The 72,089-nt window shown below is 37.1% G+C and overlaps 1 protein-coding gene across 2 annotated transcripts; it reads left to right on the top strand.

Annotated features, from left to right (window-relative positions):
* Positions 1–11,945: 11,945 nt before the first annotated feature.
* RBM17 (RNA binding motif protein 17) lies at positions 11,946–53,800 on the top strand. 2 transcript variants are annotated; one of them, XM_044678133.1, is made up of 12 exons: positions 11,946–12,015; positions 22,435–22,575; positions 26,488–26,604; positions 29,570–29,736; positions 33,723–33,820; positions 37,973–38,029; positions 40,207–40,348; positions 41,557–41,708; positions 47,783–47,856; positions 48,555–48,653; positions 52,245–52,317; positions 52,425–53,800. In XM_044678133.1, the coding sequence occupies exons 2-12, from the start codon at positions 22,453–22,455 to the stop codon at positions 52,526–52,528; spliced, it is 1,206 nt and encodes a 401-aa protein (XP_044534068.1). In that variant the 5' UTR covers positions 11,946–12,015; positions 22,435–22,452; the 3' UTR covers positions 52,529–53,800. The 2 variants fall into 2 exon arrangements, with proteins under 2 accessions (XP_044534068.1, XP_044534067.1); XM_044678132.1 differs by having other exon boundaries at positions 22,435–22,581.
* The last annotated feature ends 18,289 nt before the right edge of the window (positions 53,801–72,089 follow it).

Here is a 72,089-nt window from a genome sequence, read left to right as displayed (position 1 = left end):
TAGCCTGGAGGAGGCAATTACAAGGTGCCTGAATGAGTAGTGATGATTAAGCCCAGCTCACCTTTCTTCCCCCCAGAAGAGTAACAAATATGCCAAATAAAATAAAATCAGTACCAAAGAGAAGAATATAGACATCTCCAGAGGGAAAATCTCAAAATAGAAATCTCAAAAGGGAAAAACTAAAAGAGAAACTAAAAAATGTGTGTAAAAAAAAAGTCCCAAACAACAATGCCAGCAAGATATCCAGATGCAAAAATGGACCTATAGTGAAAACTTTCAAAGTAGTTAAGAAATGCTATATGCTAAATGAAAGGAAACTTAACTTCTATTAAAATGTACACTGAATCAATAAACAGAAAAAATTTAACCATGAAACTTAACAGCTCCAAGAGTCAATGGAAAAGGCTTAACAAATTAATTAATTCTCTAGAATAGTAAGGGCCATATGGAAAACTTGAATCAGAGGGGGCAGAGCAAACAAGACAGAAATTTCAAAACAAATAAACAAAAAGAGTAGAATTGGGATAAATGCAATCTCAACAAATAAACATCAAAAATAGTGGACAAAGCTTGGTAGACAAGCTGAGAATTACTTCTTTCCACCTGAAGAAACAGTATCTGAATACCTTGTTTCAGGAAATAATAAGGAAAATTTCCCAGAAGTAGTGACTAAAGAGAGCACCCCAAGGTAATATAAGTTATAGGAACTATGTAGTTACTTGAGGGAGATGGGACTAACCAAGTAAAAGGAGCCAACTCAAGCAGCCCCAAGTGCTTTACTGATTGGGATTTCTTCAAACTTGGGTTAGTTCTTATGGAAAATGGATGTCCAATGGAGAGGGAAGTGGGATTGTTTTGCACAGTTTGACTTTTTATGGATTTGGGTGTGAATTTTCTGTGTTTTTCTGTTTTTTGTCAGGTCAAATAAAGCCTGTCCTATATTTGGTGCATTGTTGATCTGAATGTTTGCAAAGGAACTGAAGGTCTTTGATTTTTTCTGTACAAACTTAGCCACAAGCATAATTCTGATATAGCCAAGGAAAAGCTAGCTGGAAACTTAAGTCAGAGAGTTTGTTTTAGTGAAATGCTACCCAAAAATGGAACCTGGTTTGTGTTCTGTTGATGGATTATGCCTTAATTCTCCACCGAGGAGACTATAAAACACTATCCTAAATAATGAGTGAATCAAAGATCAAAAGTGATATTGTAACTGGGAAGTTGAATGGCACACACACAGAACATCCCTCTCTGCTTCTAACCAACTACATGTGCATGAGCCAGTGCTGAGCAGCTTGATCCTTTGGGGATGATGAGACCTGCTGCTTCTGACCATGTGTGACTCAGAGTTTAAGGCCTTTTACTTTGAGATAAAGAAGCATCCTTTTATTGGCCACTGAGTGAATAGAACAAGTGATTCAATGGATTTTTAAAAAAGGAGGGACTCTAGCCCTGCTATCTAATTCCACTACTCTTAAAAGGAGAGAGAGAGAGAGAGAGAGAGAGAGAGAGAGAGAGAGAGAGAGAGAGAGAGCGCGCGCGAGCCAGGGACTCTCTTCAAATTGGGCAAAATGGGAAATAAATGGTTTGTATTCAAAGACCTAAGACTTCCTCTTTCTATATTTCATTCCCTTCTTTTTTTTTTCTTCTCCCATTTTTCTTCTCCCATTTTCTCTTCTCACTCTACAGATCTCCCATCTCTACTTGTATGGGACCTTTTATTTCCTCTGTCACTTCACTAGTCAATGCTCTAAACTCTAGACCTCTCTTTCCACTCTTGTCTTTCTCTCCCCTCTGGCGCACACACTTAAAATCTGCTGAGTTCTGGCTGTCACTTGGAAAGACAATAGAAATGATTGTTGGATGACTACAAAAAACTTAATATATTTCCTTCATCAAGTTAACTGCATATTAACTGAAGATACCATAACCTGAAATTTCTAATAATAGAATTACATGGAATGTGGTAGAGTAGAAGAAATAGGGGGAGCCTATACCCCTCAAATGTTAACAGGTAGGTAGCAGCCTGCTTTACCTCCTGGTGAGACTCTTTCTGGCCACGGCATCAGGAGAAATAGAATATGTCACTGGATTAGGAGTCAAGAGACTTAAAAGAACCACCATCTACTTACATTATTATTCCCAGTCTTCCTTCCATTTATAGACTAACTCCTTGGGAAAAGTTGACCGCAACTTGTTCTCACTTCCAATTCACTTTTTTAGAAAAACCCTTAGAATTGATACCAATATTGGTTCCAAGACAGAAGAGCAGTAAGGGCTAGGCAGCTGAGGTTAAGTGACTTGTACAGTCACCCAGCTAGGAAGTGTCTGAGGCCAGATTTAAGTCCAAGTTCTTCCAACTCCAGTCCTGGCATTCTATCCACTGAGCCACCTAGGTACCCTCCTTTTCATTTCTTAACTCATTGTAATCAGACTTCTGATCTTACCACTGGATTGAAGCTACTCTCTCCAAGGTCATTGATGATTGCCTAACTACAAAATCCAATGAGATCAGTTCTCTAAACTCTCTCTCTCTCTCTCTCTCTCTCTCTCTCTCTCTCTCTCTCTCTCTATCTATCTATCTATCTCTGTCTCCTTTCTGCCCCACCTCTCTCCTCTCTTCTCCCCTCCCCAAATCCTCTCTCTTCTCTGGGTTTTAATGATATTATTATCTCCTGGTTCTCTTCTTACCTATCTGGGTGATACTTATAGGTATCATTTGAAGGAATATCATCTAAACTATGCCTTCCATGTGTGAGGACTCTGCCCTGGGTCCTATTATCTCTTTTGATAAATAGAATGTGAACTACTTAAAGGCAGAACCATTTTTTTGCCTTTATATTCCCAGTTTTTAGCACAGTGCCTGGCATGGATATAAATGTGTTCACAGACTGATTCTTGGTCTAATTAGCTACCATGGGTTTACCTATCTTTTTATGCAGATGATTCCTAAAACTATACATATAGCTCTTATCTCTCCTGGCTCCTAGCCTGGTATTACCAAATGCCTGCTAGACATTTCCATGTTTATATCTTATTTAAACTCATGCCTAAAACAGAAATGATTAATCTCCAACCAATCCCTCTCATAATTTCTATTAAGGGCACTACTATGATTCAGTTAATAACATTTATTAAGCACTTACTATATGTGAGACACTTTACTAAGCATTGAGGATACAAAAAAAAAAAAAACAAGGCAAAAGGCAAATCCCTTCTTTAGAGGTACTCATAGTCTAATGGAGAAGACAACATGCAGACAACCGTGTATAAACAAGAAATATTGGAGATAACAGATTTGTAGACGTTAGGGAAGGCACTTGCATTAAGGGGAATTTGGAAAGACTTCTTATAGAAGGCGAGGTTTTAGCAGGGACTTGAAAAAAGTCAAAGGAGTTAGGAGATAAAGATGTCCATCAATTGAGGAATGGTTGAACAAGTTATGGTATATGATCGTAATGGAATACTCTTGTGCTATAAGAAATGATGAGCAAGATCACAAAAAAACCTGAAAAGACCTATATGAACTGATGCAAAGTGAAGAGAGTAGAACCAGGAGATTGTTGTAAAGAGTAAAGCAAGATGTGTGATGATCAATTGTGAATGACTTAACTGTTATCAACAATGCAAGGATCTAGGACAACCCCAAGAGACTCATGATGAAAAAGGTATCCACCACCATAGAAGGAACCGATGGAGTCCAAATGCAGATTGAAACATACCATTCTTCACTTTATTTCCTCCATCAATTTTTCTTGAGCATAAGTGAATGTCTTCTTTCACAACATGATGAACACAGAAATATGTATTGCATAATAACATATGTACAACCTATATCATATTACCCAACATCTTGGGGAGGGGGGAAGTATAGGAGGGAGGGAGAAAGAGAACACGGATCACAAAATGTCGGAAAATGAATATTTAAAATTGTATTGAAATGTAATCTGGAAAAAAAAAGAAAGAAATCAGTAAGTAGATATGAAGAGGAAGAAAATTCCAGGCATAAGAAGATAGCCAGTGAAAATGCCCAGAGTCCAGAGATGCAATGAGTTGTTCAAGGAACAGCAAGGTGGCCAAAATCATTGGATGGAAGAGTATCCTTTCATTTGCCCAGATTCACAACTGCCCTCCCTCCCCATATCCAGTCTTTTGAAAAGTCTTACTGATTCTACCTCTACCATATCTCTCCACTCTGTTCCTGTCTCTCTATTCATATAACTATCACCCAAGTTCAAGCCTCATTATTTTTTGCCTTGCCTGTTTTAGAATAGCCTCTTAATTGGTTTCATGGCCTTCAGTCTCTCACTTCTCCAATTCCACCAAGCTGCAAAATTTATATATATAAACATATATATATACTTAAAACCTTTATATATGTATATATATATATACATATATATATATATATACGTGTATAAAAACCTTTATCTTCCATCTTAGAATCACTACCGTGTATTGGTTTAAAGGCAGAAGAGCAGTAAGGGATAGTCAATGGGTGTTAAGTGACTTGCCCAGGTTCACATAGCTAGGAAGTGTCAGTGTCAGAGGCCACATTTGATCCCAGGACTTCCCATCTCCAAGCTTGGTTCTCAATCCACTAAGCCACCTCACTGCCCCTAAAATTGATATTTTTAAAGCACAAGCCTACTCAGGTCACAGCCCTGCTGAAGAAGCTCAAGTGGTTCCCTATTACCCCTAGGATTAAAAAACAAACCCCTCTCTTGTATAGGTAAGGCCCTTCAAAATCTAGCTCAAATCTATCTTTCCAGACTGATTCCATATTACTCTCCTTCGCACATTCTATGTTCCAGCTCTACCAGCCTGCTTGTTTTTCTCTGTATTAGATATTCCAGTCTCTGATTTTCTGCCTTTGCAAAGACTGTTGTCCCACCTCCCCGCCAAATCTAGAATGCTCTCCTTCCTCAAGTCTGCCTCTTAGCTTCCCTTAGGCTCAGCTCAAAAGTCACTTCTTACAAGAAAAGACCTGTCCTGATTTTCCTCATTAGATTTCCCCCCACCTTGAAGCTGCTTTGAGTTTTTTTGTAGATAATTTTATATTCACTTGTCTGTGGTATATGCTCTTTCCTGCTTCCTTTCCCTTGTCCCCACCAGAATGCAAGCTGTTGAAGGGCACAAACTGTTTCTTTTTTTGTCTTTGTATCCCTATTTTGCAGCACAGGCATGTTCAACGGCAGAAATTTATTAAGCACATAAACAAAAGTCCCAGCCCTTATGGAATTTGCCTTTTATGGAACAACAAATAAATATGGATACAAATTAAGTTTGGGAGAAAGAGGGCTAGAGAATCCATTTCTGTTTTGCCCCAACCAACTACATGCCTGCCGAGCTGGAGGATGAACTTTGAGGATAACACCTTTTCAATACAGCAAAGTAATCTTTTCTATTCCTCCTTAACCAAGTTACTATTTCAATGCCACAGCAACTGTTCCAAACTTCATCTTTCCTCCAGTCTTCTCATGGTCTTCTCTCCAATCCACCTAAGCTGACTGTCCCACCTTTTACCGTCATTGAAAAATCTGAGACCATTTTCGAAGAGTTCCCCTTTCCCCACTTCTCATCATCTCATGTCACTCAGAAATATCTCCTCCGGCTACCAGATGAAGAAGGGGCTCTTTTTTTCTGGCCAAGGTCATTTCCAATACCTGCACCCTTGATCCCATCCTTTCCTGTCTTCTCTAGTAGACTGATCTCCACTTTCTTCGCTTCATTCTCTCCTTTTCTTCTTCCCCATTATCTGCAAAGACATTCATCTTCCTCTTCCCTTTAAAAAGCCCTCACTTGATCCTAACCATCACTAATAGCTATCTGTTTTCCTATATCTTTCCTTCTTTCATGGCTACAGTCCTTGAGAAAGTCATTATACTTGGTGCCTCAACTTTTTTCTTCCTTATCCTTCTGCTTCATCATTCACCTGAAATTACTCTTGCCAAATTACTAATTTATTTACTATTAAGTTTTACTTAATTAGATTACTAATAATCTCTTAATTGTCAAATCCAATGGCCCTTTCTCATTTTCTTCTTCTCTCTGCAGTAGTTAACACTATTTACCAAATTCTCCTCCTGGATATTCTCTTCTAAGTTTCACGTCCACCTGTTCCTCTCCTTTGGCAATCTTTTATCCATGTCACTACTATTTTGGGGTGTCCCCAGGGGTTCTACCCTGAGCCCTCCTCTCTTCTTTGTATTTTCTTAATTGGTGAACTCATTAATCAGCTATCCTGGTTTAGATGATTCCCATATCTAGAAATCCAGTCTTAGTTTCTTAGTTACGGATAACTGTAGCTCAGGAAGGAAACTAGGATTGAACACTGATTATCTTTTGAACAGACACCATCTGTCATTTGAACATTTTTTTAAAAGTATTTTTCCATGGTTACATGATTCATGTTGTCTCCCTCCCCTCTTTCCTCCCCCCTTCCGGAGCTGACAAGCAATTCCACTGGGTTACACATGTATTATCACTCAATACCTATTTCCATATTATTCATTTTTATAATAAAGCAATCTTTTAAAACCAAAACCTCAAATCCTTTCCCCCTATAAATAAGTGATAGATCACATGTTTTTTTTTTCTCCATTTCTACTCCCACTCTTTTGAACATTTCTAACTGAATGTTTTTTGACTGAGGTTCCTGCCTCAAGTCTGTTATTACTTCAACCCATCCACTATTTAGTTGCCAAGATGATTTCTCTAAAATGTAGGTCTGACCATGTCACCCCTTTATCTCAAAAAACTAAAAAAAATAGTGGGTTATTATCTCCAGGATCAAATACAAAGTCCTCTGTAGTAATTAAAGCTTTTTCCTAAATTAGTCCCTTCCTACTTTTCTATTCTTCTTAAACTTTATATTACCTTCCATCTTCGTTTTTTGTCCAAATTCTTGTTTCTTGAACAGGATACTCCATCTCTTGATGGCTTTTCACTTACCTGAAACACTTATCAGCTTCACTTAAGACACAGCTTTGAGTCAGCTAGGTAGAACAGTGGATTAAGAGCCTGGTCTGGTGATGAGAAGTCCTGGGTTCCAATCCAGCCTCAGACACTTCCTAGCTGTGTGACCCTGGACAAGTCACTTAATCCCCATTGCGAAGCCCTTACCACTCTTCTACCTTGGAACCAATATATCAGTATTCATTCTAAGACAGAAGATAAGGGTTAAAAAAAAAAAGTCTCGGGAGCAGCTGGGTAGCTCAGTGGATTGAGAGCAAGGCCTAGAGAGGGGAGGTCCTAGGTTCAAATATGGCCTCAGACCCTTCCCAGCTGTGTGACCCTGGGCAAGTCACTTGACCCCCATTGCCTAGCCCTTTCCACTCTTCTGCCTTGGAGCCAATACACAGTATTGACTCCAAGACGTAAAGTANTATATATACATATATATATATATATACGTGTATAAAAACCTTTATCTTCCATCTTAGAATCACTACCGTGTATTGGTTTAAAGGCAGAAGAGCAGTAAGGGATAGTCAATGGGTGTTAAGTGACTTGCCCAGGTTCACATAGCTAGGAAGTGTCAGTGTCAGAGGCCACATTTGATCCCAGGACTTCCCATCTCCAAGCTTGGTTCTCAATCCACTAAGCCACCTCACTGCCCCTAAAATTGATATTTTTAAAGCACAAGCCTACTCAGGTCACAGCCCTGCTGAAGAAGCTCAAGTGGTTCCCTATTACCCCTAGGATTAAAAAACAAACCCCTCTCTTGTATAGGTAAGGCCCTTCAAAATCTAGCTCAAATCTATCTTTCCAGACTGATTCCATATTACTCTCCTTCGCACATTCTATGTTCCAGCTCTACCAGCCTGCTTGTTTTTCTCTGTATTAGATATTCCAGTCTCTGATTTTCTGCCTTTGCAAAGACTGTTGTCCCACCTCCCCGCCAAATCTAGAATGCTCTCCTTCCTCAAGTCTGCCTCTTAGCTTCCCTTAGGCTCAGCTCAAAAGTCACTTCTTACAAGAAAAGACCTGTCCTGATTTTCCTCATTAGATTTCCCCCCACCTTGAAGCTGCTTTGAGTTTTTTTGTAGATAATTTTATATTCACTTGTCTGTGGTATATGCTCTTTCCTGCTTCCTTTCCCTTGTCCCCACCAGAATGCAAGCTGTTGAAGGGCACAAACTGTTTCTTTTTTTGTCTTTGTATCCCTATTTTGCAGCACAGGCATGTTCAACGGCAGAAATTTATTAAGCACATAAACAAAAGTCCCAGCCCTTATGGAATTTGCCTTTTATGGAACAACAAATAAATATGGATACAAATTAAGTTTGGGAGAAAGAGGGCTAGAGAATCCATTTCTGTTTTGCCCCAACCAACTACATGCCTGCCGAGCTGGAGGATGAACTTTGAGGATAACACCTTTTCAATACAGCAAAGTAATCTTTTCTATTCCTCCTTAACCAAGTTACTATTTCAATGCCACAGCAACTGTTCCAAACTTCATCTTTCCTCCAGTCTTCTCATGGTCTTCTCTCCAATCCACCTAAGCTGACTGTCCCACCTTTTACCGTCATTGAAAAATCTGAGACCATTTTCGAAGAGTTCCCCTTTCCCCACTTCTCATCATCTCATGTCACTCAGAAATATCTCCTCCGGCTACCAGATGAAGAAGGGGCTCTTTTTTTCTGGCCAAGGTCATTTCCAATACCTGCACCCTTGATCCCATCCTTTCCTGTCTTCTCTAGTAGACTGATCTCCACTTTCTTCGCTTCATTCTCTCCTTTTCTTCTTCCCCATTATCTGCAAAGACATTCATCTTCCTCTTCCCTTTAAAAAGCCCTCACTTGATCCTAACCATCACTAATAGCTATCTGTTTTCCTATATCTTTCCTTCTTTCATGGCTACAGTCCTTGAGAAAGTCATTATACTTGGTGCCTCAACTTTTTTCTTCCTTATCCTTCTGCTTCATCATTCACCTGAAATTACTCTTGCCAAATTACTAATTTATTTACTATTAAGTTTTACTTAATTAGATTACTAATAATCTCTTAATTGTCAAATCCAATGGCCCTTTCTCATTTTCTTCTTCTCTCTGCAGTAGTTAACACTATTTACCAAATTCTCCTCCTGGATATTCTCTTCTAAGTTTCACGTCCACCTGTTCCTCTCCTTTGGCAATCTTTTATCCATGTCACTACTATTTTGGGGTGTCCCCAGGGGTTCTACCCTGAGCCCTCCTCTCTTCTTTGTATTTTCTTAATTGGTGAACTCATTAATCAGCTATCCTGGTTTAGATGATTCCCATATCTAGAAATCCAGTCTTAGTTTCTTAGTTACGGATAACTGTAGCTCAGGAAGGAAACTAGGATTGAACACTGATTATCTTTTGAACAGACACCATCTGTCATTTGAACATTTTTTTAAAAGTATTTTTCCATGGTTACATGATTCATGTTGTCTCCCTCCCCTCTTTCCTCCCCCCTTCCGGAGCTGACAAGCAATTCCACTGGGTTACACATGTATTATCACTCAATACCTATTTCCATATTATTCATTTTTATAATAAAGCAATCTTTTAAAACCAAAACCTCAAATCCTTTCCCCCTATAAATAAGTGATAGATCACATGTTTTTTTTTTCTCCATTTCTACTCCCACTCTTTTGAACATTTCTAACTGAATGTTTTTTGACTGAGGTTCCTGCCTCAAGTCTGTTATTACTTCAACCCATCCACTATTTAGTTGCCAAGATGATTTCTCTAAAATGTAGGTCTGACCATGTCACCCCTTTATCTCAAAAAACTAAAAAAAATAGTGGGTTATTATCTCCAGGATCAAATACAAAGTCCTCTGTAGTAATTAAAGCTTTTTCCTAAATTAGTCCCTTCCTACTTTTCTATTCTTCTTAAACTTTATATTACCTTCCATCTTCGTTTTTTGTCCAAATTCTTGTTTCTTGAACAGGATACTCCATCTCTTGATGGCTTTTCACTTACCTGAAACACTTATCAGCTTCACTTAAGACACAGCTTTGAGTCAGCTAGGTAGAACAGTGGATTAAGAGCCTGGTCTGGTGATGAGAAGTCCTGGGTTCCAATCCAGCCTCAGACACTTCCTAGCTGTGTGACCCTGGACAAGTCACTTAATCCCCATTGCGAAGCCCTTACCACTCTTCTACCTTGGAACCAATATATCAGTATTCATTCTAAGACAGAAGATAAGGGTTAAAAAAAAAAAGTCTCGGGAGCAGCTGGGTAGCTCAGTGGATTGAGAGCAAGGCCTAGAGAGGGGAGGTCCTAGGTTCAAATATGGCCTCAGACCCTTCCCAGCTGTGTGACCCTGGGCAAGTCACTTGACCCCCATTGCCTAGCCCTTTCCACTCTTCTGCCTTGGAGCCAATACACAGTATTGACTCCAAGACGTAAAGTAAGGGTTTAAAAAAAAGATTGTCTCATCTAACTTTTATCTAGATAGTTCTTTAGATGCTGTATCCATTGGGTTATGAGCTCCTTGAGTCAAGAGTTTGTTTTGCCTTATCTCCAGCCTTTCACACAGTGTCTGGAACCTAGTGAGCACAAATACTTGTTGACTAACTGATTCATTAGCCTTTTAAGTTTTTCAGAGCACTGTTCTTAGCTATAAAATGTAGAACAGAGGGAACATTTACTAGTCACCTCTTTGAGCTTGGGTTCCTCACTGGTAAGATAGAGATAATAATCTGTACACTCTCCGTATCACAGGAGAACAAGCACAGAAGTGAGAAGCCAACAAGAGCTATTCTTACTGAAAGGCCCATAAGCTGAATGGGTAAAGCAAGTTTACTCATCCTTAAGTTTCTCTAAGTGTGAGCCTAAGACACAGACCCTTTCCAGGGGCTCATGATGTAAAAACGATTTTCGTAGTAACATTAAGACATCTAATTTCTAATAGGGCAGATACAATGAGAAGAGTACAGATCAATGTTTGATATCACCTTCTTAGGGGAAAGAAATGAAAAACTGGCATGCTTTTCATTTGAATTCTCCATATTTTCTCTATCACTTTCCTGAGTCAACAAAATAATTCAAGCCTTGATTTATAGTGTTTGCCAATTTCTTAGATGTAAACCCTCACACTGAAAACCTGATAATTGGCTCTTCTGGTTTATGTGGCCAACCCACATAAACAAAAGCCCGGCCTAATCCACACTAAAAAAGAAAAAAGTTCTAATTTTAAAAGTTTAAAGGGGTCCTGAAACCAACTGTGGTCTCAGGGCTGTTTGTAGAAACAGGAAAGGTGAGAATATGACCAATGAATGGCAATGGGGCTATTTTTCTTTCCTAGGTTTTTTTTTTTTTTTTTTTTTTTTTTTTTGGCACCATCTTTCTCAAAGGAATCAGAGACATCTAGGTTCGAATCCTGCTTCAAGTCACTCACTAGCTGTGTGACCCTGGACAAGTCAGGGACTCGGTTTTCTCATCTGGGAAATGGGATTGTTGGGCGAGGTGACTTTTCAAGCCATCTTGAGATGGGATGAGATGGGATGAGAGAGAGAAGCAAAGAGGAAGGAAGCTAGAGAAAGGGCAGCAGGAGGAAGGGTCAAATGTGGTCCAGTTTCAAATCCGAGATGTTCTGGGCTGCTACACGCGCGCCTGCGCAGTTTGGGCCTAACCTCGCCTGAGGCTCCCTTCGCAAAGCTCAGAAGCTTGTGCAAAAGGAGGAGGGAGGGAGCGGAGGGAATGTGAAGGACTTCTGACCTCCCACCGATAGATGTCGCCCGACAACCAGACGGCTGCTGTTCCCGCCCGCCTTTGCCGCTCTCTCCCGGCCGCAGTCCGCGGCGAGGCTCCTCTACGTATTTGGCGCAGGGATTAGTATCGGACGCGGCCGTAGGATCTCCTGTCGCTTACGCCATTTGCTTCGCGAATCCTTCTCCCGCCTCGCTTCCGGGGCTCCTCTCCTCTTACGCGGTTGGTGGAGGTGCTGAGCTTGCGCACTTCGGCTCGGGAGTCCGGGCCGCCTCCAGCCCCGCTGCCGCTGCTGCTCCGGCCCATGGGGAAAGTCAGCCGGGCCTCCCGGGTGAGTGATCACCCCAGCTCCCAGTCCCCGCACCTGGCCTCCCAGACCGACCCCCGCCACGCTTTCCGGAGGCCTAGACAGGCCCGTCCCGAGCGAGAGTGCCGACCCCGGCCCCGGCCGGCTTTAGGCCGCGCTGCGGAGGGGCCGAGGGAGTGTGAGCAGCCGCTCCGGGCCCGGACCTCCTGGGCCCCCGACACCTGTCGTCTCGGACACTGCGGCCTCCTCCTTCCGGCACTTTCTGACCCCCTTGTTCCCTCTTTCCCTTTTAAGAGTGAGGAGTGCCCTGCTTTTGACTTCTTTCTGCTACCGTTCTGACCCCCTTCCTACGGTCCCCCCACCCCCTTACTGCTGCTAGGTCTTACTCCCTCCCTCCTGCTCCCGATCCTCTTTCTGCAACCCACCCCCCTTCTGGCTGCTACTGCTCATCCCATCCCTACTGCCTTCTCCCTACTGCTCCCTTCATCCCCTCCCTTCTGCTCTCAACCTCCTTCCCGAAGCTATCTCTCATCCCTTCCCTATTGCCGCCTTTAATTCTAAGATTAAGAAATACCCTGTTCTTACCCCTCTCTGCTGCCTCTTTCACTCTCTCCCTACTGCTTACCTCATCCTGCTGCTACCTCTAACCCCTCACTATTGACCCCTTGACTCCCTCCCTACTGTTTCTCTTTAGTGCTTTCTTGACCCTCTCCCTCCTGCCCTCCTCATCCCCTCCCTGCTACCTTCCTCCACCTTCTCACTCCCACCCCTCTTATCCCTGCCACCTACCTCCTTCTTGATCTCCTTGCTAACCCTAACCCTTTTTTCCCTACCCTTCTCTCTCACCACCCTTCTCACCCTCTTGTTCTCTCTATCTCTCTATCGATATAGATATAGATATAGATATAGATATAGATATAGATATAGATATAGATATAGATATATAACCTTACCTTCCATCTTGGACTCAATAATGTGTGTTGGCTCCAAGGCAGAAGAGTGTTAAGGGTAGGCAATGGGGATCAAGTGACTTGCCCAGGGTCACACAGCTAGAAAGTATCTGAAGTCAGATTTGAACCTAGGACCTCCCTTTTTTAGGCCTGGCTCTCAATCCACTGAACTACCCAGCTGCCCCCTCTCTTTTCCAATATTAAGGAATACCCTGCTCTTAGCATCTTCCTACCTTCCCTTCTACCCACCCCCTTCCTGCCACCTCCTCTTTCCCTCTTCCTGCTACCTGCCTCATGGCCCCTTCTTACTACCTTCTTCTCATCCCTTGCTTGATGCCTTCTCACTCCCTTTCTCCTACCCCACTCCTTTCCTATCCTCCTCCAGTCACTCTGCCTACCAACCTTTTCTCACCCCCTTCTAGTTCTCTTCTTCTGTTTCATCTCTGCCATCTTTCTTCCTACACTCCTGACCCCCTTCTCCTTTTCTCTCTGATTCTTTCCTGCTATCCCCTCTTCATTCTTTTCCTCTGACCCCTTTTTTGTGACTTCTCTTTTGCCCCCTTCTTGCAGCTTCCTCCACACTCCCCTCTACCCCTTTGAATCAATTCCTTCTTGTGCCATCTTTAAACTTTGCTGCTCTCTTTCTTTCTTTCTTTCTTTCTTTCTTTCTTTCTTTCTTTCTTTCTTTCATCTCCTCCCTTCTTCCTTTCTCTCTTCACCCTTCTCTTTTCTTACTCTTATGACTTTCTTCTTCCCCTTCACTCTCCTTTTTTTTTCCTTTCAGAACTTCTTTTCAGAAACAGATTGCTGTTGTGATGCAGAGGCATGTTGTAGAACTGGCAGAGGATAAAAGTGATAATTTAATTTTTCAGAAAGTGAGAGGAATTAGTTGCTGGGGTGGGAATAATGAGAATCTTGTACAAAGTGGTACTCCATTTTATTATTTATATTAGACCGATTGAGGAAAGCTCAGCATAACTGGACATGTATCCTTGTTTTGGGAAGAATAGATTTCAAAGTCGTGAGAAAGGATGGGTGGGATTTTAAGAGGCTAAAGTTTCACAAGAAAGTATATCTAGGAGTTATAAGAAGCAATAAATAATGAAATTGTGAAAACCCAAAGAATGTGTTTTCTGATGAGAAGGAAAGGGGAGACCTCTCCAAAGAGAGTGATATATGTGCAAAGAACTCAGGCACATGGAAGAGATCTACAAGAGCAGATAACAGAATAAATACTTGCTTTTTAAAAAGTGTCAGGAATACTAAGGTTCAGAACAGCAATGAGTAGAGGAAAAGAGTAGTGGAGCTAGTAGTGTTTGGGAAAAAGAAGATAAAAAAAAGTACTTGGTGCTCAGAGTAAAGGGAGTGATGGCCGCCACAGAAAGGGAGAGCTGCTGTATCTTATTTATATTGTTTTCTCTGCTAAGGAAAATAATCTTTCAATTAGAAAGAAGAGATAAAAATGGCCAACAGGGAGATGATCAGAGATAGAGTTACAGAATATCAAGCTCACTTTGATGATTTTAGGATCCAATTAATTACATATTAAGGTCCTGAAAGAACTGATTGATTGTTTAGCCACTTAACAATGCTATTTTAAAGATCTAGGAGGACAGACACAGTTCTGTGGGATTTAAGAAGTTAATCAGCAAGCATTTGTTTTTTTGTTTTATTTTTTTAAACCCCTTCCTTCCGTCTTTCACAGAATCAATACTGTGTATTGGTTCCAAGGCAGAAAAGCAGTAACGGCAAGGCAATGGGGGTTAAGTGGGTCACACTTCAGGATCAGCAAGCCTTTATTAACTGTCTTCTTTGGGCCAGGGATTGTACTATGAGCTAGGAATACAAAAACAGAAAAGTTGCTGTCCTAAAGGAGCTTGAAGTCTAGTCAGGAGAGACACTAATACATTCGAGTCTGTACAAGATAGGTGCCAAACTGATAAAAGATAACTTTGGGAGGAAGGCATTAGCATCTTGAGGAATCAAGAAAGGCTGGATGTAAAAGGTGGTTGAAAAGTAGCCACACTAGGGATTCTAGGAGGCCAAGAAGAGGTGGGAGGACATTCTAGGCAAGAGAGACAGCTGGTGCAATGGCAGGGAGAGAGGAAATGAAGGGCTTTGTTTAAGAAACAGAAAGCCAGTTTGGTTAGATCACAGTATGCATGAAGGGAAATAATTTGTAATAAAGCTTTAAAGCCAAGTTGGGACCAAGATTATAAAGATCTTTGAATTAGGGAGCTGCTGGAGTTTTGAGTAGAATTAAGTCAAATAAATAAACATTTTTAAACACCTACTACATTCTAGGTACTGTACTAAGCTTACAAAGAAAAGGAAAAGGTAATCCTTGCCCTTAAAGAGCTCACAGGCTAATGGGGAAGATGACATGCAAATAGTTATGTCCAGACTAGCCATATGCAATCTGATAGGAGATAACAAATTGAAGGAAGGAACTAGATCAGCGATGAGCAACCTTTTGAGCTTGATGTGTCAAAATTTGCCAAAAAAAAACGAGCATAACTCAGGTAGTGTGTCACTTTGAGAAAAAAACCATAATTTCACGATATTTATAGTTTAAATAACAAAAATGTATAGTTGTAATATATAACTGTATTTAATAAACCAAAATAGGTAAAGTAATATAGGTATAATTGTCATCTATAGCGCACACAGTGTCTACATTACACTACAGCAAATGTTTCATCCTCGGCATGCATCCCCGTACTTCTCTGTATGTGGCCACATGTCATCAAAAATGGCTATGCATGTCATGTCATAGGTTTGCCATCACCAAACTAGATTATTAACAGCTTTTTGTAGAGATGGCATTTTAGTTGAGACTGAAAAGAAGCCAGGAGGTAGAGATGGGGAAGAGCATTCCAGGCATGAGAGACAACTAGCGAAAATGCTGTTGAGACATGGAGTGTCTTATTTGAGGGACAGCAAGGAAGTCAGTGTCACTTGATTGTAGATTCCCTGGGATGGGGGTGGGGAGGAGTAAGGTATAAGAAGATAGGAAAGGAAGATGGGGTCAGTTTATGAAGGGTTTTAAAAGCCAAACAGGATTTTATATTTTATCCTGGGGGCATTAGGGAACCACTGGATTTAGTGAACAGGTAACAGGGCCAGGCCTGCATTTCTGGAAGATTAGTTTGACAGCTGAGTGGAAAGTGGATTAGAATGAAGAGAAAGACTTTAGTCTGGGAAATGAATCAGCAAGCCATTACCATGATCCAGATGTGAATAGATGAGGGCCTGCAAGAGAGTGGTATCAGTGTTAAAGGAGCATAGGAGGCATATACTAGAGATGTAACAGGTATAGATGGCAAGACTTAGCAACACATTGGATATGGTTGGGGGCAGGGAAGGGTGGTGGAGGGTGGAAGGAGTTGACAATGGCTCCTAGGTTGAGGACCCTGGTCCCTGGACAGTAATAAGAAAAGGGGAAGGTTCAGTGAAATATGAGGATCTTAGTTGAGAAGATAGGGGAGAAAAGCTGTGATGAAATAGTTTAGAAAGTTTCTGTTGTGAGTGGGATTCAACTTAACTAGGAATATATAAAAGGATTGCCTTGCTTCATTGGGATTCCGGTTGAATTATGTAACTAATTTGTAATATACTTAGCACAGTTCAATAATGTTTTCTAACTTTGTTCAGCAGATGAGTAGGAGCCAACGTAGTGACATTGTTGGACCTAGACTTTGAAAGGGAGCAGGGAATAAAACCACTTATTAAAGCACTTTGCTGTGTGCCAGGTACTTTACAAATATCTTATATGGTCAGCAGAACGAAGGATGGTTTTGAGTCAGGAGGCTATTAGAATAATCCAGGCAATAAAATGATAAATGTTGGAGGGGATACAGGAAAATTTGGATTCTAATACACTATTGGTGGAGTTGCAATCTGATCCAACCATTCTGGAAAACAATTTGGAATTATACTCAAAGGACTCTTAAAATTGTATATTCTATTAATACCATTACAAGGTCTGTGTATCCCAAAGAGATTTTTTTAAAAGGGGGGAGGACCTATTTGTGCAAAACATTTTTGCAGCTATTTTTGTGGTAGCAAAGAATTGGAAATTGAGGTGTTGTCCATCAACTGGGGAATGACTGAACAAGTTGTGGTGTATGATAGTGATTGGTTTATAAGAAATAACAAAGAAGATAATTTCAGAAAAATTTGGAAAGACTTACATGAACTGATGCAAAGGAAAACAAGCAGAACCAGAAGAAAATGTTCTTCTATACACAGTACACTGTGACAGCAATATTTCTTGATTAACAACTGTGAATGACCTAGTTATTCTCAGCAATACAGGGATTCAAGACAATCCTAGAGACTCGTGATGAAAATTGTCATCTGCCCTCCAAGAAAGAATTGATGGAGTCTGAAGACTGAAACATGCTATCTTTCATTTTCTTCTTTTTTTTATTTGAGATCTCTTCCACAAAATGACCTATATGGAAAAACATTTTGCATGATTGCACATGTAAAATCTATATCAGATAACTTACCATCTCAGGGAGGGTGGAGGGCAAAGAGTCAGAATAAGGGAGAGAATTTGGAACCCAAAATTTAAAAAAAATCTTAAAAAGTTGTTTTTACATGTAATAGCAGAAAAAATAAAATATTATTTAAAAAATAATCTATGCAAGAGGTAATAAGGGCCTAAATTAATGATTTGTGATATCTGGGTGAGAGGAAAATGGGGGGAAATATTTTAGCAGCAGAAATGACAAAATAGGATAACTGATCAAATGTATGAGGTAAATAAGAATGGAGAGTTGAAAATAAATACCATGTTTCAAACGCAGGTGACTAGAAAGATGGCCATGCTCTTGGAAAAGGGTTGAGTTTGGGAGGGAAAAATGAGTTTGAAAATGTTTGAGATGCCTGAGATCATAGTATTTTCTGATTGTCAAAAGGGAGGGGGGTTGGACAGTGGACTCCACAAGGTCTAAATCAATGAGCTTGAGTTTGATTCCTGACAGAATTCTAGAACATTTTAAGGAAACTGGATAATTTCTTGAGAAGGGAGAAGTAATCTCAAAAGTCATTGTGGCTTCTTCAAGAACATGTTGCCAGACTCATTTTTTTAAAAAACAGTCATTGGATTTTGTTAGGTGAAGAGAATGAGATAGTTTGCCTATGTTCAAAGCGTGTGACAGAAGTCTCATGCTATTCTCAGTTACCAGTAGAGTGAAGCAGGGATGTGTACTTGTTCCCATCCTTTTTACAATGATGTTTTCAGCCATGTTGTGTTAGACATCTTCAGTGAGGATAAAAAAGGCATTATGGTCAGCTACCACACTGATAGTAAGTTATTTAGCTTGGAAAGTCTACACGCCAGGACTAAAATGGAGGTGACAGTTGGCTGCATGACTTTTTGTTCACAGATTTTTGTGCATTCGGTGTAGCCTCTGATACTGAGATGCAACAAAGTATGAATGGATTCTCTGCCACTTGGGTAATTTTGCCCTTATAATTAACACTAAGAAAACAGAGGCTCTCCTCTAGCTAACACTGCACCGTTCATATATAGAATCATTGGTTACACCAAATGGAAAAATTTTCAATGTTGTAGATAACTTCACTTACCTGGGCAATATACTTTCCAGGAAAGTCCAAATAAATGATGAGGTTGATGCAAGTATTGCCAGAACTAAATCAGTGTTTGGGAGGCTCCAAAGGAAAGCGTAGGAGAAGAAAGGTATTAGGCTGCCTGGAAATTGTTATATTCCTATGAAACCTGGATAGCATTCCAGCACCATGCCTGGAAACTGAACCGCTTCCATCTGAATTGTCTTGGGAAGACTCTGAAGATACCTCTTAAGATAAGGTACAGGACCCTGAGGTCCTTTCTTGAGCTGACTTGTCAAGCATTCAGGTTACCGAAGAGAATGCAGCTGCCAAGGGCAGGCCATGTTGTTTGAATACCAGTCTTCTGTTTGCCTAAAAGTTTGTTTTATGGAGAACTCATACAAGGCAAGGTTCACGTGGAGGTCAAAAAGTGATACAAGGATACTATCTCAAGGTCTCTCTGAAGAACTTTAGTATCAGTTGTGAGACATGGGAGACACTGCTATGGGACTGTCCTGCAAGGTGTGCCTGCATCAAAGAAGGTCATGTGCTTTGTGAGCAAAACTGAATTGTAGTAACGCAAAAGACACATAAGATCTGCAGATTTAGACACCTCCCTCCCAGATGTTCTTTTGGGCTATTCGTGCCTGACCTATGGTAGTTTCTTCTGAGCTTGTATTGGTTTGATTAACCACAGTTGGATGTGCTGTACGTTGACCCCAGCATAGTGATGTCATTTTGGTCAGGGACAAAAGACAACAGCTATTTGTGAAGACAAAGAGATATATGTGAAGTGCTTATAAACTTTAAAATGTTGTATGAATGCTAGCTATATACTATTATTATTAACAAATTTGAATTATTCAAAGAAATGCAGGAAGACATGAATTGAGAAAAGTAAGTAGACCCAGGAAAACAGTAAACACAAGTACTACAGCATAAAGAAAAGGAAAGAACAATTAAAATCAAATCTGTGTAGTTATAATATCCAAGGTTAGTCTTGTAAAAGAATTAAGAAAATGCACCTGGGGCAGCTGGGTAGCTCAGTGGATTGAGAGTCAGGCCTAGAGATGGGAGGTCCTAGGTTCAAATCTGGCCTCAGACACTTCCCAGCTGTGTGACCCTGGGCAAGTCACTTGACACCCATTGCCCACCCTTACCACTTCCACCTAGCCAATACACAGAAGTTAAGGGTTTAAAAAAATGCACCTCCCTTATGTCATTATAAAGGTGGAGTATTTTAAATATTGTCAAATACAGTTGTATGCTGTTTGGTTTGCTGAACTGCTTTAAAAAACAACTTTTCAGTGTGCTAGCCATCTTATCTTATGTTATTTTGGTGGTGATAGTAGTAGTGTCTCTGAGTAGAAGTGAACTGAAAACCTTAAAGCAATGGATTGTTTAAAACAGTTTTTCTTTTAAAATGCAAGAAATGTAGGCTGCAAGAAATTTCTGTTTTCAGTTTAAAAAGTTATTGGTTCTTAGATATGAAGTGGCACATATATTGTGTAGCTATATGTATTTTGTGGACTTTTTGGTTTTTTTTTTCTCTAGAGGATAATTTTTTTAGGTTCAGGAAAATACACAACTTCCCTTTATAATATATACATATGGAAAGGAGGAACTACTTAATGCCAAGAAGGGTTCTTAGGTAAAAATTTGGCTTTCGGTACTTTCAAACTGAGAGACAGATTCCTATTTATTAGTAGTAAAATTAGTATTTGTAAGTCCCCATCCCCCCAGGTGGTATGTAGTTAATATTTAATTGTATTTCTCTTAGCTTTTTATTTTTTAAAAAAAGTTACATCAGAATCCAACAAGCATTAAGTGCCAGACCCTTTACTAGCCTCTGGGGACAAAAGCAAAAACAGTCTCAGCCCCCAGGGAGCTTATCATCTGACCAGAGAGATATGAGAAATCTAGGAGTTCGAAAAAGGGTTAAGCTCAAACTGATTTGTTCATAGGAACATCTTTTAAGTAAAATTTTGGAAAAGAATTCCCAGGTAAAATACTGAAAAGCTTGTTGATTTACTTTTGTGAAGGTATGTAGTTCATAGATTGAAGGTTGTGGAAAAGAGCTACTAGATATCTGATGTTCTCTTTTTACTCTTTTCCTCCAAGACTTTAAGAATAACTTTTAAAATCTAAAATGTTTCAAGATGTTTATTTCTGTTATGCCAGATGAAGATCATTTAGTTATCTAGCACCTTAAGGTTCTTGCCCTATGGCACTTGTGGGGATTGAGCTACACTAACTTCTAAGGTCTCTTACAAATTCAGGGTTCTGTGTTTTGTGAATTTGATGAGAACAACTAAAAATATATTCACCAAAAGACTTGCCAGTCTGATGCAGAAAGAGTTCTGGAAAGTGAAAATGGAGGGGAGGAAAAAGGTGTTCCTCTAACAGTTAGAGTCTAACTGATAAATTTGTCATGATGGGGGGAACCTGTCACATAATAAAAATGTGACCTAAAAGCATCAGTAGAACTTCTTAGTAATACATCAAAATGAGAAAAAGAATAGAAGTAATATTCATATCTTCAGAAGTTTATGTGCCTTGTTATTGAACTATAGCTGATAAAGTAAAACTGTTATCTTAACACAAGGAAGTAATTAGATTTTTCAGTGAGACTTGATGAGATAGAAATCCTGACTCATTTATGAGTCTTGAGAGGAAAAGGTAAACCTTGTTATAAATCAATCGATTAGCAAGCATTTATTAAGTTCTTACTATGTGCTAGGAACTGTACTTAAAAAACTAGATTAGAGAGAAGAGATTACATATCAGACTACCTATAACCAGACAGAAAACCTTGAACCTAAGAGATGAAAGAAGATAAGAAGCATTTGCGTATCCCAGATATAGGAGAAACAAGGGATATTATTGTAGGAGTATGTCAGAATGTGCCACTAGATGGAGAAAATGGATGAAGAATTCACAGAAGCACCTCAGAAATGGATGAAACAACAGAAATGACCAAGTCCAATTTATATTTGAATGACTCTACTATTTCCATCAAATGGACATCCAGTCTCTGTCTGAATATCTACAATATATCACTTACTACATTTTGAGACTATTCATTCTGCCCTTAGATGATTCCAGCTGGGTGGTGCAAGGGCACAAGTCTTTTCTTTATATCAAACCTCTATTCCTTTTTTTTTTGAAACTTCCCATTGCTCCTAGTTTATCCCTCTAGGTCCAAGAACAAATCCAGTTTTCCTCCTACATGATAGCTCAGTACTTAAGACAGCTATCATACTCCTGCATCTGAAAATGCAAATATACCAAATCATTAGTAATTAGAGAAGTACAGATTAATTTTTGTGACTGACAAGAACAAGTAAAGAATTTCCCCATGAACAGTGAATACAGAATTGTGTAAAGGGGTTACCAAAATAGTATATAAAAGAGGCCACATGATATAGAATGTGTGATCTTAGATCAGTAATGGGCAAACTACGGCCCTCAGGCCAGATGGGGAGGGGGAGGGCGTGAAATGTTCTATCCGCCGTGGGACATTATTCCTAATCTGACAAATACAATGACTAGGATACAATACTTCAAAAGAGTTGCCTTAGAAACAGAATGACAGATGAGCATTTCCTTTCCTTTGGTGCCCCCTCTTTAAAAAGTTTGCCCATCACTGTCTTAGACAAATCACTTGACCTCAGTGGTCTGTTGTTTCTTAATCCAAAAGTAAGGGGTTTTAGACTAGATCGCTAGCATTCTTTCTAGCACTAGAATTTCTGTGTTTCTTAATTCTAAGATATGTTAACATTAGCAATATGACTAACAATTGGTCAATATTTGGATCTTCTCTTAAGATCTGATTTGGATGTTTAGCTGCTATCTGCCTGATACTCGTGTATATGTTGTCTTTTAACTTCCATTTTTCCTTCTTGCCTTTTAGCTTTAAATTGAAGAAAAGATGTCCTTGTATGATGACCTGGGAGTGGAGACCAGTGATTCAAAAACAGAAGGCTGGTCAAAAAATTTCAAATTGCTACAATCTCAGCTTCAGGTCAAGAAGGCGGCTTTAACACAAGCAAAGGTAAAGGTAATACTGGGAATAAGACAGAAAACTCTTTAGGGCAGGTTATTTGTCAAGATCTCAGATAGTTTTGCTGATGGGAGGCTTAGTATATTATGTAGTTTTAGTGATGAGTCTAGGAGTAAAATATGATTGTAGTCAAGTCTAGAACCAATTTACCTCTCCAACTCCTATTATGATTTTAGAATGTGTGGTGGTGCCAGGCAGTGGAGACAACCTCTAGCACTGTCACCAGGATTCTTTCAGTAGGAACTATGCTTTGAGTCATGAAAAAAGGCAAATTGCTCTAATTTTGATGTAGAGGTGGCATTTAATGTCTGGAATGCTTTTCCTTCTCACCTTTCTTTCTTGGAATCCCTTGTTTCCTTCAAAACTCAGCTCATTTCGCCTCTCCCAAGAGGTTTTCTTGGTCCTCCCAGCTGTTAGTGGCTTCTCCAAGGTTACCTTGAATCTAATTTGTATATGTCTCTAAATAGTCATATTATTTTCCCCTTTGAATGTAAACTCCTTGAGAGCAGGATGTTTCAATTTTGTCTTTATATCCCAATCATCTTTCATATAGTAGTTATTTAATAAATGCTTATTTATTGATTTGCTATTGGTTCTGTTACAATACAAATTATGTTGACAGTATGTGTCCCATAGTTTAAGATTTGATATAGTAGAAATATAACTTTTCTTTTTCTTTTGCTATATGATCATCATCAACAAACATTTTTAGTCCCTTCTGTCAGCAGAATTGAATAAAAGAAATATTTAATGAGATTAATGTACTGAAAAGTATGTCAGTCTTGATATAAGGGAGCTTAAGATTCATTGGGGAAAATCTGTGTGGGATGTTTCTCTGATAAATTAAGTTCTCATTTCCAAGATATATGAGGAACTGATTGAAATTTATAAAAATAAAAGCCATTTTCCAGTTGATAAATGCTAAAAGAAATGAACAGTTAGATTTCAGAGAAAGAAGTCTAAACCATCAACTAGAGTATGAAAAAATGTGCCGAATCACTAGTAATTAGAGAAGTACAGATTAAACAACTATCTCACATAAGAGATTGTGAAAACTGACAAGGAAGAAAATTGACAAATATTGAAAAACTTAATGTGTCTGAAAAACAAGTATGTTAATACACTGTTGGTAGAGCTATGGTTTGGTTTAGCTTCTGAAAAGCAGTTTTGAACTCTGTCCCCAAAATCCATTGCTTTTGACCTGCAGTACCTAGGCTTATACTCTAAAGAATTCAAAGAAAGAGAAAAAGAATATATATATATGTACAAAATATTTATAATGACTCTTTTTGTAATGACAAAGAACTGGAAATAAAGAGGGTGCTTATCAATTGAGGAATGGCTGAGCAAGTTTTGAATATAAATATAATTGTATGTTTTTTCTCCATAAAAAATGGTGATTTGAATTTGATGATTTCAGAGAGGCATGAGAAGATTTGTATGAACTGAAACAGAGTGAAATAAGCACAAATGGGAAAACAATTATAACAGCACTTTAAGACAAACAACTATGAAACACTGATCAATGCAATGACCATTCAGGATTCCAGGATACTAATGATGAAGTCTAATCACCTCCTGAAAAGAGAAGTGATGGATTCAAGATATAGAATAAGATATATTTTTGAATGTTTTGCTTGACTGTGCATATATTTATTTATTTTTACAGGGCTTTTGTTTTTCTTTCTGGGGACAGTAGGATGGAGAGAAAATGTTAATTGAAAGAATAAGTTAAAAAATTTTAAAGTGTTTAAATTCTTTTCCCAATGTGAGCTATTACTCTATTTAGGCTTTTTAAAATTTTCAACAAGTAAAAATGCAATTTGGTGGTTAACTATGTAATTTGATGGTGACTGGAAATGGTTTCATTTTTAACATGTTTAATCAAATATGTCTACTTAAAAATTTATGTCACGGTAGAAAAAAAATTGCTTAATCAGATCTATCTGCTTGCTTTTCCTTTTAACAGTTTTATAATATAAGCAGTTGGATTAAGAGTTTAGATTTGTTCAGATTTTCAAAACTATTCTCATGATTTTTCTCTTTGTCCCTTCCTACTCTAAAATTACTTTCCCTAAATCTTGTTTAATGAGTAATGTTTGAAGAAATTAGAGATGTTTAACCTGAAGAAGACCTGGGGAAGCATAACTTTTAAGATTTGAAGTGTTATACTATTTGACAATTGGCAGAAGTTAGAAAGATAGGCAAATTTGGGCCTAAAATTCAGAAGAATTCTCTAGCTGCTATAGAAATGGTATGGGCAATTTCACAACCTAATTAATCCTGTGTCAGTGGAATTATTTAAGCAGATTTTTTTAAAACTTAGATCTTCTTACAAATAATACTGTGTATTTAAGGCAGAAATATAAGGACTAGGCTATGGGGGGGGGGGGGGGGTTAAGTGACTTACCAAGGGTCACACAGCTAGGAAGTGTCTGAGATCTGATTTGAGTCCATGACCTCCCATCTCTAGACCTGGCTCTTATTCCACTGAGCCACCTAGCTCCCCCTCTTTGAGCAGATTCTGATAGATTATTTGTCAAGGATTTTTGTAAAGGGAATTTATTCACTGAATAAGGCATTTGATATGTGAACTCAAAGTTTACTTTTAAGTTATAATTCTATAAATCCTTTATTATGTTAATATCCTCCTAGATAAGTTTCATGAAGTGATTTTACTTTTGAAGTAAATTTTACTGAAATTCTTTTACTTTTGCAAAGTGACTACATTCTTACTAAAATCTATTAAACATTTTTGATACTACTCGAAAATTTAACTTCATGGATAATGAACCAACATTAAGTTTAGCAGAAGATACAGATGAAAAAAAGTTTGCTAATATACCTGAAAGGAAGATACAGATTGACATGTATTATTCTAAATATTAAAAATGTTTTTTTATATTGATTGATATTTAATATGGACATTGTTTTTGTAGTCTTTTCCTTTGGCCACAAAACTCCCAAGTGCATTTGAACCAGATGAAAATGCAATTGGGGAAATTGCAAACAAATCGACAAAATGCAGGACACCATATATAATGTTATTTTATAATTTTCTAAGTTCGCATATGGTCTTTTGGGATCCATTTCTATTTGAGTTTGATATCATTATTCTTGATCATATTTTTAAATTTGTTATATGGTTGTAGCATATTTATCTTTTTTTCTATTGATTAGCCCACATTAATATAGTATTTTCGTAGTTCAGAAAAGTGCTTTCCTCAGAAAAGCCCTTTGAAGTAATTAATGAAAATTTTTCCATTTTACAAATGAAAAAATTGAGACCCAGATATGTTTTACTCCATTTTTAGATTCTGCCCTTAAAACTAGGTCTATTGATTCCCATTTCAGCATTGTTTCCACAAGATCACCTTATTTCTAGTGTTCTTTGAATAATTTAAAGACATCAGAAACATCATCGAATGAATATTTTAACGGTTAGTAAAACCAAAGATTTTCAAAAATGTGAACTTCCAAAGAGAGATGCTATAAAATTTTCAGCTTGTTCATGAATGGAAAAAAGTAAAGGACAAAAATTGAGGGCAAGAAGGGTGATCAAGTGTTCCCAGAGCAGCTAAAACTTGAATTTAGCAATGCCTAACTCCTCTTATTCATATTCTTTAAGTATTTGTCTTCAACCTGTAAATTGGTTAGCTGAGTCTTTTTATTTAATGACTAGATCAAACTAAATTTTTGAGTTCAGTTAAATCATTACTGATTATTTTTGTGATAAGAATTAATCCTATTAGATCAAGGTATTACTAATAAATTGCTAAGATTTTGAGATTGGTTTGCTGAGATACAAAAAGATTACTGTTGAAAAAAAATTATTTTAGTTAATAAGAAGTTGAATTTAAAATTTTAAGTACATTTTCCACACTATCAATTTTTTAATTTTAGAGTCAAAGGACAAAACAAAGTACAGTCCTTGCTCCAGTGATTGATCTGAAACGAGGAAGCTCTTCAGATGACCGGCAGATTGTAGATACCCCACCTCATGTAGCAGCAGGCTTAAAGGTAAGACCAGCTTATAGGGAGAAATATCAAATAGATCACACTTTACTTGCTTGTGGAATTTTTTCTTATTTTAATAAAATGTTGCATTTTACTTACTTGTAGATTAGCCTTTATTCCATTCTTTATTATCCAAGTCCTTAAAAATCAACATTAATTTCTTGTAAAGATATTAACATTTCTTAAAAACAGCCATTATGATGCAGCTAGATGGCTCAATGGATAGAGAGCCAGGAGTAGAGATTGTAAGATCCTGGGTTCAAATGTGGCCTCATATACTTTCCTAGCTCTGTGACCCTGGGCAAGTCATTTAACTATATTTGCCTACCCTTTATTGCTCTTTACCTTGAAACCCATTCTTTAGTATTGATTATAAAACAGAAGTTAAGAGTTTTTAAAAAAACAAACAATCATTATTATTCCCATTTTTATTTGACAAACCCAAGGCATTTAAAAGTTAAGTGAATTAATAATATAAACATGGGTTCCTGGAAAGCTAATAGTAGATTCAAAATTGGAAATCATAACCTAATTATGCACTCATTTTAAATGGTTCCTTAGGGCTCTTTTATATTCAGAATTCTTCTGAACTATCAGGATTGTTGACTGCTATTATACTCATGCAGTTACTAAGATTTAGTAATTGATATTTTATGAACTATAATATTTATATTTAGTTTTTTGTTTCAATTAAAACAGCATCAGTCCTTATTGTTTTTCTTTAGTGTACTTATTGGAAAGCTGATTTTATACTGAATCAACTCATTTCAGATGTTAAAGATTATTTTCTGTCAGCTTTTGAATTGATATAAAATGTTTTAACATTGACCTTCACGCTAGCACTTTCAGCTTGCCTATATGCAGCCACGTTACCTTTTGATGATGATAATATACAAATTACATGACTGAATTATCAGTTTCCTTTCTGTCTTAATAAGAGCTGAAAAGATAGCTATAATATACATTCGTGTTTTCTAAGTTTTTTAAATTCATAATAAATACCGTTAGGGATGATAAATAAAGTTTTTCTTTGCAGAAGTGTTTATCTCTTGCATGTTCAGGAATTTTCTAGGTTTTTTTTTTTTTTAACTTTTATATAGTAAGCAAAGGGTCATGTAAAGAATAAGAAAACTCATGAATTTGTCTATTGGTATAAAAATGTTAATTTAAATAGTTTGTTCCAGAATATGAATTTGATTTAGGTCTGTGATTCAGTCTATACCATCTGTAAAGGGGGGAAAATTATGGTTGGACTGGATATTTAAAGTTTGGTCACCAGGAATTGATTACCAAAATAAAAAATAAAAGAATCAAGTCAGGATGACTTTTATGATGCTTTATTTACAATTAGGAAGGGTTAAGGTAGGGAGAGAGAGAGAGAGAAAGAGAGAGAGTTACTTTGGCTTGGTCCAGAGACCCGAACCAGGAAGGGCTTCATAGGCCCCAGCAGAGGGGGCACAGAGGTTAATTAAACAAGGCTGCTAGCTATGAGGCCTCCTCTAAGAAGAGAGGCCTCTTTTGAGGCTAGAGCCTTCAGAAACACCAAGAAAAAGGAAAAGGAGTCAGCCTAACTTACCCACGTGACAATTCAAAAAGAAGCAGTCTGAGATCTCAACCTGAGCTTCTTCAAGGCCAGGTTCAAAAGGCCAAAATCTCTGCACAGGAAGTTACCATCATATTTAAAAGATAGTTCTTTTCGTCACTTCCTGCATGTACCCTCCAGTTCTTCATGGACAAATGACAGTCTCAACCTTGTTTTGGACTGCCCAAGGGGCAGTCACTTGTTTTTGATTTGTCACTTACTAGCACATGTGGGTCATAGATCTCCCCCTCCCCACTTAATTCTAAGTTGGGTGGGGTGATATATTCCTGGTGGCTAAAGTCTAAAGAATGAATAAGGGTGAGCTAATTCCATTTACATACATCTTATATTGTTATGATAATTATGATAACAATTGTACTTTAAGCATAAAGTACACTTTTGAAAATAACCCTATATATTCTAATTCTTTAACAAAGTTCCCGTCACAAGTAGCAAACAAAAATAAGCTTTTGGTATCAAAATCATCCTGTTTCACAAGGTGACTAAAATAGCAAGTGAATTAAGCTTTTAAAGACCCTAAGTTCGATTCCTTTAATGAAAACTTTGAATAAAGAATAATTATTAATAAAAACCACTTGAGATCCTTTTGGGGAGGTGAAGGGCAAATCATAGGAAATATTCCCAGTATGGCAAACCTTAAAGTTTGGACTAGAAGGAAAAGGTAATTTACAAATATTTTCTAGAGTCATAAAATGAATTGGGGTCTCAACCTTAAAGTATAATTTTTAATCTTTTTTTCTAATTAGCCTTCTCATTCATCTCTATCCTACATAGCAACAATGATCAAATAAATTTCAACTTAAAAATGATTTCAGTTTCTAAATATGTAGAAAGGAAGATACAAACTCCCCTATATCAGATTCGATCATCAGATCTCAAAAATTAGATGACACAACTGATTTTAGATGCGGTGGGAATCATATCCATTTATTTGAGACTTATAGCCTTTATTGGAAGGGATATAGGATTTTTAATAAAATAGAATCAATTCCTTCAGAACATAATAATTTCTATATGTTATTGTAAAGTAATTCACTATGTTAACTAGTCTTTGACTTTGAGTTATTTGTGAATTAGAATTATAATATTTTGAAACCCATGAGGAACCAAGGAATCATTTCGTAAAACTCCATCATTTTACAAATGAGTAAATGAAGAGACTTGTGAGGTGATGTGAAGTCACATGATTTAGTGGCACAGCCAGGATGTTCATCATGGACCTCCTCTAATACGAAAGTTGGTATCTTTTTCCCTTTATTTCTGATGGGTTACCAAGAAAATGCTTTGTTTACAGAACATTATGGATGGTAACAGTTATATAATATAATTCTGGTAGCTTACTTTGGAATTTTGATTCTTCTTTAGGATCCTGTGCCTAGTGGATTTTCTGCAGGAGAAGTTTTGATTCCATTAGCTGATGAATATGATCCCATGTTTCCTAATGATTATGAGAAAGTAGTAAAACGCCAAAGGGAGGAACGCCAAAGACAGCGGGAGCTGGAAAGGCAAAAAGAGATTGAAGAAAGAGAAAAGTAAGAATCTACTTTGGATTTTTAAATAATCCACAGTTCTTAAATTTTTAATTGGACTGCTCATATATAGCCATGAACTTTAATTTCCAAATATATTTTATCTTTATCAAAGTAATCTCATCTTAAGACATTTATTTTCTAGTCATTTTTTTGTTGTTGTCTTAAAGTTTAGTACAAATAGTGAGTCAGGCAGAATCGGGCATAGTTTCTAGGGAGTCTTTGTCATTGCCATCTTTAAGTGGGTCTAAGTTTCTTCATGTATGTTAACTTTGTCCAAAACAAATTAGAATAACAATTTTAACATAATTTAGATTATCTATAAGGGATTCCAAAAGAGAACTTAAAATATATTATATAGGAAGATGATTGATCAGTAACCTATAGATCTTCAATTTATCGCAATCTTGCATATTTGGAGCTTTATTTTTTATAACTAAGCTATGATAGAATTATCAGTTCTTGCCATGCTTGCTATTAAAATTGTTCATGGTAAGAAGCTTTGATAGAAGAAATGTGATCTTGATAGTTTTCATTTTTATTTAAAGACTTACTCGTCTATAACTTAATTTCTGTCAAGCCCTTGACAGAAGCTTGTGAACTTTAATTAAAGGCTCTTTCTGAGACACCCTGTATAGATGATATCCACATTGATTATCATAAAAAAAATAGATATTATTCATGCTCTTTTGCTTATTGTGGATATTTATAAAACTATCAGTACTAAAGTAACTTAGAAGAGATTTCTTCAAACAGTGCCTTTTTGTCTTTAGTTGGTTGAGAAATTATTCACTCACTATTATCACAATATTACTTGTCGCACTCTAAAATTGTTAATATGAAGGTCAAACTTAAACCACTTTTCATTTCAAAATTTGACAGTAAAGAATTCTGTGTGTGAACTGAATTGATCCAATGTTAAATCATCATCCTGCATACATAGAAGGATAAAACAATAGTGAATGCTCTCAGTTTTTCCACAACACCGCATCATTAGTTTAATAGTGCTAGAATGAAGTATAACACAAATATTAACCAGAATCTGCATTAATATTTTCTTGTAGCTTGTGGTCATGCATGGCCCAGATAACAATAACAACAAAAAAAAACCATACCTAAAATAGCAAATACCTTTTAAAGTACTTTATGTAGAAACACAGAAATCTAGTATAGATAGTCTACAACTTAGAAATGGATTTATTCTGAAAATTTATAAATTAGGTGTGCAGAGCTCAGAACTATATCTTCCCATATAAGTAATGTTATATCTGATTGCTTTTCAGTTAGTTCCAAAGAAAGGCTATTTGGTTTAGTATAAGATACCTGAAGATTGTGTTCTAGAATGAATCTGAGCATTGTGTGTAATATTTCTCTTAAAACACATTTACAGTTCCATGTTAGGATACCAGGAACATATTCTTTAGTTTCCCTGTCAGTGGGGTGGATGATTGCTTCATCTTATCTACCAAGCAGTAAAAATGGAAAATTATCTTAGCCAGTCTGGGAGTCTATACTCTCATGGCTTCAGCTAGGAACTCTTGTAGAGAGGGGATCTAATGAAAATGGTGAGGAATGGGACCTAGAGATCTGATAGGGTCAAGGGTAGAGTGATAAGTTTTTGAGGATGAAGGCTATTTCTGCTGTTGTAAGGCCCAAGGATATGTATCTGCCCATGTCTGATCCCTTTTTACCCCTTTATTTTCTTCCAAAGGTTTGATCTATCTTTTTTCTTCTTCTAATACCACCAGATATTGGTCTTACTAGGATTTATTTCTGGTCCCACAGGGAATATTACTCAATTTCATTGTCAGCTTGTTTATTGCTAAAGTAAGCATGCAGCTTCACTATGAATTTCTAAGAGTTTATATTTTAAAATTTAATTTAATTTAAAAAATACTTATTTTCTGTCTTTGAATCCATACTCAGTATCATTCTCTCAGGCCACAGAGTGGTATTGGCTAGGCAATTGGGGTTAAGTGACTTGCCCAGGGTCACACAAAACTAGGAAGTGTCTAGATTCGTGTTGACAAAGTCATGACCTGGGTGTTGGGGAGGTAAGGAGAGGGCTTCTCCATTTACCCCTCTCCACAGCTCCCAAGGACATTTTTTGCATTCCCTGCCCCTCTGTCCAGCCACCCAGTGCAAGCACTTCCTTTCTCTACTGTCTGGGGTAATGCAGGGGGCTCACAAGCAGCTTAAAGTTGCATTTTGGGCATGTGATCTCAAAAACTTTTGCCAGTGCTGGTCTAGGCTGTATTCCAACCCAGGGCCTTCTCTATCTAATCTGGCCCTCTATTCACTGAGTCACCGACCTGCCCTATTTATATTTTTTATTAACTATTAACATATGAAAAAGGGATAAAAATATTCTCTCCTCTTTCCCTCTTTTCCCTGCTACCTTTTCCCCATCTAGATTCTTTAAGAAAATGCAAAAATATACATAAGTAATAAATCCTTGGTACATGACAGATAGAAGTAACATTCACTTGCATTTCAGAGTAAAAAGCAGACACTGAACATTTATGCACTAAAGCAGAATGAGGCCTGGGTAGAAAAGGACAGAGATGGGCATGAATTGGGTGTATTGCCTTCCCTAGGAATGCAATTTTTGTGGTTTGAGAATGTGGTTGAGTGATCTTGAGGCATTTTTTTTCTTCCCTTCCCTGTATCACAAAGGTGATTAGAAACTTATTATGAAGCATACCCCCCCTGATGTTATATGTTTTGTGTATATGTATATATATATTTAATACCTATCCTCCAATGATATTAAATATCTTCCTTTGAGTCAGAAATGTAATATTTTTAAATGCATCCAATATTTTATAGCTAGCTGGCTAGGGTTTAATTTAATGCACCTTTTATAAACATAAAGAATATACTTGAGCTCTTTGGTGTGCAGTAGCACGGACATAAACTACATTCAAAGTCCATCTGTGTTGTTTTTACCTATGTGATTTGTATCTTTTTCTTCTATAGTTAATTCTTAGAGATATGGATATCTTTTGTGTGTGTGTGTGTGCTAGAGACCTTCCTCTAGGTCTTTTTTACATTTTAAACGTACCAATGGATACTCTGACTGTCCATTATTATCTCCCTCCACCCCCATCTCCCAATACCTCTCATTACTTTTTGGATTGGCCACAACTTTAATTCTGCAGAGATTGTGGTGTTTTCAGATTTGCAAACCTGTGCTGACACCATGAAAATGGTTTTATTGGAAGGTTTTTTTCCACTGGGCAGTTATTTGATACCCACAAAATATGCAACATAATTTCTCAAATTGTATCCAGATTCCTTTATACATATTCTCTAGTTGAACCTACTCATGGTTGATCTTCAGTGCCTGTTCCATATATGTAGTGACTTGCTAATCCAGTGGAATGGCCATGTAAAAGCATGGCATAATCTAAATAATAATTTTTTTATCCAAAGCAAAAGAATATAACAATTGTTTATGAATGAAAGTCTTTTATTCCGCTCAGAGTTTCTATATTAATTTAACAAAGGTTCATAAGTCCAAGGCTTAACATTTTTGTTGTTAGTGAAATATCTTTTATCTCTATTAAGATTATTCACAAATTGAAAAACAAAAATGATTTTTGTTCTTGGTTAAGTTGTATTCTCATTATATATGTTAAATAGATGCCATTTGGATTCTATATTGATAATGCTTTTTTTGTCCTTTGCATGCTTATGCTCCAACCCCTTGCACAAGTAGAAATTTAGTCTGAAAACAAGGGTGTTCTACAACATAAGTTCTAAATTATAATCCATTTTGTTATCTTTTAATGGAAAGGCAAATTCCACAGCAACATTTCTCTAAATTTCAAAAATACAACTTTGAAGGGACCTTAAAGGTAATTTAGTCCTATATTTTAAAGCATGAATTCCTCCACAGCATCCCCAAAAGTGCTTATAAAAGTTTCTACTTGAAGACCCAGTTACCTTTAAGGCTTTGCTAATATTTTGTTTATCATTTTTTTTAGGAGGCGTAAAGACAGACATGAAGCTAGTGGGTTTTCAAGAAGACCAGATCCAGATTCGGATGAAGATGAAGATTATGAGAGAGAAAGGAGGAAAAGAAGTAAGGAAGGAGAAAATGCTATCTCCCTCCCTCCCAATTTGATTGGTTATTCTTTGTTGTTTCCACAAGATAGACTTCTTTCACTATATCAAACACATATATGCAGGTGCCTTTTCTTTATATTTCTGTAAATATTCAATTTAGCAAGTGTTTAATATCAGCTGGCATTTATTAAGTACCTAGTTTATGCCAGTCTCTGTACTAAACTCCAGTAATACAAAGAGAAGCAGAAAACAGTTCTTGTTTTCAAGGAGCATACTGTCTAATGGAGATAATATTCAAACAGTGATATACATACAAGTGTAAAGGTGAAAAAAGGGGTTTTATGGGTTCAGTATATTAAAAGATGGTTGCCAGAGGATTGAACTATTATCAATCCTCAATTAAGAATAATCTCAAATCAAAATTGACTTTTATGGAAGTTTATTTACATGAGAAGCGAGAGAAGAAATAAGGAATGAGAATCTATCCCACTGATTAGTCCAGGTAGATCTTAACTCTCAGCCGAGGGTTAAAGGGCCAGAGGCCCGGAGGTGAATGGAGCAAAACTTCATTCACAGAGTCTATAAAAGAAGGTTCTTAATAGAAGTTCAGAAAAGATTCAGTCTTTAAACTCACCACATGGAACAGTCTCGGTCCCGAACCAGCAAAACTCCCTCAAGCTGCCTTCACAAAACCAGAAGCCCATCACCAGACACCCTCTTCCACCAGAGACTCAGCTGACTGAGGACCTTCTCCTTTTAAAGGAGTCACTTATGCATCATTTCCTGTGCCGCCCTCCTAATTTGCATGTCCAATCATAATAGACAATTCTCATAGACCTCCCAGGGGGCGGGTCAGTCGATTCTGATTCGTCACTCACTCCAGCACACGTGGGTTAGGACCTCCCAAGATTGGAGGTGCTCTCACCTTTGGTGATTAAATCTAAAGATAGGCAGTGTAGACTTAATCTAATTATCACACAAGATATATGCAGAATACATAGGAAGTTATTTCAGAAGTTACTTCTGATATACTAAGATTAAGCAAATCTGGGAAAAACTTCTTGCAGTAGGTGGGACTTAGCTGAGACCTGAAGGACATTAGAGTAGCTAAGAGACAGAGATGAGGAGGGAGAGCATTCCAGGTCAGGGAAATGCTTGAATTTGGGAGATACGGAGTACTGTGTGAGCAACAGCAAGAATGCCAGTGTTTCTGGCCTTTAGAATATGTAGACGGGTAATAAGGAAATCAGAAGGTAGGAAGGAGACAGGTTCTAAAAGGCTTTAAAATCCAGCTAGAGAATTTTCCATTTGAATCTTTGAATCTAGAGGGTAACAAGAGTTTTATTGAATTGGGATTTGGGGTGGGGGGTAGTCATATGATATGTGATCATATCTTCTCTTTAGATAAATATTTGCTATGTGCCATACATGGCAACAACATATGTTGCTATATCCAAATTCAGTGTCATCATGGGTCATATGTTGCTAAATCCTAGCCAGAACTTCATGAAAACTAAAATTAATTCAATTAGAATAACCTACTTTCTCACAAGAAGAGTAAATGATAGGGCAGTAGGTAGTGCAGTGGATAGAGTGCTAGGTCTGGAGTTGGGGGCCTCAGATACTTCCTAGCTATGTGATCCTAGGCAAGTCACATAACCCTCTTTGACTAGCTCTTGTCCTTCTGTTAGGAGTTGTTATTAGGGTTTAAAAAAAAAATAAATGGCACTTCAATCTGAAGTTTAATCTTACTCTGTAAACCTTGTAGCAATAAGGAAAATCAGTTAAATAAGGAACTCCTCAGCTGCAGTTAAAAGCATTATTGGGGTTTTCTTGACAAAGATACTGGAGTGGAGTGCCATTTCCTTCTCCAGTGTGTCACCATGATAATAGATGAAGAATTGAAGCCAGAGTCACATAGTCATAAGTATCCAAGACTGGATTTGAACCCAAGTCTTTCTGCCTCTAGGTCCAGTGCTTTATCTACTATGCCACCTAACTGACCAGCATGTAAATAGGTAAAAATAAATGCAGGCTAGATGGGAAGTTATCTTAGGGAAGGCATTAATAACTTGGGGAGATGGAGTGGGAGTGAACCTGAAAAAAATTCTCATGGAAGGTAGCATTTAAGCTGAATATTGAAGGAAACCAGGGAAGTTAAAAGTGGACATGAGGAGGGAAAGCATCCCAGGCATGGTATATAGTCATAGTAAAGGCACTGAAATGGGAAGTGGAATGCCATATTTGAGGAACAGCATGTAGAAAGTATAATTAGATCATAAATTGTGTGGAGGGGCTTGAAGAAAAGGAAAGGTAGGAAGAGGCCAGCTTACGGAGGGCTTTAAATAATAGAGGACTTCATATTTGACCCTAGAGGATATAGGAAACCACTGAAATTTATTAAGTAGGGGAGATCTTTACTTTAGAAAAATCACTGGCAACTGAGTGGAGATACATTGTAATATAGACACTTGAGGCAGGGAGTCCAATAGAAGACTATTTCAGTAGTCCAAGTAAGTATTGAAAAGGTAGCAGTGATTTGAATAGAGAGAAGGAGATGTATATTAAAGAAAATAGAAATAGAAGATAGAAATGGCAAGATTTAGCATAAATATGTAGGGTGAATGAGAATGACAAGTAGTAGATATAAGATTGTGAGCCTGGGTGAAAGGAAAGATGGTGGAATAGGGAAATTCTGTAAAGAGCTGGGTTTGAGGGGAAAGATAATGAACTCTGGATGTGTTGAATTTGAAATACCCGTGGGACATCCATTTTGAAATGTCCAGTAAGCAGTTGGTAATGGGAGGACAGGAACTCAGGAAAAGACTAGGGCTGGACATATAGATCAGTATAGAGACGATCATTGAACCTATGGAGGTGAGAAAATGTAAGAGAAGAGGCCCTAGGACAGAACCTTGGGGGCCACTCATAGTTAGGGCTGGTGACAGGGATGAGGAGCCAGCAGAGGAAGACTGAGAAGGAGTGGTCATTTAGACAGGAGGAGAACCCAGGAGAGAGTGGTGTTAAGAGCCCTTGAAAAAGTATATTCAAGAGAGATGATCTGTGTTATCAAAGGCTGCAGATGTCAAGAATGCTGAAGATTAGAGAGTAGGCCAAATCTGTATATGCTACTCAGTCTCTCCTCAGGTGCCTTTGCATAAGCTACTCCCCAGGCCAAAGTTCTCTCCCTCATCACCTTCAACTTTGCAGCTCTGGCTTCTTTCAAAAATGGACCTTAAATGCTGTCTTTTGCACATGCCATTTTTGATTCCTCTCCTAGTTGTTAGCATTCTCTCATTCAGTCAGAATTACTTTGTGTTTACTGATCTGTATATTTGTAGTATCCCTCTAGTAGAATACTATGATCGTGACGAAGGGACTTTTTCATTCATATCTTTGTATCCTTAAGTACCTTGTACACAGTAGATGTTTGTTGATTGGGTGAAATTTGAAGGATGGTGGCTTTTTTTCTCCAGTTTGTTGACAGCCACATTATAGATTTAAGTCTTTAGGAATCTGACTTCTGAAAATTTTTCTTTAATAACAACAACAAACAGCATTTTATTGATGAGCCTTTAAAAAACAACAACATTGTGGCTACTTCCCAACCTCCAACTCACTTCCTCCCATAACTCTTCCTTGTAACAAAAAAGTAAAGTAAAATAAATCAACACATTGACCAGTTCTGAGGGCATAGGCCTCTTCACCTCTCTGCTAAGAAAAGGAGAATTGTTTGACCATTAGAATTCTGCTTATTTCACTGAGAGTCCTCATTTCTTACAGCACCATAATATTTGTTCATATAACATAATTCATTCAGCCATTTATGTGTCTACTTTGCAATTCCTTTCTACTATAAAACAGTATTGCTATAAATATTTTTACATATATAAGGCCTTTTCCTCTGTGATAATTATCTAGGTAAAAAAGATATTTGAAATTTACTATTCTAGTTTAATTACAAATTGTTTTCCCTATATCTCTGCTAATAATATATTGATATGCTGGTCTTCTTACAACCCTTCCACTGGTTGTTCCTAGCCATCATTGCCATTTTGGGGGTTTTGAAGTAAAATTTCAGTGCTGATTTATATTTCTCTTAATAGTGATTTAAACATATTGTTTCATTTTTCCCATTCTTTTAATAAATTGGTTTTATATTTTGCAGGTATGGGAGGTGCTGCCATTGCACCACCAACTTCTCTCGTGGAAAAAGACAAAGAATGTATGTTAATCCATTTCTTGACTTTGTTCATTTCTTAAAATGTCTCTTGCTAGCTGTGACTCAGTGATTTAAATTCTTAGCTTAAGTCTTCTGGTTCACCTGAAGTAAAGAGGGGTAGTAACTGTTATGTTTTCCTCTATTTTGGAAGCAGTTTGAGTGTGTAAGTCCCCAGTTAAGATAAACAAATCAGTCTCTTTCCAGATTAATAATTATAGGAGCAGAACCAAACTTTCTTATCCTTAATCCCTTGGGGTAGAAGTTTCATCTTTTTTTCTTGCTATTTTTGCCACTGTTGTCCACTTCTGTCTCCCATGTGATTTAAAACTATTCTGTATGTTTTCCAGGGTACAAGCCAAGTTCTGAATACTGTGTTTCATTAGATAAAATTATTTGGAATTGATTTACTGACCTAAAGATTAAAAATTGTATCATTTGAGAATTAAAGAAATATCACTGAGTTCTTTTACCCTGCCACCTTTCTGGTGACTACTGTAGACTGTAGTACAGATCACTTTCCACTAGGTGGTGGAAGATTACTTGATTTTTAACTTCCTTACTATTCATTTCAAAGCCTTGATTGTATTTGTTATTTATTAAGCTCGATGGCTGAAAATCTCTTGCTTTCCACCTCTTCATTAACAAAATTGTAATGATCTGGAAAGAATTTGAAGAGCCTTCCAATCTACTTAAGCTAGCTCACAAAAAAATAGAATTCCCGCATAACCACTCTGCTTTTATAACCTTTAGAACAAGAGATTCTCCATGTTTTCTAATGTATTTTGATTTGCTACAAATGGTAGGTGTGTGGTCTTGAGCTTCAGGTTTCAATCTATTATAAATTTGTAATTTTCTCTTTGTGTGTGTTTTAATTACCTACCATCCTATAATTTTGCTCTGAGAGAATGAGATATTATGTGTAAAGGGCTTTGTAACCTTTAAAGCACTATATTAAGTTATTATTAGGATGAGGATGAGGAGGTAAGTGAGTGGTAAGCATTATTCTCTATTTTATTCATGATAATTAAATAATACACCTGATAAATTGAGGGCATAGATAGCATGAGCCAGTAGACTGATATAACACTAGAAGTCAGGACCTCTGGAATTTTTCCCATTTTCTCTACTATAACCAAATTTTCCTTAATTATGTTATATGTTAAAATTTTTATTATTTTTTATCTAACCTGTTTAAAAAGTAATGTTTTTTTTCTCCAAAGAAACAGTGTTACAAATAGTGGTTAGGTTCCAAGGCAAGACTATTTAATTCATACTTAATGTAATTGAAATATCATTCACTGCAATGAAAAATCGTAGAAAACTTGAAAGCAGTATTGTTGCAAATGTAAAATAAGACAGCCCTTAATTTCCAAAAGGATAAAGTTCTAAAAATTCATTTTAAATTTATTTAATTTAGAATGTTTTCTCACTTAGATTTAAGTATTAACCATAATATAATTATAATTTACGTTTCTTAGGCCATAGTCCCCTGAAGACTATTTAACCTATAATACCACTGAAGTATATTGTCATAGAATTGAAACACTATATTTCTAGGGGGGAAATGTTTTTAAGTATTCCAACTTGAGCTATCACGAATATCTTTATCCTTACTTTAATTCTGTCATTGAGCTGAAACCCTTCTCCCATGGCCAAGCCTGGTACCTATGAGACTGTAGACTTTAGAGTGGTGACTGCCTGGCCCTAAGTCACTGGTGTAGCTCTTATGGTGTGTTAGAGAATCTTATAGCATTCTATGGGCAGGTCTAGCAATATGATAGGAAAGAATAGAAGTTCTTGCCTGCCTCTACCAGAATATCACTTTTATGTCAGGTACATACATAAATGTGGGGATACCTGCATAATATTTAAACATCACATTTTCCTCTGCCCCTAGCAATTTCTTTACGATGTCTTCCCTGCTTTGTGTTAAAAGACAAGAAGGGAGACAGCTAGTGTGGGATGTTGATGACTATTCTTTATTGAGGTATGCTTATAAGTCCTAGGTACAAGACATAAATGAGTACCTATGTAAGAGATTTTATTTCTTCCCAAACTCTCATTATGCTGCATGAAACAGAAGTATTTGAAGTAGTTAATGTAAGAAAAATAATGTTATAAAAATGTAATTTTTTTGTCAAATTTTTCTTTTGGTAAGCTTATTTCATTCTGTCTAACAGTACCTAGAGAGTTTCCATTTGAAGAGGAGTCAAGACCTCGTTCACAGTCTTCCAAAGCTGCTATTCCTCCCCCCGTGTATGATGAACAAGAGAGACCACGATCTCCAACGGGGCCCAGTAATTCCTTCCTTGCTAACATGGGGTAATTATTTTAGTTTAATTAATTTCTAAAGGAGTTCTTAAAGAATTCATTTCTTAAGAATTTGAGCAACATTGTTAAGTGTAAACAGTGTGGAATAATAGAAGACTACTGGATTTTGAGTCCAGGAGGTTGGGTTTGAACATAGCTCTGCCACTTACTATGTGTGTGACTTTCGACAAGTCAGTTGATGTTTTCCCCAGTTTACTAGTATATAAAATGAGGTTGGAATAGATGGCCCCAAACAACATCTTTTATAACTCTAAATTATTTTTGTTCTGCATTATCTTCAAGGATCAAGTCCTTGGTGAATTTGGAGTATATTCCAGCAGTTAGTCATCGTTTTCTCTAAAAATCTCTACGTTTAAATTGTATCTAAAATTCTCATGTTTAGCTTCATGTTCATCATAGAAGATGTACCTGGTAATTGGCAATTTTTAGTATAATTTGTAAATAGACACTATGCATTTTGAATTATATGTCATTTTTCCTAGAATCTTTACATTCTAAGTAGAATGAGACATGAATTTTTTTCCTTGTCCTATTGACTTGGTGGATCTTGTAATACTTTCCCTGTAATTTGGAATTCGTTCATCTTTGTATGTGAAACTTCCTTGATTTTAACTTTTCATAGCACTTTTATCCAAATATCCCATATCTCTCCTTAAATATTTATTATCTGCCTGTTATCCATTATTTCCTTAAATCCTCTCCAGCTTATATTGTTCCCTAGCATTATATTCCAACATATATTATCACTTGTAACAAGTGAATCTGGGAAATGTATAAAACTACATTTCCCGTGATCCAACATGGTCCAACTGTTTTCCGTTTCCGACGTCTTGACGCAGGGGAGCGCTTAAATCTCGTGGGTTAGGAGGGAGTGCTCTCTTCTTTGGCGAGTAGAGGGCTTGGCTAGGAGGCAGTATGGAGGCGGCAGTTTTGAATGCTTACAAGCGCGTGGTCTAATGATTTTATCTATCAACATGGCTTTAATTAAAATACTAATTTATATATTTATGGCAGCCTTTATCATTTTTCATTTTTATACACTTTAATTTCAAGATGACTTTCTCTATTTATATGCTGTTATATTACCTAAAATTGACCTTTGTTGCATACCGGAACTCAAATAATCTTTTGGATATCAATTTGATATTGTGGACAAGAAAATTGATTTACATCATACTTTTCATTGTTCCTTTTGCTAGTGGTACCGTAGCTCATAAAATCATGCAGAAGTATGGCTTCCGAGAAGGCCAAGGCCTTGGAAAACATGAGCAAGGGCTGAGCACAGCATTGTCAGTTGAAAAGACGAGTAAGAGAGGTGGCAAGATCATTGTTGGTGATGCTACAGAGAAAGGTATGTTTTCCCTTAAAGGACAGTTTGGTTATAGATATCTAGGAGAACAAGAAAGGACTAGACTTTCCACCCAATTTTCATTCTTTCCTAGAACACATTCCTTAATAATACTCTTTCCCCCAAAACTACAAATTTTGTAATCATAGAAATTCTTCAATGACTTTTCAGTCAGTCAAATCAATCAATCAGTCAACATTTATTAAACACCTTCTATGTACCAGGCACGATGCTAAGCACTGGGGATACAAGAAGAGGCAAAAGACAGTCTCTGCCCTCAAGGAGCATGCAATCTAATGGAAGAGACAACATGCAAAAAATTGTATGCAAAGCAAAGTATATATAGGATAAGTAAAAAAAATTATATTTGCATAGTAATTCAGAGGGGTCAAGGAAGGCTTCCAGTAAAAGATGGGACTTTAGTTGAGATTTAAAGGAAACTAGGGATCTCAGTAGGCAGAAGATGTGTTTCAGACATGAGTGACAGGGAGACTCTTGATTTTATTTTTTGGGAATAAAGCTAGAGAAAAACTCTGAAAAAGGAAAAATGGGGAAATTGAGAGGAAGGAAAATCCTTTTTTCTTTAAATTAAAAAAGTCATTAGGAAAAGATGAGAGTACAATTTCTTTTGAAGAAAGGATCTGTGAAATTGAAACAATCATTATGTCTTTTAATTGGATTTTGTAGCAGTGATATTAGTAATAGCTACTATATTGTGAGATATATATTGAGTTCTATATAGTTTGCTTTATCACTATTCCTTTCCTAGTATTTTATTCTTTCTGCAAAATTTTGCTTACATTAATTTATAATTCCTTATGAGGTTTTACTTTCTTGTGGATCAAAACTTGTTTTCCCTAAGTATGAACTGAAATGTGGCAAAACCTCTCTTGAAGACTATCCTAACATATAAGCTATGTAAAGTTCATTCAGTCTTTCAAAAAAAAGGTGTACCATACTTGTGACCAACTGAGTCTATTGTTTGTGGCCCACTTAGCTAAGTAAATAGATGCTCATCACAGGGAAACTGGTCATCAAGTGATGAATTCTTTTCAGCAATTCGGTGAAATAAATTTAAAGTGTCCCTTGACAACTCTTTACAACCCCCCTTCTGCTTTCACAGTGACAGGAAAGGGTTTCAGAATGTGTTAAGAATCACTGAGTTTGTAGACTACCTATAATAGTGATGGGCATCTGGATGTGGGGGTATAGTGATTAGGGAATTGCTTAAGGCAGTGATGGGCAAACTACAGCCTGGATCTGGCCCGTGGGGAATAGTTTGCCCATCACTGACCTATAAGCATTAATAAAGCCAGCTTCCTTCCTTCCCATTTCTTTTAAGTAGGTTATTATTGGAAATTGATTAATAAACCATCTGAAAACAGATTCATCAATTCTCTCCGGAGGTCTATAGCATTTTTATAGCAAAATATAGTTTCTTTTAACTAATTTTGCTTTGAGATCATGAGTTCTATCTCTGTCTTTTTTACCTCACCTATAGCAAAATGAATTCTGTTCTAGCCTCTTATTTTATCTCTGTGTCTGTTTCCAATCTTTCTTATAAACAACATTAGTGAATTTTGTTTTCTAATCCATTCTTCTGTTTCTGTTTTATAGGTGAGTTCATCGCATTTACATTTATAATTGATTTATTGCTATTTCCTTCTCTCTCTCTCTCTCTCTCATTTCTATTTAAAATGGTTTAGAGATAAGGTAGGGAGAGGTGATAAAAGGGAGGGTGGAGCATAATTAGAAGCAAAACAGACTTTTCAGAAGGGATGGGGAAGGAGCAGGGGAGAGTTGGAGTGGAGGGGAGAGAGAGACAGAGAGAGACACCAATTTTAGTGAGAATGAGGTTCAGGTGTTGCCTGCCATCTCCCCCTATTCTTCCTCTCCCTTCTTCCATTGCGTTGCTCTTTCTCACCTCTTCATTTTTTAGATCATCCAACATAATTGACTCATTCTAACTACCCTAAGAATAATCAAGTAGTTAGGAATTACTTGTATTATCTTCCCCACAAAAGAATGTAAACAGTTTAACCTTATTAAATCCATTATAATTTCTCTTTCATGTTTATCTTTTATGTTTCTCTTGAGTCTTGTGTTTGAATTTCACATTTTCTAGTCAGCTCTTGGTCTATTCATCAGGAATGTTTGAAAAGTTCTCTTATTTCATTAAATGACCATCCATCCCTGCCCCGACCCCAGCAGGATTATACTCAGTTTTGCTAGGTAGGTTATTCTTGGTTTAATCCATACTCCTTTGCCATCTGGAATACCATTTTCCAAGCTCTCTATTTCTTTAATGTGAAAATTGCTAAGTCTTGTGTGATTCTGACTGTGACTCCACAATATTTAAATAGTTTTTTTTCTGGTTGCTTGCACTATTTGCCCCTTGACATGAGAGCTCTGGAATTTGGCTATAATATTCCTGAGAGTTTTCATTTTGAGATCTCTGTCAGGAGGAGATGGGTGAATTCTTTCAGTTTATATTTTACCTTCTAATTCTAAGATATCAGGACATTTTTCTTTTATAATTTCTTGAAATACAATGTCTAGGTTCTTTTTATTAATCATAGTTTTTTAGGGAGACCATTGATTCTCAAGTTATCTCTCTTTGATCTGTTTTCCAGGTCAGCTGTTTTTCTTATGATACTTCATCTTTTTTCCTTTTTTTTTTTCCATTCTTTTGACTTTGTTTTATTGTTTCTTAATAGACTTTAGTTTCCACTTACTCAATTCTCATTTTGAAGGAATTATTTTCTCTAATGAGTTTTTGTACCTTTTTTTAAAAAAATTGTCCATTCTACTTTTTAAGGATTTCTTTTCTTCATTGAATTGTTGTGCCTCTTATTGTTTGACCAATTCTGTTTTCTAGTGTTATCTTCTTTATTTTAGGGCACTTCCTTTACTAAGTCATTAATTTTCTTTTCTTTATTTTCTTGCATCACTCATTTCTTTTCCCATTTTTCCTCTACTATTGCTCCCTTGCAGCTAATCAGCTGTGCTCTTCTTCACCTTGGAACTGTGACCCAGAACTGCATATAAACAATAGAATTGTCAAGCAATGTTAGGTCCTGCGCCTAGAACAAGCAAAAGGTCCCCTGTAATCTTTTTTGACCAGTTATTCAGCCTCTTCCACCCCCACTCCCCATACTATATCTGGGCCAAGAGCTCTCAAAGCTGCTATTGCTGTTGCAGCCATCCCTAAGACACACTGCCAATGTTATTGCCATGTAGACTCCATGGTTGCAGCCAACCCCCACCCTGGCTAGTATCACAGACCTCTTCTGCCTGTGTTGTCTTGGACTAGAAAAATATTTCACCCTGAGATTTCATTGTCTTTATTGCTCCAGAATTCATATTGATGCATTATTTTAAAGGTGCTTGGAGGGCAATGTTCAGAGAGTTCAGTTAGCGGTGATATCTCTGTTCTGACATATTGGCTTGACCCTATACAGATTATATTTTATTATTGTCTAAATTCCATCTTAGTAACAACTCTAAGACAGAAGGGAAAGGACTAGGTAAGCAGAATTAAATGATTTGCCCAGTGTCACACAGAAAATAACTGAGGTCAGATTTGAACCCAGGTCCCTTACTCCAGGCCTGGCATTCTGTCTGCTCTATTGCACCTATTTTCTCTTATACACTATATTCTTAATGACAAAAGAGAATATCATTAATTACTAACCCATATATCTACATTTTCTTCTTTTATAATGTCATCAATAAAATGATATAACTACTTCAAGATTACCCTTAATGAAAGTATAAGAAGAAAACAATAGACTTTCCCATTTTTCTTTAGTGGATTACAACTTTACAACACATAGTTGACTGAAATGTTCAGAGAGCGTACACACTAATATTTAGTGGGTTATTTCTTGATTACAAAGTATTTGACTCATTTGATTGAAATGTACTCTTAAAGGCTTTTCTCCAACAGTGAGTTCCTCATGTGTATGTTAAGATATCCCAAGATTTCTCATAAATACTAATAGAGAAATAGTGCCTTGATAGCCCCTTAGGTCACTTCCAGCTCTAAATCTATTATACTGTACTTATACATTTGATCTTCTGATCCTATGCTTTTTCTAAGAACTTACCCTTTTAGTCATTTCCTGTCCCAGCCTCTCCTTTTCTCCTAGTACTTTTCCCTGTAGCCTGCTCACATATGTACTATCATGCCACATTGATCACAATATCACCCAGAAATGTTCACCTTCAAAATCCATAATTCTGAAACTTCTACCTCATCAATCTCTTGTTCTTATAGTTCTCCCTGTACCATAGCCCCCTTAAGTCTATTCTTTCACTTCACCACATCCTCTACCTGCTGTATCCCTCCCTGATTCTCTAGGTCACTGCTGTCGTTCGGGCCTTGCTTTCTTCCTTCAAAATCTTGACCTTTGAGTAGTTGAACTTTGCATTCTCTGACTTCTACCTGTATGTACCTTGTTTCCTTGTCATCCTATTGCTGCTTATCCTATTTCAGATCTCCCAGCCTTGAAATAACCCTTAGCTTGCCTAATAAAAGTTACCTGGTCTACTTGTCCCACTGAAGATTTAGGTTAAAGTTTAATTTGGTCTTTCATTGCCTTACACCAATATTTTTATTCCTTGTCCAACTCTTATTGTGTTTCCCACAGTGATGTCACAAGTTCCCTCTCTTCCCCATTTCCATATTGTACATAATTTCAGCATTTTCCTCCATCCTCTCCTTTGCTTTTGACTTAGAGATAGAAGTACCCCTTCTTTCCGAAGCTACCCCTTGAGAAGCAGAGTACTAAAATGGATAGGTTACTGGACTTGGAGTCAAGAAGGTGTAGGTTCAGATCTATCCATAAACACTTAGTAGTTGTGACCCTTTGCAAACCAATTAACCTCTGTGCACCTATTTCCTCATCTGCAAAATAAAGAGGTTGGATTTACCAGCCTCTAGAATCCTTCCCACCTCTAAATCTCTGGTCCTTTATTTGTGGTCTTAATCCCATCCCTCCTGTTTCTAAGATAGTTTTCCTTCTCAGTCATCTCTCTCTAGTTTTCAACTTCTTCTCACTTTTATCCTTTAAAACCTTCTCCTGAATCTGTCATTTCCTCAGACTGTCAACATATATCCCTCCTCCCTTTCATACACAAACTCCCAAAAAAATTTGTCTACACCATTGTTTCCATTTGTTCTCCTTTTTTTTTCAACCTCTTGCATTCTGGAGGCAGTGGTGTGATTGGAAACCATTACTGTATAATAAATAGTGATAACAATAATTGGGATGTTTAGTCTGAAGAGGACAAGTTTTCAGTACTTAATTGTCTTTAGATGTTTAAATAATTCCTTTGTAGAAGAGGTCTGAGACATTGGCCACCTCTGACAACTTCCTAACATTTGGAAGCTGTCCAAATATTTTGGAGCTCTCTAGAAATGGAAATAGCTTCCCTTGGGGATAATTCCCTATTGTTAGAGATGAAAAGGCAGAGGCCCAGTAACTATTTATTGGGATTATTATTGATAGGATTCAGGATCTGAAGAGGAGTTAAATTAGACGACTTTTGAGTTCCATTTCAGCTTCACACCTAAGATAGTATTCTACTAATATCACAAGGCTACTGGCAACCAGTTTTCTTATACTTCATAACCTTCCCTTTTTGTACTACCAGTAAAGTAATTGAAAAATGCAGTCAGTTATTAACTTGCCAAAAAGTGTTACTGATATGGAATGACTGGTTTCTTGTCAGGCTTGCAACATTCTGTACTTGCCAAATCAGAAATCTCCACTAAGTTAAGTTGTGAGGATTTAGACTAAGCCATTTATTTGCTCTACTTTGAGAAATAAAATAATATCCATCAGATAACAATTCAAATCTCTCTGAAAAGTATTTGAAAATCATTGCCCTAAAACAAAGCTAACTTCCTGTTTTTTTTGTAAGTAAGCATCCTTTTCTGTTGTGTGAATGATTGCTAAGGTGCTGGAGTTAGTGGAAAAAATGTAGTGCTCATTGTTGAAATTAATTTTTATTTTAGCAAAGGTTCGTCCATCTTTTTATTGTAATAACATAAATTTGTTCTGTTGCTTCAGATGCATCCAAGAAATCAGATTCAAATCCATTAACCGAGATCCTTAAGTGTCCTACAAAAGTGGTTCTACTGAGGGTAAGTAGAAAAAAGGCTCTTTTTTTTGTTCTGGTTTTGTTTTGAGTATTGTTGAAGTCTAAGAGAACAAAAGCAATAATTGCTTAAAAGTATTTCCCCTGAATGATTTATGTCCTGCGATCATATAAATACAAATTATAGCTTGCTGATTATAAAAGTGCATGTTCATTCACCAAAGTTGCTACATAAGCTGTAATTTATTGTGTCGATAAATATCAAAAGAATCAGCGTTACAGTTGACATTCAGGAAAAACTCAAAAACTGACTAATAATAAAGAAATGCAAGTCCTAGAGTAAGTGTCTTGTAAACAGTTTTTCTTTTTTTTCCTTTCCTTGATTCAAATTCATCCAAGTAGATGTATATGGATTTAAGAGATATTTGCTTTGAAGTATTCATTTCTTTGCAACACAGTGGTTAGAAATTACTCTTAAGATTTCTGTGATGTATTGAAGTGCTTTCGTTTTTCACATCAGGGGAAAAAATTATTTTGACATTTCTCTGTTCTCTTACTTGAAAACTTTTCAAAATTCTGGTACCTGAGTAGGTCATTTTTTAGCCTTATGCCCAATACTTTCTTTAATATAAATGCCTTTAATTTTTTAAAGAACTATTAGTTTTGGTACGTTTCAGGAATGAAAATTTTAATAATCATCAAGTTTGACATATGGTCATTGAATTTCTTTTCCTTGATTTGCAGAACATGGTGGGTGCTGGAGAAGTAGATGAAGATCTGGAAGGAGAAACCAAGGAAGAATGTGAAAAATATGGCAAAGTTGGAAAATGTGTAATTTTTGAAGTAAGATCATTCTTATCCTAAGAACATTTATATGCTTATTATAAAAAATTTTTAGAAAGAAAAACTTTTTTTAAACCCTTACCTTCTGTCTTAGCATCAATACTTGGTTCTGAGGCAAAAGAATGGTGAGAGGTAGGCAATGGGGGTTAAGTGACTTGCCCAGGATCACACACAGCTAGGAAATGTCTGAGTCCTGATTTAAACCCAGGATGTCCTTCCTCTAGACCAGTGGTTTTTTGGCTTACCGCCCCCTTTCCAGAAAAAAATATTACTTAGCCCTCTGGAAATTAATTTTTTTTTAAATTTTAATAGCAATTAATAGGAAAGATAAATGTACCTGTGGCCATCACTGCTTCCCTGGATCACTGCAGCACCCACCAGGGGGCGGTAGCGCCCACTTTGGGAATCACTGCTCTAGACCTAGCTTTTGATCCACTCACCCACCTAATTAACCCAAAAACAAGAGTCAGATATCTTTTGTCCCCATATCATAGCTTCAGGAACTTTTATGCCAACATTTATTTGCTAGAATGTAACTTCACCAAAGTGTTCTCTGCTATAAGAGAAGTAACTTACTGCCTAATTACAAAAGTATTTCTCATTTGTTGCCCATAGTTCTTTTGCTGTAACATAAACATTTGAATATGGAGATACTACTTTGGGTTACTCCCTCTACTGATACAGATCACAATTCTTCCACAACTCAATAAATATTCTTCATGGGTAGCTATGGCAAACAAAAAATTCTTTAACGCTAGTGATGAGCTTGAACTGAATCTGGAAATAAACAGAAATACAGCCTGTCAGCAGATACACCAAAGGCTCCTTTCATGCTATGATGTTTTGATGACTGCTTGATGTTCATTATGTATCTATTAAGTGCCTTTGTGTTATATGATTGACGTACAAGGGAGAAGGTCACAGAAGGGAGGTATCATTTGAGTTAGACTTTAAAAAAAGGGTAGGAACAGGAAAAGATGGGGAAAGAGAATATTCCATGTATACAGAGAAGAGGTCAGTGTATCTTTGTGGGCAGAGAAGCCTGAAAATGTATGGTGGTCCATTTAGGCAGGGCTTAAAGGCAAAGACTTTGAACTTTACTCTTTAGATCTTGAGAAGCCTTAAAAGTTTTTCGAAAAAAGAGCAACATACCAAGATCATAGACTCATTGACCTATAACCTTTCATTTTATAAATGAGGAAACTGAGGCTCAGGGAGGTTAAGTGACTCATTCAAAGTCATACAAGTAGTATTAGAGGCAGGATTTAAAGCCAGATCCTCTGGATTCCATGACCAAGATATGATTTTGATAGTGTTATTTTTCTCTCTCCAAAGTTAGCAGTTGTACCTTAATTGCCAAGTCTGGTGGTCTTTTCTCAATTGTCATTCTTCTTGACCTCTCTGTAACATTTGTTACTATTGACCAACCTCTCCTAGATATTCCCTTTTGGTTTTTTCTCTCACCTGCCTGTTTGGTGTTCTTTGCTGGCTCATCATCTGTGGGTGCACACCACCCAAGGCTCAGTAATGGCCCTCTTCTTTTCTGTACTTCCCTTAGTGACTTGATCAGCTACCATGAATTCAGTTTCCTATATGTGGTTGACTCTCTGATGTATATGTATCTATAAAAATATGTGTGTATTTACACACAGTCACACACACACACACACACCTGTCCCACTTTAATAATTGCCTGCTGGACATTTCAAACTGGATATCTCACAGACATCTCAAATTCAACATGTCTAAAACAGAACAATGTCATTAGCTTTCTCAAAAACAAACAAACAACAAAATCCTCCTTTTTCTTTCACATTTCCTTCTCTTTTGAGTACTTCCATCCTTCTCAGATTTTCGGCTTCGGTTTTATTCTCAACTCTTCCCTCTGACTTATTCCATATATTGCTATATTGCCAAATCTTGCTGTTTCTTCCCCTACAACAGCTCTCACATATCCCCTTCTTATTGCTTATACAACCTCCACTGTAGTTGAAACCCTTCCCACCTCTTGCCTGGACTATTGCTGTGACCTCCTAATTGGCTTTCCTCCTTCATGCTTTTTCTTCATTCCAGTCCATCCTTTACACAGCTGCCAAAGTGGTTTTCTTTACACTCAGGTCTGACCATGTCTCTTCCATGCTTTCTAAACTCTTGTGTCTGTCTACTGACTCTAGAATCAACTGTAAACTTCTTTGTCTTTTATAGCCCTTCCCTTTTCTGGCCTTGTTATATAGTGTCCCAACAGTCTAGTGCAGCTTTAAGCTTCGGTAGCTTATTGCTCCCCTCATTCACAAAAGCTTGGTTTCTTTGTCCTTTTTCCTGTTCCTCGGGCACAATATTCTATTGTCCTTGTGTCTTTAACCTAGCCATTTCCCATGCCTGAAATACATTTTCTTTTCACCTCTGCATAGTAGAATACCTCACTTAAGACTCAGCTCAAAGATTGCTTTATGTGAAAACTTTCCTGATTCTCCTTTTTAAAAAAAAAAAAAATTCTTACTGGGTATTGGTTCTAAGGCAGAAGAGTGGTAAGGGCTAGGCAGTGGGGATTAAGTGACTTGCCCAGAGTCACACAGCTAGGAAGTGTCTGAGGCCATATTTCAACCCAGGACCTCCCATCTTTGGGCCTGACTCTCAATCCACTGAGCCACCCAGCTTCCCCCTGATTCTCCTTTAATGCTAGTGCTCTTCCTCCCTAAATGAACTTTATTAAGTCTGTGTTGTCTTTTTATTGTGATAGAACATAAACTCCTTAAGAGCAGGTACTATTTCATTTTTTTGTTTGTATCTCCAACTCTCAGCACAATGCGTGACATGTAGGTGCTTCATAAGCACTTGTCCATTGATTTATTTATTCTTTTCAAATTTAAAATGAGTTGGAAAGGAAGAGAATGGAGACAGGAAAACTTGTAGTTAAGTAAGTAACCTGGGTAGTTTGTAATAAGGACTATGACTCACTTGGTGACTGAGGGAATAGAGGAGAATGACAATTGAGAGAGATTCAGTGGTGGAAACAAGAGTTAATAATGGAATATGAGAGATGAGAAAGGACTCAGAGATAACCCTAAGTTTGGAGATAAAATAGACAAGTAAATAGCAGTGCCACAAATGATTAGTGAAAACTAGAGGAAGAAACACATTTTGGGAAAAGATAAGTCTAGTTTGGGGTGTTCTGAGATGTAGTTGTTAGGATATCTTGATAGTGTAGATTTTGTACAGTGTCCTAGGGCTGACTCAGAAGGTAGTAGGAAGAATATTAAACTTAAAGTCAGAAGATGAATTTGAGACTTGGCTCTTCCACATATTGTATGACTGGTCAAGTCATGTAACCTTAGTAGATTCATTTGTAAAATGGAAATAATCTCTGTATACTACCTATCTCACAAAGCAGTTATGAGGAAAGTGGCATGTAAGATTAATAGCACCTACTTCCCAGGGTTATTATAAGGATAAAATGAGATGCTTTTAAAGTGCTTTGCAAATCATTAGATAAATGCTAGCTATTGTTAAACCATAAAGTTTGCTAAATGTAGATCACTCTTAGTATAGGAACAAAAAGTCTTTATTAATATGATTTGATCTCTGTTCCAGATTCCTGGTGCCCCTGATGATGAAGCTGTACGAATATTTTTAGAGTTTGAAAGGGTTGAATCAGCAATTAAAGGTAAATTAAATTTTACTACTAAATATGCTTCATATTTGTTGGAGAATTTTTTTTAAACAACTGATTTTCATCTTTGCATTTAATACCTTTTTCTGTTTGCATTCTAGCTGTTGTTGATCTGAATGGGAGGTATTTTGGTGGACGGGTAGTGAAAGCTTGTTTCTACAACTTGGATAAATTCAGAGTCTTGGATCTGGCAGAGCAAGTCTGATTTTAAGAACTCAGAGCACAAATCACCTCTGGCAATCCTTAGTAAGCCTTTAGGCTGAAAGCAAAGAGGAAAGAAGGCAAGCCTGCTTGACCAGTGGGTACTGAGACTTTTGGGAAGGACTCCTAAAATTCATGTTGACTGACCCTTTTTTTTATTTTGTGGTTTTTTTTATATAGTATAAAATCCTTTAAAAAAAAAAAAAAAGCTTTATGCCTCTCTGATTGTTTCTTTGTTTTTCACTACACTATAGTTGTTTACATTTACTGATAGGCCCTTATGATGATTCTTGAATGCATTAGTGATGTGATATTTCATGAACTCTGGAAAATCTTGAAGATATTGAAAGGGGGTAGGGGTGGGGGAAGAAGAGGAATCATAACATGTGATCTTTCACTTTCTTAGTAATGTGCCAGCTATTAACAAAATAGCTACAAAGACCCCATAGTAATCATTTGGCAATCTCTGCCAGTGGTGAATATATCTGCTCTTTTTGGAGCCAGTAAGATCTTTTCTGCTAATTGTTGGAAAACCTCTTTATATTCAGAAGTAAAATTGAAGAATCATGAATATAAAAGAATGAGTTTGAATGAATCATCTCTCTTCAAGCCAAGACAAATAGGACTTGGGAAGGGGTTGTGTGTTGGTACAGGAATCGGTAAACCTAGCATCTTGTCTCCAATCTCTCTTCAGATAGAGAAATACAAGTTAGAGCAAACCCCATTCTCCTGCTGGCCAAATTTTGTGCAAGATTTCCTATGGTGTTGATTTTGCTGTTATATAAATAAGATTCTTAATTTAAGACACAATTCATCCACTTGAGACTCTTTAGATGTTGGTGTATTAATGATTCCACTAGATTGATAAAAGTGTTGCACTATTTGAATGCAAGGTTAAATGTGATTTTAAAAGTTAATAGGGCCAGAAAAAAAGAACTAGTAAAATGATCAGTGCTATAAAGTTCACTGTCAGAACTGGGAGTGTATCCAGTGCATAACTTGGTGCCTATGTTCTGTCCTGTTGTTTGCCTGAATGTTAAGTTGCATACTACTCTTTCCCCCGAAGTGGCAGCAATGGGACAGGTACCTTTGTTTTATTTTTGAGATGTTCATCAGTGTGGAAGTATATTATGATCCTTAGAGAAAAAAAGGAAGCCCAATATTTAATCTCTTGATTAATGCCCTAGACTCAATTTGGAGATTTGAGAACTATTTTTTGCTTTTAAAGAAGTTTCCAGATGTTTTTAGTTCATATAAATAAAACAATAACATTTCAGTCTTTGTGGTGCTGATTATTTCATTGAGTATTTGTGTTGAGAAAATTTCTATGAGGATAGACAATGCTCTGTGAAATACTTTGGAGTTAAGGACTTTTTAATCCATGGCATAATGCAGTGATATCTTGGAGGTTAGTCATTGCACTAGAATTAGTGGAAAATTTTAGATGTGGCCTCAGTTTAAAATTTTAAAATACTGTTTAACAAAAATATGTTTTAGTAACATTCATTAGCATTGCAAACTACCTTCTTTGGAGTGCATTTTTATTCACATATTTTTATTAGAGATTTACCACTTATTTTGTGTTTGGGGAGTTCATAGAATTGTCCACTGGTTACACCAGATAAAAGGATGAATATCTTGTTCTACTTTCACTTTAATTAGCCCTGGAGTTAGAAATTAATAAAAGTTTCTAACTTTTCTGTTATATGTGAGACACCACATTATTTACAAGAATCTTTTAATACCATAATAGATTCAGCATATTTCTGGGCTACTTTCCTCTAGACCAGTGATGGGCAAACTATTTCCTGAGGGCCAGATCCAGGTCTAGTTTGCTCATCACTGCCTTAAGCAATTCCCTAATCGCTACACCCCCACATCCAGATGTAGTGATTAGGGAATTGCTTAAGGCAGTGATGGACAAACTAGACCTGGATCTGGCCTTCAGGAAATAGTTTGCCCATCACTGCTCTAGCAGTATGTTTTTAGGAAGTTCAGAATAATTTTTGGTATTGACATATATAAATTTACATAAGATAAGTTACATTTATCTTGTAAATAAGAACAACTAGGGAAAAGTGTAATTTATTCCAAAGCACTTGGATGTAAACAGTTAGGGTTTATCTATGGCATTCTTCTCCATTAGTGAGGAAAGCAAAGAGGCATATGCCCTACCTGGCCAAAGATTCATTGTAGTGACCTCTTTTTGTGTGCCTTTATGTATGTATTTTACATATGTGAGAAATATATACTTTCATTGAGTCAAGAAGTAGTTTGGTAGATAAGTGCAGAGAAATCTCAGATAATTGACAGATTAAGTGATTTGCCCAGGGTCTTAGAACTAGTTAGGTGTTTGTTAGGACTTGAATTCAGATTCTGACTCCAAAGTCTAGCACTAGAGTTATCCTTTAATATAATACCTTTATCTTTAATAAATACAAAAAAAAATTTTTTTTAATTTTTAAAGTATAGTTCCTCTAACACTATGTGGCATTATCTTTTAACTTTTTCTTTACATGAGTAGAGGAGTGTTGTGAGATGTTTGAAAGCGTACTGGCCCATAAGTCAAGAAACTTGGATCCTAGCTTTATGCTAAAGAATAGAATGTGGGAATTAGAAGGAACCTGAGGCATATCTCTGCTGCTGACTGGCTACATGACTGAGCAAGTCACTTAATCTCTCTAAGCCTCCATTTATTAATTTGTGAAATTGATTTGACCAATTGATATGAAAGGATTCTATAGGCTGAAAAGTTTGCTATTTTCTTTTCTGAAAAATAGCTGTTGAAGAGCATGTAGATAACTCAGTTTCAATTTTAAAATGCATTTTATCTTGGAAGGAAACTTTGTGATTCACTAGTCTTATGGCTCTTTATAGAAAGTATTTCACCTAAGAGAATGGAAAAATCCTCATTATCATTCCCTTTAAAAGTTAAAAGGTTAGCTAATAATTTTTAGTTATATTTTCCCCCCTAATACTTCATTTATTTGGTATTAAACCCAGTTCTTTCTTTTTGTAGCCACCTTTCATTCTTGCATTTGTTTCAAACAGTATTAAAATACTTGCTGTTAAAAATCCCTTCTATTCTCTGTTTCTTATAAGCAGTATGTGCTTCCTGAAAGATTAAAGGAAGTTTTGGCCCCCTTGTATGTCCTGAGAGATGACAGTGTGGTGTATTAGGTTTTTGGAATTTGAATTTGGAATCAGAGGACCTGGATTCATGTCTTAATTTAGCCATTTACTAGTTCTGACTTTTGAGTTAATCATTAAACCTCTCTGAGCTGAAATTTCCTCATCTTTGAGATATGGGTGACACTTGCATTATTTCATAGGTTATGAAGAAACTGCATTTTAGTTTTCATCCTTTTCTCTGGTCCCTGCCTCCCCCCCATATTTTCTCTGTCCTCATCTTTTTACACAAACCCATGCCCTTTGTCTATGTAGACTTCTAACTATCCTTATAATAATAAAGTTCTTAGGAGTTACATGTATCATCTTCCCATGTAGGAAAGTAAATAGTTAACCTTTATTGAGTCCCTTTGATTTTTCTTTCTTGTTTACTTTTTTATGCTTTTCTTGAGTCTTCTGTTTGAACGTTAAATGCTCAATACAGCTCTGATCTTTCAATCAGGAATGTTTAGAAGCCTTCTAATTCATTAAATATGCATTTTTCCCCTTAATGGTGATACTGAGTTTTGCTAGGTAAGTTATTCTTGGTTGTAACCCAGGATCTTTTGCTTTCTGCTGAGTCTTGTATGATCCTGACTGTGGCTCCATGTTATTTGAATTTCTTTCTGATTGCCTGAAGTGTTATCTCCTCGACCTGGGAACTCAGGAATTTGGCTATATAATATTTCTGGAAATTTTCATTTTGGTATATTTCAGGAGGTGATGATGATGGGTTCTTTTGATTTCTAATTTACCCTCTAGATCTAAGATATCAGGCCAGTTTTACTTGATATGTTCTTGAAATATGTGTGCTGCTTTTTTTTGATTGTGGCTTTCAAGTCAGTCTTAACATTTCTTAAATTATCTCTCTTAGATCTGTTTTCCAGGTCAGTTGTTTTTTGTTTTCAGCGAGATATTTCATATTTTCTTCTATTTTTTTTTTCACTTTTTGGACTGAAGGTTTTATTGTTTCTTGATTTAGTTTCTACTTGCCCAATTCTCATTTTTAAGAAATTATTTTCTTTAGTGAGCTTTTTGTACCCCTTTTTTCCATTTGGACAGTCTTTTTAGGAAGTTCTTTTCTTCAGTGGATTTTTGTGCCTCTTTTACCAAGCTACTATTTCCCTCTTCATAATTTTCTTGTATCACTTCTTTCTTTTCCCATTTTTTTTCTTTTACTGCTCTTAGTTCTTTCTTCACTCTTCTAGGAATTCTTCTGGCCTTGGGTCTAATTAGCATTTTTCTTTGAAGCTTTTCTTGTAGCTATTTTCACTTTGTTGTCTTCTTCCAAGTTTGTGTCTTAGTCTTCCCTGAATGTTCTTCTTTTTGTTGTCATTTTCTCAGTGTATTTCTTCACTTTGAACTTTATTTTAAAGTTAGGCTCTGTGCATCTAGGGTTGGGAGGCTCTGTTCCAAGTTTTAGATTTTTTTTTTTTTTGAACCCTTAACTTCTGTGTATTGACTTATAGGTGGAAGATTGGTAAGGGTAGGCAATGGGGGTCAAGTGACTTGCCCAGGATCACACAGCTGGGAAGTGTCTGAGGCCAGATTTGAACCTAGGACCTCCTGTCTCTAGGCTTGGCTCTCAATCCACTGAGCTACCCAGCTGCCCCCTTTTTTTTTTTTTTTTTTTTTTTTTAACCCTTGTATTTCGGTGTATTGTCTCATAGGTGGAAGATTGGTAAGGGTGGGCAATGGGGGTCAAGTGACTTGCCCAGGGTCACACAGCTGGGAAGTGGCTGAGGCCGGGTTTGAACCTAGGACCTCCTGTCTCTAGGCCTGACTCTGACTCCACTGAGCTACCCAGCTGCCCCCCAAGTTTTAGATTTTTTATGCTGCTGTTTTCAGAGCTAGTTCTGGGGGTCTGCAAGTTTTTGGTGCTTCCAAGGTTATATATTACTGGAAGAGGCGTGGTCACTACTTTTCTGGTCTTGACTCAGGAAGGACCCCTGCTTCCCTTCAATTATAGATTCTAGTGTTCCTCTTAGCCCCAGAACTGTGATGAGGGTCCTTACTCCCTTGTGACTAATCATAAACATTCCTCTGCCTTGGAGAACCGCCACAATAAAGTTGCCAGTCTGTGCCTGATGTACCCTGTAAAGAGTTCCCTGTAATCTCTTTCTGACCAGTTTTCATATCACCTTAACATCTCTGAGCTAAGAATTCCTGAAACTGCTGCTGGTGCTTCTACAAGGCCTGTGCCCACCCTGGTGTTACAGACCTCTGCTTTGGACCTCCTAAATTGTTTTAGGCTGAAAAAATTTCTCCCTCTGACCTTTTGTTGGGTCTGATGCTCCATAATTTGATTTGGGGTGTTAAAGTTACTTTGAAGGGAATTTTGGGAGCTTTCAGCTGGATCCCTTGGGTATTAGTCTATTCTTTACCATCTTTCCCTGCCCCATAAACTGTTAAATTTTGATAGCAAATAGTACAGCCCTTGGAGAAGAGAGAGGGAAAGGAAGTCACAGTGACTAACATCAGTAAATTTATCCTGTGAAGTAACTATGGTAAACTTCCTTTTATGAGTTCACTGATGTGGGTTGTAGATCAAACATCAACCTCGGGCCCCTTCCCCTCCATCTCTGTGTAAATCTTACTTATATTCTTCCATAATCCTTCCATAGTAGTCTTTTAAATGCATTTTTGAGGTGTTTTCATGCCTATCATAAATCATAATTCTCTGGAGAGACTGCATGATTGACAGCCCTAAAATACCACAAAAAGAATGGTAGTGTTACAAAGATGAAATTTTATTTCAAGCAGAAGCTTGGGCTAACTGAAAGTGTTGTACAACACTTAATTGATTTATAATGTCATGATTTAACAGCACTTGGAATATTGATTCTACTCTGGGGTTACTTTTTAAGTATAATATTGGTGAATAGCAGCAGGGTGACCAAAAGAGAGATGGGACTTACAAGCAAGGCCCATGGGGCTTATTTGAAGGAACAAAAGCTTTTTGACCTGGTAATGGGAAGACTTGAGGGAAAAGAAGTGTATGCAATTATCTTCAGATATTTGAAGGACTCCTCTATGGTTCCAGAGAAAACTGAGAAGAGCAATTGGGAATCATCAGCAGATTTCTACTTAATATCAAAGAAACCAAATAATTTTTAAGTTCTTATCAAAATAAGATAAATGTGTGCAGTCCTTTGTTACCCTTCATTATGAATTTTGACCATACTGGCTACAGCCCTATCCCCACATAATTGGACAATCTTAGTGAGAGTAGGCTTTTATGTAGACCTAGAAGAGACCTTTTTCTCCCACAATGTATAACCTCCTTTATTCATTCAGCATACACACACATTTACTGTGTGGCCTCAGGCAAAGTACAAACTCTACATCTCATAAATAGTGATATCTCTCACTGCCTTACTAGGCTATTCTGAGTATGTAGTGAATGTGAAAATGCTTTGTAAATGGTTAGTTAGGTATGAGCGAAGTCCTGAGATGATTGGCCATGAAGTCATTGAGGAGGGGGTAGAAGCATAAGGCACTCTTCTCCATGAAGGAACTTGCCATCCAGTTGGGTAGACAACACAAACTTGAGATAATGAGTCAGGATTTGCTAAGTGCCAAAGTGAGTGGTACAAGTGAGAAATATCACTTTAAGTTCCTTTTCCCACACAATATACTGGAGGAGGAAATATTTTTATTTTTCCTTTCAGGCATTTCTGAGGACTTTTTTTTTATTATTAACAAAATGCACACCCTCCCCTGAAATCTCTGGGAAATGTCAAAAAACATTTCACTCAGGAACTTCTTATTTTTAGGTCTTCAACCCTGAACAAGTCCCCTGCCTTCATCCACAGGCAAAATTTAACCAAGCATGCAACTGGTGAAACATCTAAATCCCATAGAAAGCAGAGGTAGTTCCAATTTGTTTCAGTTTCAGCATTGCACCAGACAATGTAGCCATCTGTATATCCGATATCAACTCTACATTGATGGATATTGGAGCCCCTTCATTGTGCAGATAAAGCAAATTAAAATGGCTGTGTCTGATCTGAAGGCATGGAAATTCCTATCCCAAAAATACATCTTTCATAAACCTGTTACTGATGCCTGTATTTCCATCATTAGAGACTCAGCAACTAAGTGTTAGAGGGACCCCCAAATTATCTAGTTCAACTTTTTCTTGAAGAGAAGTCTCTGCACATCCCAAAAAAAGTTACTCAGCCCATTTGAAGACTTTTAGAGAGAATAATTTAGGTCTTGTAGCAGCCTAATTATTAAGATGATGTGTCTAATTAACATGTTCTTTTCATCAAGTCAGACTACCTCTCTGAAACTTGGATTCATTACTCCTAGTTTTCTCTGAGGCCAGTCCCAACAAGTATAATCCCTGTCTATTCTACTAAACTATACTTGAAGAAAATTACAGTATTACCCCCAAGACTTCTCTAGGTTACGTAGTCAAACATTTTTGGTTCTTTTAATTCTGATATGGCATAGTCTTCAGTCCATCCTCATTATTCTATTCTCTGCATATAAACTAGTTTATCAATATCCTTCATAAAATATGGCATACTAAACCTGAGTATCCCCCAAAGCTCTACCTTGAACCCTCTCCTTGGTTTACACCACATACCATCTTTGATCTCATCAGTTTCCATGGGTTAATGGTTTCTATAAAGATGAAACCATATCTCCATATCTCTAGTCCTGATTGCTCATCACCAGCTGCCTCTTGGACATCTCAAACATGTCCAAAACAATTCATTATCCTTTTCCCCAAACTTTTTCCTCTTCCCAACTATTATTATTGATAGGCACCATCATTCTTCCAGTTTACAACTTCAGTGCTATCCTTGACACCTCACTCACATTCACCTCACGTACCTGGTCTTTTGCCACATTTTATTTTCACCTTCATAACATCCCTTATATATGTCCCTTCTCTTTAATCACACAGTCAATTCTAATCCATGCCCTCTAGACTACTGCAATAACTTTCTATCTCATTTTCCTGTGTCAAGTCTCTCCATTCCAATCCAATCTCCATTTATTGTATGATCCAGCTATACTGACCTACTTGCAGTTCTTAAACATGATATCCCATTCTCTCTGCCTTTGTCAGGAACACTCTACTCTTTTATATGCCTCTCGGATTTTCTGGCTTCCTTCCAGACTCTGCTTAAGCTCCATCTTCTACACTTTCTGTCTCCCTAGTTGCTAATACCTTCCTCTCTCAGAATTCCCTCCATCTACTCTAAATAGTTTGTAGGTACCTAAATATTTATGTGTTGTCTCCTCTTCTCTTGGAGGGTAGGAACCATTTTTTTGTTTTTGGGTCCCCAGCACTTAGTATATAGCAACTAACTGGCACATTGGATGGAGTCTGGGACCAAGAGTCAGGAATATCTGAGTTCAAATTCTTCTCAGGCAAATACTTCCTCAGACTTCTTGTGTGATCCTGGGCAAGTCCCTTAACATCCACCTCATAAGATTATTGCAGGGATCAACTAAGTTAACTTGTAAAGCCCTTGGCAAACCTTAAAGCACTATATAAATGCTAGCTGTTTTTATTATAGGTTCTTTCTTAATAATAAATGCTGAATTGTTGTTTATGAAAGTGTCTCAAAGTAGTGAGCATATGGACATAAAATGTTGCATAATGTCAGATGAGATTACTTCTCAAGTTAATTTTACTTGAATGTTTTTCTTATGTAGGTTCACTGGGGATGGGGCATATAAGGAAATGATTGTAATGTTTTAGAAAAACATCAAAATATATATAAACCCATACCTTCTGTCTTACAATTAATATTAAGTATTGGTTTCAAGGCAGAAGAGTAGAAAAGGCTAAAGCAGTTGAGGTTCAGTGGCTTGCCCAGGGTCGCACAGCAAGGAAGTATCTGAGGCCAGATTTGAACCCAGGGCCTCCCTTTTTTTAGACCTGGCTCTCTATCCACTGTGCTACCTAGCTATCTAAAAATTTGTTTGTTTGTTTCTTCCTTCCTTGCTTCCTTCCTCTCTTTCTTTCATTCTTTCTTTCATTGAAGAGGGATAAATGAAACTCAATCACCTTTGCCATTCCTTCACAATTATTCCAACTTTCATTTATGTCTAATTAAACTACTCTTAGGAAATTCTACATCAGGCCTATTTGTTAAATCACTTATCACTTCCCTCTTGTTCTGTCCTGTTTTTAAAGTATTTTTCTTTTTTTTTATATTTTGCAAGTTGATTTTTTTTTGCCACCTCTGGTTTTTCCCATTTAACCCTGCAAACCTTCATATTGGAAACAAAGCTCTATTCTGGGATACAGCAGCAGCAGCTGAAATATTCTTGAAATGATTCATTCTTTGAACTATTCATGATTTCTCTTCAGTGAGTGGGATTAATTTGCAATGACAGTGGTGTGGGCAACACTGAAAAGGCATTGAAAGGGAAGTGTAGGCATTTCTTCTCATGGCCTGAAGCCAGAATTGAAATAGCAGTTCTGATATCTTTTTTTTTTTTTTTTGGGGGGGGGGGGGGGAAGGTGTGGGAAGAAGGGACCAGCAAATGATATGGTCAGAAAGCCTGTGTTTGACTCCTATCTCTGTCACTTATAAACTCTGTAGTCTTGGCAAAGTGACTTGTAATTACTCTGACCCCTCACTGTGAGGAATAAATGAGATAAAGTGAAAATGATTAGTGAATCCTAAAGTGTTAAATAAATGTAGGTTTTATTATTGTTGAAGAGTAAGGAAGACAGAGAAGAGTCCAAGGCCTTGGAATCTGAGGACTTTTTAAAAAATACATATAAGCACTGACAAAAATGTTAGACCTAAAGGGAAGAAAATAATTTTTTCATTGCTTCAGGGAATAAAAGCATGATGATTAAAAAACTTGAATGGCTGTTAAGCAGGATGTATATATTATCTCCACTTCCTCTCTCCTGTTTCACATCTTAAATATTCAGGTTTTTCCCTTGCTTATGACTGCATTATTATTGGTTCCTCTTTACCTCTTTTTAATTCATCACTCAGTGTAACCAAATTGCCCTGTTTTTGTGGGTTTTTGTGGGTTCCAGATTCTCTGAAGAAAGATCAGCAGACTAATGTGGTTTAAAGTGAGAGTGGCTGGCAGTGACTGGAATTAGGAGAAGCTCCTGCAAATTTTAACCTCCTACACTTAAAAACCACTTAAGCTCTCATAGCCTCAGTATCTTCATCTGTCACATAGGCGCAGTACCTCACAGGGTTGCTGTGAGGATCAAATGAATCCTGAAGTGACTATGATTCAGTGGCACAGTCTTCCCTAGGTCTTCAGGGGATGTGGGTAGCCTAACCACAGCCATCTTCATGTCTTCCCTTCTTGTGTGTGATTCGTGTCTGTGTCTTTCTATAAACCTATAGGAGAGCTAGCCAATGGAGTGCAGATTTTCCCCTGGGTCATGTGTGTCTAGATTTTTGTGACCACTACTGCAAATCATTAGGCTGTCTATCTGCTCTCCTGCACTCTTGTTTCTTGTTCTTCCAGTCATACATGTCTTTGATGTCTGTTAGGCAGCTTCTTTCTTTAATGCAGGCTACCGAGATGACTCAGTGGATAGATTACTGGAGCTGGAATCAGGGATATCTGAGTTCAAATCTAGTCTCTGATATTTATTTGATCCTGGGCAAGTCACTTCACCACTGCCTGCCTTGGTTTCCTCTTCTGAAATATGGGGATATCGGTAGCTCCCAGGGTTGTTGTGGAGATAAAATGAGATAATATTTGTAAAGTGCTTTGCAAGCCTTAAAGTACTGTGTAACTGCTAGCTCTTGGCATCATTATGATCATCTTTGACATTGTATATGACCAAGACAGCTATAAATGCAAAATCTTTTACCTTCAAGCTGCTTTTTCTTTTAAGATCTGCAGACTGAGCCACTGACTGTGTTGCAAAGAGATTCAATAAGACTGATAACTTTTAATGAACTTTATTCCCTTTTTTGACTATTCAAAATACAATTGTTTATCTTCCTCAAATGCCATTTTGGGCAATGCACTTACAGGAGAGGGAAGTCTCATCTCTGACTTCATTAGCTCTCAGACCCTCTCCACTCACACTCCTTCCCCAACCTTTAATTCTTCCCTTTCAATCATCAAGCTAGTAAATTAGTTTATCAGGTCTGGTAGCCTAAGTAGAACTTAAACCCTGGGAAGATAAAAACAAAAAGGAAACAGTCCCTGCCCTCAAGGAATTTACCTTTATCTTCTGTCTTAGAATCCATACTATGTATTAGTCCCTAGGGGGAAGAGTGGTAAAGGCTAGACTATAGGGTTTAAGTGACCTGCCTAAAGTCACACAGCCAGGAAGTGTCTGAGGCCCCACTTGAACCCAGGACCTCCTGGGCTTGGCTTAAAATTCACTGTGCCATTCTACTGTTCTCCCCTTATATATTTTTAAAGATCTTTTTGTCTTAGTAATAATTCTAAGAAAGACAAGGGCTAGTCAGATATTTTAGTGACTTGGCCAAGGTCACATAGCTAAGGAAATGCCTTTTAGGCTTGGGGAAGTCAACTTGTAGTCCTGAACCTAACTGATAACTCCAGTTTTCACTAAAACTGACCCAGAGGAAAATGTGACATTGAACTATGTAGGATAAGCCTATCCCCCAACTGAGGGGGAATTTGCCCTATCCCTTACTGATCTTCTGTTCTCTTATCTGAATTTATCCAACCCTTCCTGCCCAAACCACAAAATTCTTTTTTTTTTTTAACCCTTACCTTCTATCTTAAAATTAATACTGGTGTATTGGTTCTAAGGCAGAAGAGCAGTAAGGGCTAGGCAATGGGGGTTATGACTTACCCAGGGTCACCAGCTAGGCACAGTCTGAGGCCAGATTTGAACTTAGAATTTCCAGTCTCTAGGCCTGACTCTCAATCCACCAAACTACCAAGTTGCCCCCCACAATTCACTTTTTAATTACTGTACATAATGTCTTGAATGATTGGCTGTTGTTTTTGGTGCTGTCAGTGACTCTTCATCCTTTGTGTAGGCTCCTTAATGGCAAAATCTATGTGTTATATTTTGTGTTACCCGCTACACATGATACAAGCTGGAAGTGATGTGCATTGTTGGAGGTCAGTTCCTCTTCTCTTAGAAGTTTAGGCTGTCACTGCTGTCTTCCATGAGGAAGATGAATCTGTAATAAAAACCACTAATAAAATGTGGTCTAAAAAATCTTGCAAAAATGGATCCAGTAGGTAAAGTTCTACAACAGTTAAGGATCCTCACGGATTCAAATAGATTAGGAGTGCCCTCCCTGCAGAGCAACTCTCATATTAGTTCATAGAATGTGCCTGGTATTCAAGGTATAAGGCTTTATATATGGGGCCCCTGCCTGTCTAGAAACCTTCCCCGCCCCCCAGCCCTAGTTCACTCAAGGTACTTTTCCCTAACCAGTGTGAACCTAGTTGAAGATCAGCAAATATGATTCAAAAAAGTATAAATCATGGTCCCATCTTTAGTCTACAAAAAAAGACACTCTCTTTCTCCCTCTCTCTGTCTGTTTCCCTCTCTTCCCCTTCCATCTACAGAGGGTCCCCAAAGCCTAATTGCAATGTTATACTTTAATAGTGTATATACACATATATAAAATGATAAATAAATTAAGTACCAAAATAAGGGAGTTTGATCTCTGAGGTCTCTTCCAGTTCTAAAATTCTTTTTCTTTCTTCCTATAATTAACAAATTATATAACAAATATATCATATAGATGTTTGTCATCTAGAAAATGAAGACATTATACTAGAAGATTTAAAAATTTTATTTCTGAAATTTTGTTTAAGCTCCTAGCAATATATGTATATATATTAAATTACAAGAACAAGATCCAAAAATGAGTATAAGCAAATTTATTTTTAATGAATAAAAAACCTACATGAAATAACAATTCTAAAATAAAAAATAAATATGCAATAAGCAAAATACAAATACCCTCCTAAAAAACTTTAAAATTAAGAAAAGTATTTAAAATGTGGTTGCCTATTGATTTTACATGCAAACTGCAGGCTTACATCATTTGTTAATTGGTGAAAGAAATAAAGACATAAAATAACTTTAAAAGCTAGGATATAGTAGTATTGACCTTGTCTTCTGAATTTGTGTTTTCATCTTCCTGCTGCCAAAATAACTTTCTATGTTGAGTTTCTTTTGTTGTTGTTTGCTCGTTTTCTAATCTTTTTCTTTTATTTTAATTTAAAACCGTTAAAGTTAGGCTCTGTAACTGTGGTGAAGGAAGCATTGTTCCAAGCTTTAGATTCTTTATTCAGCTGCCTTCAGAGCTGGTTCTGGGAATCTATCTGCTTTCAGTTCTTACAGGGTGGAATGATGTAAGGAGAGGTGTGCTTAATACTCTCCTGGCCTGTGTTTTGGTCTATGAGTATCCACAAGCACTCTTTTACCCCTTTGAACCCAGAGTCCTCTGCTCCCCGCCCCCCCCCAGGTGTCTGTAAGTGCTGGCATATGCTGGTGATCCTCCTCCCCCTGAGCTAGCCCCAGGGCTGCTTCCTGGATCTGTGTATGAATAATGCAGCAAGAGTCTGGCACCCAGAACCAGCAAAAGGACTCCTATAATATCTTTCTGAGCAGTTGTCCTACCCCCCCTTAGCATCTGTGGCTGACCAGAAGCCTTAGATGCTGCTTCAGTTTTGCCCATAGCCTGTTGCCATGGTGGGAACTGCCCTGGCACACTGCTTTGTATTCTGTCTCCACCCTGATATATTAGATCCCTAGTCCTGGCTTTCTAAGGTGTTTGGGGCTGAAAAAGTATCTTACCACATCATTTAAATTATGCTACTCCAAAATTAATTCATATCATAGATTTTTGGAGGGTAATTTGGTAGATATCAGATGGGTCTATGCTCCTGCTCTGCCATATTAGCCCTGCCTCCAAAAAATCTTTTTTTTTTTTTCCTGTCACTAAACTCCTTAGCGTATAAACTGAGAAGTGGAATTACTGGGTCAAAAAGAATGAACATTTTATGGTAACATTCATTGGACAATACTGTATTGTTTCCCAAAATAGTCAAATCAACCCAAAGCTTCACTAGCAGTAAACTAGAGTACCTGTTTTCCTACATCTCTGACAATACTGAATTTTGTTACCTTTTGTTTGATTGCCATTCTGATGGATGGAAGGTGGTAGCCTAGAATTTTAATGGAAAGTTCTTCATTTATTACTAGTTTTGAACATATTTTCAAATGCTTGTTGATTTCTTCTTTTGACAGCTGCCTGGTTATATCCTTTGAAGTCTTATTTATTATAGAAAAGTTGTGCTATTTCCCTACAGATTTTTTTCATGTCAGACTTTTAAAGAAGTTTTAAAATACTTTCTCTTCCACTTTTTTTTTTCCCCTTCTGGGCCTCAGGCTTTTTCCTATTTTTTTATGCTCTTTCTTAAAATCTGAAGCTATCAGCCACCTTTTAAACCTTAGAAGATGTAAGATGATATCATATTCAAGCATTAGAATGCCCAAATTGAAAATAATAATAATCTCTTCCAACTAGGAAAGCTTTCACAGCTGGGAAGAAGGGATCTTTTCTCCTTTTTTTTTACTCTCTAATTTGTTTCTTTTAAAAAAACTTTTAAGATAATATTTTATTTCCCCCCAGTTACATGTAAAAACAATTACTTAACATTCATTAAAAATGTTTTGAGTTCCAAATTCACTTCCTCCCAGTTCTTTACTCTTTTTGAAACAGTAAGCAATCTGATACAGATTTTACATATGTAATCATATAAAACATTTTTTCCATATTAGTTATTTTGTGGAAGAGTTCTTCAATAAAAACTTCCATCAGTTTTTCTTCTGAAGGCAGATGGCATTTTTCATCATGATCTCTGGGATTGTCTTAGATCACTGTATTCCTAAAAATAACTAAGCCATTCACAGTTGTTCAAAAAATATTGCTGTCATTATATATAATGTTCTTCTGGTTCTGCTCATTTCACACTACATCAGTTCATGTAAGTCATTCTAGGTTTTTCTGAAATCATCTCATTCATTATTTCTTATAGCACAGTGCTCTTCTATTACAATCCTGTACCACAACTTGTTTAGCTTTTCCCCAGTTAATGGACAATCTCTCAATTTCCATTTCTTTTCTACCACAAAAAGAGCTGCTATAAATATTTTAGTACAAATAGGCCCCCCCTTTTTTGAAATTATACGGTACATATTTCCATGTTCATCCTGTTGTGAAATAAGATACACATCACTTAAACTAGAGAAAGATTCACAAGGGAAATAAAGTGAAGAGTGGCATGCTTTAATCTGTATTCAGACTTCATCAGTTTCTTCTATAGCAGTAAATAATCTTTTTTATCCAGGCCCTTAGAGTTGTCCTGGATCTGTGCATTGTTGATAATAGTTAAGTTATTCAGAGTTGATCACCATACCTTATTGCTATTAGGTTCTGCTCACTTCACTTTGTATCACTTCATATAAGTCTTCCCAGTTTTTTGGGTTTTTTTGTGATCATCTTGTTTGTTATTTCTTAAAGCACAATAATGTTCCATTACAGTCATATAGCACAGCATGTTCAGCCATTCCCCAATTGCTAGATACCCCTTCAGTTTCCAGTTCTTTGCCACTACAAAAAGAACCAAATAAATATTTTTGGGCAGAATAGATCCTTTTCCCCTTTATTTGAATGGGATACAGATCTAGTAGTGGGTCCAAGAGTATGTGCAGTTTTATAGCCCTTTTGGACATAAGTTTCAAATTTTTCTCTAGAATGGTTGGATCAATTCACAGCTTCACCAATAGTGCATTACTGTCCCACTTTTCCCATATCCCCTCCAACATTCATCATTTTCCTGTTCTTTCATATTAGCCAATCTGATAAGTATGATGTAGTCCTTCAGAGTTATTTAATTTGCAATTCTCTAATCAAGAGTGATTTATATCATTTTTAATATGACTCTACATGGCTTCATCTGAAAACTGCCTATTCATAGCCTTGGACCATTTATCAATTGGAGAATGACTTGTATTTTTATAAAGTTGATTCTAAGATGGAAGATAAAGATTTTTTAAAAAATAGTTTGCAATTCTTCCTTTAAAAACTATTTATTGGGGGGGCAGCTGGGTAGCTCAGTGGATTGGGAGCCAGGCCTAGAGACGGGAGGTCCTAGGTTCGAATCCGGCCTCAGACACTTCCCAGCTGTGTGACCCTGGGCAAGTCACTTGACCCCCATTGCCTGCCCTTACCACTCTTCCACCTAGGAGCCAATACACAGAAGTTAAGGGTTTAAAATTAAAACAAAAAAAAACTATTTATTGGGAGTAGCTGGGTAGCTCAGTGTATTGAGAGCCAGGCCTAGAGACGGGAGGTCCTTGGTTCAAATCTGGCCTCAGACACTTCCCAGCTGTGTGACCCTGGGCAAGTCACTTGACCCCCATTGCCTACCCTTTACCACTTTTCTGCCTTGGAGCCAATACACAGTATTGGCTCCAAGACAGAAGGTAAGGGTTTAAAAAAAAAACCTATTTATTCATGTCTTTTGACCACTTATGTATTGGGCATTGGCTTTTGGTTTTACATCCACTCCCTTTCTTTCACCCCCACATATATTAGTTGTTGATATATCTTGGATACCAAACCTTCATCAGAGAAATTTGACTTCTTTAGAATTCTAGTACCAGAATCCTTGTTGTTTTGTTTTCAGTGGTTCTGGACTCATCATGACTCTATTTGGAGTTTTCTTAGCAAAGATAGTAGAGTGGTTTGCTATTTCCTTCTCCAGCTCATTTTACTGATGAGGATAACAGAGGCAAACAGGGTTAAGTGACTTGCCCAGGGTCACACAGCTAGTAAGTGTCGGAGACCAGATTTTAACTCAGAAAAATGTATCTTCCTGACTTCAAACCCTATACTCTATCTTACTGTGCCAACTAGCTACCCACAGGGATCCTAGCCATCCTTTTATCTCAGCTGTTTGAAATATAAACTCTCAAAATTCATGATGTGTGTCACATTCCCCAATTTTCATGACTTTTATAGCAAATTTGTACCGCCTAGAGTTCCCATCTGAAGATCAGGCTGAGAAAAAAATTACATAACCTTTTGAAACATGAAATCAATAAACCATGTCAAGAAACTATTTGGTACCCTGCCTTTGACTCCAGCTGATGTTCAGACAATTGAAGTCCTATATAATTTTACTATCAAACCTCTGTGTCAGGCTTTTATAGCATTTTCTGAATTCCTCATCAATATCTTCTTTTTGTCTAGTAGTCTTTAATATAATACCAATAAAAGTATTGTTTTTCTGCCTCTGTTGATCATTATTCAAATACTCTCTATCATGCTTTTTCACTCTGGTTTCTGCATTTCCTCATGTAAGTATATATTATTAATATTCAATGCTACCCTGTTTCTCCTTTATCTGTCCTTTTTATTTTTAATAGGTTATACTTGTCCAGTACTATATTCCAGTCATAGGTTTCATTCCATCTAGGTTCAGAGGTCATATGCATTCTTGTTTTAGAATCTCTAGCTTATCCTATTTGTTAACCTGTTAACCATACTCTTCTCGTATGATTTGAAGAAGAAACAAGAAACACTTTGACCAGTTAGGTCAAACCATTACCCCTCCCTCCCTGGCCTTGACCTTCACCTTTCCAGACCCTATAGGCTTCCTTTGCTTCAAATCCCTGCTAAAATCCCACCTGCTCCAGAAAGTTTTTCCTAATCTCGAAATTCTAGGCCTTCCCTCGGTTGTTCCCTCCCCACTCCAGTCCATTCTCCATTTAGCTGTCAAAGTGGTTTTCTTTAAAGACAGGTCCAACCGTGTCATTTCTTCCTCACTCAATAAAACTCCAGTGGCTCCTTATCACCTCAGGGATCAAATACAAAATCATCTACTTGGAATTAAAAGCCCTTCATAACTTGGCCCTTCTTTTGCCTTTCTAGTCTTCTCTCAAACATATACCCACCTACCACATAGTCTTTGATCCACTGACACTGGTCTCCTGGCTGTTCCTTGATATTCCCTCTCTCAATTCCATGCATTTTTGCTGATTGTCTCATGCCTAGAATGCTATCCCTCCTCATCTTTGTCTGTTGGCTTTCCTTGCTTCAAGTATCAGCTAAAATCCCACCTGCTTCAGGAAGCTTTTCCTAATCCTCTTAATTCTAGTGCCTTCCTTCTGCTGATTATTTCCTATTTATCCTGTATGTCATTTGTTTGTTTGCATGCATGGTCTCTTCCATTAGACTCTAAGCTTTCTTTGTATCCCTAGAATTTAACCCAATGCCTAGCACATAGTAGATGCTTAATAATAGTTGACTAAAGAGACAAGTAGGTAGGACAATGGATAAAGCATCAGGCCTGGAATTGCATTCAAATTTGGCCTCAAATACTTCCTGGGCAAGTCACTTAACTCCATTTGCCTTGTCTTTATCATTCTTCTGCCAAAAAAAAAAGATAAGGATTTTAAAAAAGAATCGACTGATAGATACTCACCAGGGAAAAGTTGAGATACAATATCTGGTCCAACATAGAGACATGTAAAGATTAAAAGTAACATACAGTAACTAGGTATTATATTTTAAAAGTTTATTAATAATAACTAAAGTAAAAAAAAAATAGCTGACCCAGCCCAGTCATGAAAAAAGAGAGAGAGAGGGAGGAGTTTTAGAACTTATAAACAAGAACATGACCACACAACATGGTGGAGAGATTAAAGGGAATTTTGGGAAATACTAAAAGGAATTCTGGGGGACATAGTTCAAAAGATACAAAATTTCCACTTATACATCCCCCCCCTTTTGGGAGACCAGCCTCCCCCAAAGGGATCATTTTAAACATAACCAACTTATAAATTGCAATAATTTGTGGATAAAAGGAAAGGGAACAAAACCAATGATTGCTAGGTTGACAAAAAGCCAGTTTGGGGGCAGTCCCCTTTGGCATAAGAGTACAAAAAACAAATGCTTTCAACCCCCTCCCCCCCAGTTCAAATTAGCACATCCCAAAGTTCACTCTGGATCTTCTGGTGCAGTGTGTGGTCTCTACAGGCATCTTCATGGCACCTTCTCTAAATAGTTCACTTTATAGATTCAGGGAGGTAGCAAGTTTCTTACCCTAAGGTTGCTCAAATTCAAATTAAAGTTTACAACAATAACATAGGTCCCCCTGAGGATATTAATAACAAACACAGTGATCACTCAGGGATGCATGGCTGAGTTATGAAGTATATATAACTGGCAAAAGAAATAAAAAACATCAAAAAAATCCAAATAAAAGAGAAAAAAATAACTTGTGGATGAAATACAAAATATCTAAGCCTTATATCTAAAAAAAAAATCTAAGTAAAGGAAAAAATAAGACTATAACAAGTCCTTGAATCAGGGCCCAATTAAAGTGATTTATGTAATTCTGCACTTACCCAATCAGTAGCCAGG

This window comes from Gracilinanus agilis, chromosome 5 (genome assembly GCF_016433145.1).
Source record: "Gracilinanus agilis isolate LMUSP501 chromosome 5, AgileGrace, whole genome shotgun sequence".
Lineage (NCBI taxonomy): Eukaryota > Metazoa > Chordata > Mammalia > Didelphimorphia > Didelphidae > Gracilinanus > Gracilinanus agilis.
The sequence above is the reverse complement of the archived record's forward strand: the minus strand, read 5'-3'. Positions and strand labels throughout refer to the sequence as shown.

Coding starts and splice junctions, on each gene's coding strand:
- RBM17 (XM_044678132.1), top strand. CDS start 22,453: ATGTCCTTGTATGATGACCTGGGAGTGGAGACCAGTGATTCAAAAACA. Junction 38,030..40,206: donor CGTGGAAAAAGACAAAGAAT/GTATGTTAATCC, acceptor TCTGTCTAACAG/TACCTAGAGAGTTTCCATTT. Junction 52,318..52,424: donor GGTTGAATCAGCAATTAAAG/GTAAATTAAATT, acceptor TTTGCATTCTAG/CTGTTGTTGATCTGAATGGG.